We start from the raw sequence: 60948 nt of genomic DNA on the forward strand, positions 1-60948 counted from the left end.
AGAGTGAATAATAAATAAGTCAAGAGGTAGATTAAATCATCTTTCAATCATTCAATCCATCTGAATCTTTCATAATGATTTCGTACTTAATTTATCATCAACTATAGAATCATCCATCACTGAAATTGAGCTTTCGTGTATTATTCCCTCATAAAAAATAAATTTATTATTAAAACATTTTTAAAAATGGTTTCAATGTTAGAATATTTTTAACATAAAGCAAATGTATGCTTTTTTCAGAAAAATATGCTCTGTAGTTCTCATGTTCTACCTCCTGTAGTAACATTCAATGTCATTAATCTTTGTAGTGATTACAAAACTATTATAGCAAAATAAATATCACGCATCTTATATCAAAGCGTCGTTTGTCAAAAGTAAAACATGCGATATTTAAATGAAATAGCCAAAATAAGTAATGAAATATGACGTTTTATGTCAACATACAATAATTACGTATCTCATACAAAAATCTGAGAACAAATGTATGAAGTCAATGCAAATGCTTTTCATCCATAAAATTTTTTGGCTAATTTGATATAAAACATTTTAATATAAAAATGATTATATATTTTTAAAAAATGGTATCAATATATGAATTCTTTAATATGAATAATAAATGTACGCTTTTTTTATCATCAAAAATATGCACTGCGGATGTAAGTAACCTATGCTTTGCATCCATAAAAATTTTGGGCTAATTTGACTTAAGACATTTCGATATAACAGTGATTATGTATATTTAAAAATTGGTATCAATATACGAATCCATTTAAAATAAATAATAAATGTACGTTTTTTATCAGCAAAAATATGCTTTATAATTTTCATAATTACATTCTACCTTCTGTCGTAATATTCAATGCCACTCATTTTTGTAGTGATTATGAATTATATGAAGCAGAAACCACCATTAAAAATGGCGTTTTGTGTCAACATACAATAATCACACATGCCATGAAATTATTTGAAAGCAGATGTTAAATAGCCTTTTGCTCCATAAAAAGTTTTGGCTAATCTGACATACGACATTTTGACATAACAATTATATTATTTTATTGCAGTTGGCCTTTTAAATGAAATCAATTGATCAAATTTAGGATAAGCAAGATATATTATATATTTTTAGAATATTATAAGCAAAGTTGTGTGTTGTACCTCTTATAATCGTACTTCAGAGGCCAAGATTGAAAATTAATTCAATGCAGTACCTCATTTTAAAATTTAAATACTTAAAATTCTTTTAAACAAATATTATTTATTGATCATTTTTACCGCCAACTTCGCCTTTGAGTTTCTCCAAAACTTCAAGTTTCAGATCTAAAGTCAAGGCAGACTTATTTATTATGAATACCTCTAGAGATAACATACTTTATAAAGGGGGCTGTAAGCTGTTTCTCCCTGATATCTACCTTCTGAAGTTCTCAACCACGTGATTAAGGCATGAGGAAAGAAAAATAACTTTCGAACTAATTTTGTCAAGAAAACTGCCAATTTGAAGGGACAAGCTTTCTAAGGAGATTAAACTTCAAATATATAATTAAATTCTTGAGTGTTCATTGGGGGATAGTTCAGAAGCTCATAATGGTTGAAATGTTTTTCCTCATAATCTGGGAATCAATTCCGATATTAACATAAGCCACAGTTATTAGAGGTAAGATATGCCTCATTTAGTGAAAGTAAGATATAAAACTAACTATGTTTTCCAAGAAAAAGATAATTAAAAAATTTTGTTCCTTATTAAACGCATGCATTTTGCAAAGTTTGAGAAATCTGGTGGGAAAATTATTCAACTTCAGTTCGTCATAAAAATTTCAAGTTTCAAAAAATTATTTATAAAGAAAATCATGTATTTTTTAAATTTTCAAGTTATATGATATTGAATATTTTTAATGTTTATTTTAAGTATATTATCTAAAAAATAACTTTTCTGAACCTTTTGAATTTATGCTCACATATTATACTTTGGAATGATTTCATTCATAATTTTTTTCTCGGGAGTACTAGTTTATGATTATAAACTTGAAGGTTATCTCATCATAGTACATTTTCAATTTGCTATTAAAAGCAATTACCATAAAAAACAAATATTTCCATGCTGTTTTATGATGAAAATAGCTCCTCGTGAGTTTTATGATCCCCTTAGTTTTACATTAGGTATATTATTTATTTGAAAGAAAACATTTTTATTTGCAATTGAAATTTTGACAATTGTCTTTATCAAGAACGTCCCAGCTCCCTTAAGGTGATCCGCAAACGGAAATAATTTTTCCAAATGAATCCGCTAATAATTTTCTCAAAAAATAGAGTCTTTTAGTGTCTTTAAAATTTTATATTAATCATGGAATATTAATTCATAATTTATCATATTATCATGGAATAATATCTGTATTTTCAGATAATAATTTTTAAATTTTTAGCATTAAAATTATCACATTTTTGTACATTAATAGTAATAAATTTATTGAAAGATGAAATCATTAAGACAGTTTTCAAAGTATTAAAATAAACATATTATCGAAATTCCGAGTATAAATACTAGAATGTGTCTGTAAAGGTTTCAATTGTCATTAAAAAGCATTTAAGTTCTAATTACTTGAAACTTTTTAAAAGCAAATTACTTGTTATTGGAATTATAAGAACTAAGAATTTTTTTAATAAACAGCTTTCTATCAAACTTTTAGAAAAATTTAAAAAATGTATTTGTTATTTAAGACTAACAGAGTTTATTCTGGAAATTTCGACTGAAAGACTTAGTGAGCAGTTTTATTTAACTTTATTTGTTTCATGTTTATCTATTTTATTATTTATTTTGAAATAAACGAAAATTTCATTTCTGTTAATTAATATTCTTAAAAAAGCACCTATTTGAAACCTTATATTTTATCTGGTTTTCATAAAAAAAATGAATGGCTGATTTAAAATAAAGTTAAAATTCTATTCTAGACCCATTTTGGGTCGAGTGGCTAAATCAGAAATTCGATAGCTCAAATTCCTTTTCTTGAATTGAACGTTGAAATTGAACGTAGTTATAATCCTTTTTCTGTTGATAAAAGACTTAAGCTTGTGCGAATGCAGCAGATTTTTTTCCTCCTTTGTGCACGAGCTGATACATTTTCTTCTATATATATGTCATTTAGGGCATCAGAGTTCCATTACTTTCATCGTGCGGTTACTCAATCCTCTGTAGGTATAGACATACATATATATGCTGAAAGTAAAGCTACACCATCAGATTTTTTTTTTACCTCTGAGCACAGGGAAATACCTTTTTTTTTTTAATGACTATAGCATTAGAGTTCCATTTCGTTCTCAGAGCTAGTCTGTTCGGTTTCTTAATCCATTGCAGATACGTTTTTATAGAAATAAACTCAAATAATCTCCCCCTCCCCCCAGCATTTTCTTTCTGATACATCTTTTAATTAGAATAATAATGTCCATTTCTGTCTCTTGTCTACAGAGTGATACTTTTTTTATATGACTAGAGCATTAGAGTTTTAGTATGTGTGGTTTCTTAATCCACTATAAGTAGGCTTAGGCAGATATGTGCTTAAACTGAGGCTATATTAGACGCTTTTCCCTCTATGCACAGGCTGATACTTTTTTTTCCCTGACTTGAACATCAGAGTTCCGTTTCGCTTCCAGAGCGGAAGTCTGTGCGATTCTTTAATCCACTATAGATATGCTTATACAGATATATATTTAAATAGATTTTTTCCCTTTCTTTGTACAGACTGACATATTTCTTTCTTTTTTTAATTGGCTATAACTGTAATGTTCCATTCCTCTCACATAGATAGTATGTGGGATTTCTCAATCAGCTGTAAATATGCTCAAACAAATGCTACACCAGAAAATTTTATTACCTCTTGCGTACAGGCCCATATTTTTGTGTGCGTGACTAGAGTATTAGATTTCTGTATCGCTTGCTACCTCTACGAGTGAAATGGAAATTAGTATATATATATATATATATATATATATATATATATATGATTAGAGTATTGCATATCCATATCACTCACAGAGATAGTCCGAGAGAGGCTCAAACCATTATGGATATGTTTTTTGCAGATACACACTTAAATAGAAGCTATTCCAAAGGAGTTTCTCTTCAATTTACGGACTAATGCATTTTTTGCATCACTAGGGTATTAGAGTTCCTTTCGTGCATTCGTCACCAAGCTATTCTGTGTGATTTCTCAATCATGTGTAGGTAGTCTCAAAATTTATTTTCATTGAATCACCACACGCGTGATTATTAGATTTATTGATAAAGATATGGGAAATCAAATCCATGCCTCAGGTATCATTTTAGAAGTATCTATATCCGAAAAACATGTTTTTAGAATAATTTTGGTCTTTTTATAACTATATGAACTCGTGTTTATGTGAATACATTCGCTCATAGATTCAAAACTCAAGTAAATAAAGTGGAATATACAAATAAATTTCTATCAAATTTGGAATCTGTTAATAGGCAGATATTTTAACTTACTTTCTCTCTCTCTCTCTCTCTCTCTCTCTCTCTCTCTCTGTGTGTGTGTGTGTGTGTGTGTGTGTGTGTGTGTGTGTGTGTGTGTGTGTGTGTGTGTGTGTGTGTGTAAATAAAATAATTATAAGCGAGAAGAGATAATTGGAGAAAATTTGTTGAGTAGTCATGAAACCAAATGTATGGAAATGTATCTAATTATAGGCCGAATCCGTTCTAAGGAAGATTGACTGTAAGTCCTTGTATATGAAACAGAATTTGATTACACTCACGTATGTAATGTTTCCACTAAAATTATAGATTTGCATCAAATTTTCAAAACATTTAGTCAAAGGAAGGATATAGAATTCCCCAAAGCAAACTCGATCCATCCATAATACAAAGAAGTTAAACACAAAAACATTGTGCACTAGAAAGTCGAGCAAAAACACCCTCATTTATTTCTCAGCTATTTCCAAATGCTGAGAGAGATTTTTTTTCGAAAGCTTTTTTTTCTGTAATTCCCATGTTCCCAACGCTGGGAATTCTATGAAATTCATAATTTCATAGATATATTGATAACCCTTCTACAACATGCATTCGTTTAACATGTTTTCCATTTCACAAAGCACAAAAATTGTGTCTTGTGAGCCGATACGTTGTCGCTGAAAAAATTTGATTGCCCATTTTATACAAAGGATTTTCCGTCACACTTTTTACCTTTGCCAGGCGTGTTTATCTCTCGTAGCGTGATTTCACTATAACGCTGATTGCATTGACTGTTTTACATTAGATAAATTACTTGTGTTTGAAATATTTAATAAGTTTATTCTATTTTGATTTTATTATTTTCTTACTCACACTTCCTATCTAAATAAATACTATTTCCAGAATTTTACCAGATGGTGGCTGAGAAGTAAGCATCATAAAATATATGACGAGTCTATTGTGATAAGTCAGGAGATGCCAACGCAATTGTATTTATTGCAACCGTTATTTCTTCACGACTTGCCCTCCGTTTCATACTTTTCCGCTTTAAAGGAAATGGACGCAAGTTTCTAAGGTCTAAGATCAGCTTCTAACTCATGAGAGCCTAGAAATTCATGATTTCATACATAAATGCTTATTTTTGAAAGTTAAATTTTTGAACAAATATTCACTTCAAGTTTCAACATTTATCCATGATGATTAGTTTTAGTCGATATGCAATTTTCCATTAAGATATCAAGAAAAAGAAATACTTAAAAAGTATTTACAAAACACTTACTGTTTATTATATGCTTAATGTAAAATATTTTTAATCAAGCATTGAAATTCAATGCTTACAATCTTTCTTCAAATTTATTTCTTAATTTTCATATACACCTCTTGAAAGCTTTTGTTTATTCCTTTAAAAAAATGCTAAAAGGCAAAAGAACGCGAGGTAATATTTTTAACTTTGGCATAAAGAAAGTTTTCAAACCTCACTTTTAATTTTTTTTTTTTTAACTTGTTCGTGTTTAAGATTTCAAGTCAGTAAAAAAAAAAAAAAAAATCATCGGGCATATTTTTATAGATTTTAAAACACTTACCCATATGAAATTAAATAATTTTGGTATGTTAATGGAAAATAAAATAAACGCCTTGCATTAAAGTATTCATTTATTCGTAAAATTTTGCTCAGAAATATTAATTTAACGATATTTTCATTTTGACAAGTAATTTGTACATAATATAATAAATAACATCGACTTCTTTTTCCAAAAGTACTTTTTAATTCAATTCCATTTTTTTTTTATCTCACAAACTTATTCTAAAATTTTATTAATTTTATTTATTCTAAATATTAATTTCAATATCTCCATTTTGAACTAAGCTAAAAATCATATACTTTCTTGATTAAATCTCACAAAATTGTACAATTTTCCATGTAAATTTTACTACGTTATTAGCGATAGTTTCATAAAATTTGAAATCTACAGCGAAAAGGCTTTTTACTGATAACCAGTGTATTTTATCGAAAAGTTGAAGCATCACGCCATTTTGATGGTTGCGGCGATTATCTCAACTAAGCTTTTTTCCCTAAATAAAATAACTACAAGAAACGCCACTAGATGGCTGCACTGCTCCCTTCTGAACACCTTTTTAAGAATTTGTGATTGTCAATGAATGAGGAAAATTATGTCCTAGAGATGGCAGCACTTGTTGATTCGAATTGCTACCTAAAAAGATTCGCACGCGTAGGAATTTTTGTTCTTACTTATTCAATGATAATTTTTTCTAATATAACGGCTTGCAATAATGTTGGTAGGCTTTCGTGATCTATTCAAAATAATGTTAAATAATTTGTGTTAAAGCAGTACTTAAAATACTATGCATTTAAATGAATCTCACTTTTTTAATTATTATTATTATTTTAGCCCTACAGTTCGCGGTAAAGCATGATTCCAACTCGAGAATCAGCAGTGTTCCGTATTTCAGATATCTCTCAAATAATAGTCAAAAAAAATGTTGATTTCTTGAAAACTCTTTTCATGATTTTAAAAGTTATATATTGTCTCTTTAGCGAACAGATTTTCTCATTCTCTTTTTCTTTAAAGAATTCGATAATATATCAGTGTTTTAAAATAAAATTGTAGTTGTGTGTTTTTTAAGTACCAAAAAAAAACAATTAGTAAGTGTAATTTTATTTTTAGAAATAAAAGATATTGAGAATTTCGACTTTAATTTGATATTTTTTCAATACTTAAACATCAAATTTCTAGGGAGGTATGAAGGCCTTTCCAAAGAATTTTTCTCGTTCTTCTCGGAAAAAATATCTCAAAACAGAAAAATAAATTAAACCTATAACACGTACGAATTTTGTAATTTTTTTTAAAAAAATTTCATTTATTCGCAAATTTTTCATTTTTTCAGACCTTTAGGGGAAAAAAAAAACATATTTTTAAAAGAACAAAATAAACAAGATCAAACAATTTTCAAGTATTCTCTTAACACTCTTTCTTTTCTTCTATTTCGAATTCTATTTCTACTTTTTTTTTCGGAATTGAAATCTTTTACATTGATTTTTTCAAATGTGATCCAAAATTTCTCAGAATCATGCAGCGATTAAATGTTTACGACAAATTATTCAGTATAGTCAGGACTATAAAAATCTCTTATTATCAAGGAACAAATATTAATTATCTTATCAAGATTAATTTTCTGCTTTATTAAAAATAAACCTTATTTTTCGGTAAATGAATAATTTCTGAACTGAAAAGTGAAAATATAATTATTGTTAGTAAAGTTTATTTGTTCATTTTTTAAAAAATAAAACTAATTTTTTTAAATCATTATTTTTTCAACATCTTACTTGGGGTTTCCCTGAATTCGGAGTCCCAAAGAAATGCCCTGGTTACTCCGATGATAATTATGGTCCTATACATTGGGTTTTCACTTCTTTGTTAATTTTGTATTTTTTATAAATTCATTGTTTTACATAATGTTTTTGTTCTTTACCTACAGCCCTATAATAAAGTTTATCTACTTCTTCAGCAAACCGTATATGAAATATTTTATATAAAGTTTATTTACTTCTATTTTTCCCATAAAGTTTATTTACTTCTACTTTTCCCATAAAGTTTATTTACTTCTACATTTCCCATAAAACAGGACACGAAGTGCTACTAAAACTTCGAAGATAAATACGTGTTGTAATGTTAAGACTTACAAATTAAATTTTAAAGCACGATAAGCAGCAGCATCATTTTTATTATCCTTTATCTCTTTTTATAATGTTGTTCTAAGTCCAATTTTAAGGTTTTTTTCCATTTTTCGCAAAGAAGTATTTTTTCGAATATTGTTCCACATATGTTTTTTATTTGTTTTCCAGTTTGTTTGTTTTCAAAAAGCGAAAAAAAAATTTTTTTTCAGTTGTTAACTTTCTACTCCTACCTGGAAAGAACAAGGCTGTAGAAATCGATTTGTGAGTGAGAAATAGTCAATTGGGTATTTCCCATAAAATTTATGTGAAATTTAACACTACGGTTCATCTTGTGACCATTTGGTTACATGTTTTTATTTCCATTTATAAGCTTCACATGACTGTTCCCAAGGGCAACAATGAGAGTTTGGAAATCCTTTCTTAAATGCTTTTTCATAAACATTTGTAGAAAAGACCGATATGAGGCAATAGCGGTACTAGAATTAGATTTAAACGGAAACTTGTAAAAATGCCAAGATGACTGTAGTATAAATAGATCCACCATTAAAAATATTATCAAAATAATTTTTGCATTGTAAAATATATATTGGTAAAAAGGGACACAAATTTTTATTGCAAAAATGATATAATGTGATTCGTGTCGCTGAGATATTGTTTAAATCATAATGTAGCCATTTGGCAAATATTAATTTTTCAGAAAATTTCAGAAAAAATAATTGCATTTTTTTTATATAATTTTCTTAAATTATATGCAGTTTTTTGAAACACATATATATTTTTTTTGTAAAGAAAATATAAAGTTATGTCTTCTAGAGTTTAGATAAATGTTACTTCCATGCAGTATACAAAATAAAAGTTCATAAAAAGATAAAAATATTTATTTCATATAAAGGGGGTTTTTCTTTAAAAATTTTAGAAATTTAATTTTATAAAAGGAATTTAATAATTACTTGCATTTCGGAAACTTTGTCACAAAGCTAATGAGAATCACTTCACAAAGCTATTGTCTCAAAACTTCTCAAAAATGTATAGAAATTGTGTCTTTAAAACTTTTCATCCACTTGTATACATGCAACTTATTCTGTTATATGACCTTTGACCATTTCTACGTCATAGGAGATAATTCAGTCAATGAACTTCGTTTCCTCGAGATTTTTACTGATTTGTATAAAATAATGAAATTCAAAGCTTCATAAATAAGTCAGCTACTATGTAACTATCTAATGGTTTAGAAAATAAATATTGGTTGCAATTAGAAGTGATAGATACCCTATAGGATTCCTACGCGCTACTTTTTTTTTTACTGTATTTTAAAGCTTGTTTGAATTGCAGGATTAGATTTTCGTGCAGACTATAAAAAAAACACAATTTATTTCTTCTTCTAATTAAGACAGTTTTCTAGTTTTGCTATAAAAATAAACACTTTTTTCATTGCATTTAAAAAAAACATTTCTTTAGACTGGAAAAATTGCTAAATATATAAAGCTTTCTAATCCAATTTACAAACTCAATTTATTACATATAGTTCTAAAAAACGTTAAAAATTGCATTAGCTTCATAGACTCGCTGGAATAAACAAAGTTATAGGACATTGTATAGAAAATACTCCATAAAATGTGATAATTTTTAATATTTAACGTCACTTCATTTTCAACATTTAAAATCATTTTTTACTATAATGCATAAATTTGCCTTTGGAACTTCATCTGCATTTTATACAACTTCTATATGTGTTGCTGAGATGCATTTAATGGATTATATAAACATTTTTAGGATTTCTTTTAGCTACAGATAGTTTTTTAATCTAAAAAACTTTATAATGAAAATCAGTATGATATGTTTCTTCAAAAAAATATTGCCGATATTGAATTTTTTTTTATAAATAATCTCTTGCTTTATCTCAAGTGGAATACCTTTCAAGATATATAAAAATGACCCCACTCAAGAAATACAGAATAGACCCACGAACGTATCGTGCATGGAGTTTTCACAAGAAATACATCCTGTAAACCTCTTAATCAAGTAATACCATCATTATTACATCCCTCATCCTCTTATTTCAGGTGTCCTCAATGAGCTACCTCCGCCTTCATTGACTCCTGGGTACATTGAATGGTCTTAGTCGTCTTAACAATAATGTAAGTTTGACAAATAATGGTCATCACCGCCCACAGTCAGACAATCCCAAAGGATATATATCTTGTCATTGAAATGGAGATATCTTGATCCCGTATCATTTCTGTACCCATCAAGGAAGCGAGAATCCACATACTACACCAGGCAACTTTTCATCTTCATGTTTAAGATGATCCCACCGGGATGGTAACTAATTGTATACAGCACTGAGTTATTCCTATCCATCTTAGGCATCCAGAATAATCTGTGTGCCCGTTGCCATGGTAATGGAAAGCTAGATCGGATGTTGACCACGATCGAAGCACTAGTCGTATTCCTCACCTACAGATCAACACCTTCTGTAGGAGCTACGTTCCATCAATGGACTGAGGGTAAATCGGCCCTGCAATATTATTACACAAACTAAGGAAGTGAAAAGTTTCTTTCTCATTGTCAGCTTCTCATCTGCATATTCATGGCGTCCCTCGAAGGGTAGCAAACTTAACCATGTTGAAGTTACATCCATCTTGCCACCATAATTGCAATAGCATGGAGGCAGAAACTAAGGTTAAGTCCTAAGGACGATCACCGGCCACGGTACAAACCCTCTCGTAGGAAAAACGTACCACCATGGAAGGGGAGATTGCTCGACCCCACAGACTTAACACACCTGCGAAATAAGTGGCGCACCACCCGATAATAAATCCTCATTTCATGCTCATATATGAGGGGCTCTCTCCGATAGGATAGTGAGAAGTCATAAATTTATCAACTTTTAAAAGCTAAGTAAAAACTACCTTCCAAGAATGATAAAAAGTGACCTTGTGCCAAAATCTCCATCAGCATCAGAGGATAAGGATTTCACTGAAATTATATCATTTTAACGGAATTGTTAAATGTTAAATCCGTCAGAGCAAAATGTTTTTCTTTTAATGGTTAAGAAATTTGGAAATGAACACCCGATATAGATATTATTCTCAGAATTAAATTCAAAAGTACGAAGCTCATCCTAAAATAGTCCTCAAATAGCTTGAAAAGGAAGTGCTAATCTAAATAAATCAACTAAAAACCAAGACTTTTAAACTCGAGGCTATAAATATTTTTGGTTATAAAAAGTTTGTATATGAAATTCGTTTTCATTCTGCTAATAAGTTTTAACTGCGGTTGCATCCAAACAGGGAAAGTTATTTTAGGGCCATCTTGAACTTATGTAAAAGTTGCCATCTAAAAATATAATTAGTTTTAAAAAATTATATATCTTTTGCTATTTTTTTAAGGGTAAACCTATTAAAGGAATATTATTAATATTTATATGACCAAAGGAGTATTCTCTGCTTTTGTGTACTCACAAATATGACACAGTTTATGTTTATATTAGAGTGAAAATAATAGATGGGGGAATGCCTCTTCATTTACGCCGATTGGATCAAAAATATAGATATATAATTTTGATATCAAGACCACACACCATAATTCATTTATCTAGATTTGTTTTTGAGTTATTGCGTTTACATGCCTAAGAAAGGCAGAAGAATTTAATCCAAAATTTCATACTTATCTACAAAATTGATGTTAAATTTATATATCAAATTTCATGTATCTAGCGCTCTACATTTTAGAGACATCTTGTTCACATACACTTAGACGGACTGATAGATAATCATAATTCCAAAAGTAGTTTTTCCCCCTACTCTAAAAAAGGTTTAAAACGTGGAGTTCATCCCAATTTAGAAATCGAATTAAACTACTGCATTCTTTTACCTTTTTCTACTTCAGATACATGTACTACAAATTTTTTATTATGGATTATTTATTTATTTGAAGTGTATTCATCAATCTGCCTGCATCTCTCATGGAATTCATCTATTTGCAGATATTGTATTTTCAACCTTGTCCTTCAACTACCCGTATGATAATTGGACTCTTCTCACCTTGAACCGCGTTCAAGTCCTTGCAGTTCACTGAAACTTAATGAATCGGTCATAGAACAGCAATGAGAAAGACAAATTTTCTTGGTCAGAATTCATGGCTTATTATTACAAAAGAGTAAATAATGGCTTTTTTCCCGTATTAAAAATCATACTTTGACGCAATTATTGATGATTCACGCAATTTAGTCAATGTAACAGGGATGATTAAATTAGTTAAATGATTTGCGTTTCTGTTGTCACTCTTATATCTGAAATCAGTCAACGAAATAATTTTCAAAAATTCACAGCTTTCATTCATTATTTCTCCAAATAAATATAGAATAGAGATTTTATTCAATTTCTATGAAACTGTGAAAAATATTCAATATATTCTAGGAAATTAAATGTTAAAAATAACACTGAAAGAGTTTTTGTAGCATTTTGGTTCCGCTATTGCCTGATATCTAACTAAAAATTTTTAAATCTTATTGGGTTTATTTGTAGCCAAGTGTTTTTTGCATGATTTTAAAATTTACTTTGGCTTGTATAAATATTATTAGCTTTAAGAAGGTTATAGCAAGAAAATTTATATTGATATGGACATAAAAAAAATGATCAAAAGTTTTCCCAATTTTCCTTGGAAAAGGAAAAAATCTTTTATCACAAGGCATTATTTCAAGATAAGAAAGTTTAACTTTGGGGAATTGGACAAGATTGTGTATTGAATATTTCTGGAGAATTTCGAAATTTATTAACCTAACACATTTATATCTATATCCATATAAATATTCAAATATGTCTTTTTAAAACAATTTTTAAAAATTATGTAATTGCTTACCTACTAGATATATTATCTTGCTCACATTGTTAAACAATTAAAAAATTATTTAAAGAACTCCATTTGTTAATATTAACTAATGTTCTTATGCTTTATTTATTTATTTAACGTACTATTGATAATTTACGGCGAATAATAACAACCACCTGAAATAAAAATTCAGAAAAAAGAAAACAAAGTTTCAACTTCTCTGGATAAAAGCGACAGATGTTCCTGAAGAAAATAATGAAAACATAGCTGCTATTACTTTGAACATCATCTGACAAAACCATTTTCAAATTTTTATTTCGGATATTCTTTTGAAATAAGAACCGAAACTATTAATGACTTCGATCAAAATCCGATAAAAATATGCATCACTGCTTTTAAACAGTGAAAGAGTTAATTACCTTGCATTTAAAACATGACGTTGTTGGATTGTAAAAAGAATACCTACAAATACAATAGCAGTTGCTGACCTTGTGACTCAGATTTACGTTGTACGCAAGAATATTCTCATTTGTTATGCATTGTACCTGCGTTGACTGTCTAAGAGAAAACACCCAGTGCCACAATTCACTGCGCAGAAAAACGCTGCGTCAGTATAGTTTATTCCAATATATCTGATCTCCATCATTATGAGTAGTTTTCAGCATTGTATAAAAATACTTTCATGAAGATTGCGTCTTCCTTTTTAAAAAAAGAGGAAGTGCTGCATTTATCTCATAAAGAACAAGTAAGCTTAAGCAAATTGCACAGCAGCACTTGAGAAATTCTTTGAAAAAATGCTGTCAAGCGTTTAAAGATTGTAATCAAATGATATTTATTTGCTTGTTCACAACAGCTGCAATTATAGGGATTTAAAAAGATAACAAGCATTTAAACGGCTGTTAATATATCCATGCTGTTAAAATTTTAAGCATACCAAGCAGTGGACATAAATATCAGGGCCATAATTGGTATGGTACAGAAGCCGCCAATGCGCTTTAGCAACAAAATCCTTGACGACTGTACTATTTATTATCTCTTAAAATAAGAAACAATAAGCAAGGTTAATAATTTATTATTATTACTTAAAATTTTTAAGGTATTCAAAATTCAACTGAAAACTTTGTTATAATTCATGAAAAATTAATCAAGAGGAATTTTTTTTAATTCTTTTTTTTTGGGGGGGGGACTGAGGGACTAGCTTTAACTTCTTAAAATAAACAAATTTGAAACGAAAGAATTGGTTGTTAATAATTTTAACGTAATTCATAAAAATTTATTCTTTTAGGACGAAGCTACTTAAATTTTAGGGAGAGACTCGCAACTGGAGATTAGTTTACTAAGCTTACAAAATTTGTCACGTGTCATTTTTTATTTTTTGTAAGTTCTTCAACATTAATAGCCAAAAATAAATTGCTGTTATCTAGCAGTTTGATTAAAACTTTCTAAATAATTATTCTTTATTCAATTCCCATCTTCTTATTAATAATTAGTGTTTTATTTTCTTAATAAGTTTCCAATTTTGGGAACGTTTTTACTTTTCTGATGAGGTAGCGGTTTTTGTTTTTTAATTCTTCTTCCTTAAAGGAATTAAGATTGGTTAAAAGTCTAAGAAACCCTGTGCTTGAATAATTAAAGAGTTTCGAAAATTCCAACGTAGAATTTGGTGAATTCTCAAACGAGTTCTTAAAAATAAAATATTTAAAATTGTCAGCTTCATTGCGTTAAAAATATTAGAAAAGAAGATGTACCTACACCTATTGTTACAAAAAAGGCGTAGCTGCATCTTTCTTTCTAAATTTGATGGAAATTTAAAGAAAAGTTGACATCGTTTGATAGATGCTAAAATAGCAAATAAAATAAACAATTAAATTCACTTCAGTCAAAATCAATCTTTCTCTAACAGATAATTGTTAGAACAGTAGAAACTCTTTAGATTAAAAAAAAAAAATCTTACCCTTGTTTATCTGAAATGCAGTGCGAGCGCAAAGTCTTACCTTCATTACAAAACGTTAGTATTATATAATTGAAATAATATAGCTAATCTACTCCTGTAAGAATGAATAAAATTTTAATTTTAACAAGACAGAGTTGAGGGAATGCGTTTTGTGATTCCATGAAATGAAAGCAGCTATTTTTGTTTAAGGGGAGTTTAGATGCTTTTGTGGATGTCTGCTATGCCATTTCGCGATAGCCAGGTATTGCAAAATGCTATGTCTATAGCTAGAAAACAATCTATAGTGAAAACTAGAATAGTATCTTGACATTTTTCGAGCAATCAAGAGTGCACACGAAGAAATTTCCTTAACTAATTGGTCTCTTTACAGAGTTCACAAATGAATTTACAATTTACAAAAAGAAACAGATGTCTTAGTATAATAGTTTTTGAGCAATAAATTTGAAAAATGTTATATCTAGAGCTAGAAAACAATCTATAGTGACAACTAGAATAGTATTTTGACATTTTTCGAGCAATCAAGAGTGCACACGAAGAAATTTCCTTAACTAATTGGTCTCTTTACAGAGTTCACTAAGGAATTTACAATTTACAAAAAGAAACAGATGTCTTAGTATAATAGTTTTTGAGCAATAAATTTTGACAATCATAATAAGACTTACACTAATTCGGTTTAATCATAAAGGAAGAAGGCTACATTTAGAAAACTGAAATAGAAAATATTTGAATATTTTGTCGTTAACATTCATGAAATGAAATCAGATTCATTCTTCTAACAGAAGCAACGCCTCGTATTTTAATTCATGTTCATTTTAGCTACCAGATAAGGAGAAGGAAACATTTTTCTGAAATTCTGTGTAACCTTATTCACATTATATTTTTTCTGGTGATAATTTTATATTCTGTTTTAGTATTATCTGAAATTGTTCTCTGTTTTCTAAATCATCTTTTAGATACATGATTTCAACTAATCAATCAATATCAATAATTTTGTTTTCACAAAAAAAAATGAAATAAAAATCCATCATTTTGCCTGCTCTGTAGAAAATAGTGTAAATTCAGGTTAAAGCTTTAGTTATAATAAACTTAAATTATATGATAATTGCTTCCTAAATATTACTATACATGAATTCGAAAACTTGTCAACGTTCCAGTTTCTGTTTGCAGCACGAAAGCTTGTAATCTGATAAATATGGTTGAGAGGACAAAATTACCATTATTTTTAAAATACTTTGAGATTGTTGGGTCAATCTATTCTTTTTTTTTTCATTAAGTCTAAACTCATTTATAAGGTGATTTTTTAAGATTATTAGAGTAATCAGATTAACTACATTCACCATGTCGTCTTTGAAAGTATTTTAACTATAAATAAAAGGAAATAATTGTTTCAAGGCATGGAACTTTGAAATATCATAGCTTACTAATTAAAATTCAATGACTAAAATTGTAAAAATGTAACAAATTAAATACCTTACAAAAACGATAGGAAATTATTTATATATGGAAATGATTGAGTTAGTGTCATGCAAATACTATACTGAGTGGTATCGTAAAAGTAAATGTCCCCACTCTAAGACACTTTTGCTTGACCAGATTCAGTAAGCTGCTTACAAATTTAAAAATCTATCCATATGTTTGGATAAATTTTTAAATTTGGAAAAAAATTCTGACTTTTGCGAATAAAAACACATACAATTAAGTAAAGAAAATCAGTATTCAAATTTTGAAAAAATGTAAAAATACGATATCAAAATTTCAAAATTAGTACTTGGAAATAATTTTAATTTGTGGTGAGATTTAGTATTAAAATATGTATTTATTTTTTTAAACAATGATTTCGTTAAATATAGTAATTATACATACGTCCACTCCAATTGTCCTATATTCAAAACATATAGAAATCAGAAAGATGTCAAAAATTTCATATTAAATACATTTATTCGTAATGTAATAAAATTAATAGTGTACTAGTAAAAGTATTTTATCAGGATTCCTTATATCGTCAGTCCAGATTTCAGATAGGTCGCGAAAGCATTTATATGTGTCAATAATAAATTTCTTAATAACAAATACGAATAAGAAAAACGATTTCGTTTTCGCATGTTCACTAAAACTTTTCGAACAGCCACATTTAACTCTAAACTTTTTTAAATATAATTTATTAAAATTTATTCACATGTAAGCGCTTTTAGTTCATTTATTACGTTCCTAATTTCTAAAAAGAGTATTTTTTTAATCGACAAGGTGTGTAAAAAATTAAGGATGTTTAAATTACCGGCATCAATTTATTATCGTTTGAATTTATAAATTTTGTAATTATTATTTATTGTTGAAACATTATTATTTGTTATAAGCTTCCGATACTAGATATGAAACTTAGATTAACGCATCAAATATTGCTTTATGAATGACTAACGTAAGAAATAAAATAACCAAAAAGCGAGGGATAGCGCAGGTGAAAACTTTTGCATCTGCCTTTAGCGACACGACATCGAACAACGCCTTCTTTAACCATGTATTGCACATGCCATCAATTCTACCAATAATCATTAAAATAAGATTTTAGCTGTCTCATCCAAAGTAATTTTATACCATCAATAAACAACACACCGTCTTAAGAAGTGATTTTGTAACTGTCATCGGACGATTAAATATTGAGATTTTTGTCGTCAATTAACATGTACAACAATAAAATGGCTGAAATATTATGAGCGCTTTATTCATAAGAATAATATAAGATTGTTCATATTCAGCAACAACTATCTACGTACATAAATAAACAATAATGATAAGTTCTGAAATTAAGACCTGACTTCAGTTTCATAATTTATAAACTTACTTCTTTTTCCATCCCATAAAGTAGCCAAACCTTTTTTCTTCTTTTAAAAACAACTGAAATTTTCTCAACTTGAATTCTTATAAGCATTATCAAGAATGGAAATAAAGGTAGGCAAATCAGTATAGTATCAGTAAAATACCAAATAGATATTTTCAGAAATGACTATGTATTTTTCACCAGTGATGAAATAAAGCCTTTTTTTTTAATTTTGTTAGTTCACCTGAATATGATTGAAATATCTTAAATATTTTAATTTTCGCCTGTTAATATATTAATCAATAACAATAAATCAGCAGAAACAAAAATGCTAATAATATAGTTGTCCGTAAAAACATTTCAACGCATAACAATACTTCGCTTCAATTTCGGTTTTATATTTTTTTCACCTTTCAAAACTATTTTCTCTACAATTTTCTCCGTTTAAAAACATTTAAAATTTTGTTTAAAATAAATTTCTATAAGCATTCTGAAGTAAAAGAGTAAAGATATGGAAATAAATACCGATTGGGGAAAAAATTTATTAACTGTTTCAAAATAACCTAGTTCGCATCACGCGACTCTTTGTTTCTTCCGCTCTAGCTGACGCATGCGCACTGTCACTCCAGAACTTACAATGATGTATTTGGTCGATCAGTCAAATGTAGAGATTTCGCGGCTAAGAATGCCGCTCATTTTCGATTCTCCTGTCGCTGCTTCTGCCATATAACAGGTGCGTTATCTCTTTTTGTTATTTATACTCTTGAAAATGCTGCTTGGGAAAGAACATTATTTTTATTGTAGCAAAGCAAGTGGCGAAAAGCTATCGATTCTTTACGCTTTATTTTTTTATACACAAAAATAAAAACCACCACTTTGTTTTAAATCGCATTTACAAACTTTCGATTTCGTTTATTATTTCTTAGATTGTAATCAATAATTTCTTTTTGTGTGCACATTTTTATCTTAAAAATAATCCCTATACATAAAATTTTAGTTATTTATCAGGGATTATTATTTTAATATTTGTTTCTTTAATTATTATATCCTTCTTTCATTCTTTTCTCTTAATTCAAAAGATTCTGCTTAACTTTAATTATTCTGATATAGCGAAAAATGTGCAGTTTTCTGCAACATGCAAGATTTTTTTATTCTTTCATACTTATTTTATTTGTGTTATATAGTTATATTATTAGCAAAGAGAAAGAGCAAACTCTGACTGAACTTTGAAATTAAATTTATTAATTTCGTTTGAAAAAAACATGTCACTGCATGTTAAAGCATTCATTCTAAACTAACGACCTGTCATTACATCCCTAGTAAAGCTGCCTAAATAATTTCTTATTATATTGAATTGTCGATGTATCGAATTAGATTTAAATTAAAAAGAAATTATTAAGCTCACAATGCCTACTTTAAAAATGACTTACTTTAATATAGTTTTGAAAAGATATTACTTCTTTATTTCGAAAACATTTTTGAATGCCTTTTTTTTTAATCATTTATTTTAATTTGCGGTGTGCTTTGCCAGCTGTAATTTTTAAACTATTGAAATAAGATTTTGTTGTTAATATTCCTATATAAGATTGCGATATTTATGTTTGCTTTTAAATTGGAGCTTGATTTAAATAACACAGCAGTCAATTCACGTGATTTCCTAATCATATGAAAAATATAAATTCGCCTTATCTCTTGGTACGCTATAATTTTACGTACTTTTGCTGGAGAAATATGCGCAAAGAATTCCAAAATTAAATTGAGTTGCCGCATGTTGCATATATCACAGTATGTTAAGCATGAGTTGACTGCATTGAAATACAAAAATAAATTCATTGTCTATAAGTAAATATTTTTTTTTGCTTAGTTTTTCTTTTTATTGCTGTTGTTGTTGAATATAATATTCTGCTTAAATATTAATGCCATATTTCAATTTTCCATAGTTAACCTACTATTTCAATGTCGTTGCTTTTGCACAGATGATGATGAAACGAAACTAAGAGCTTTCGATTATTCAGTGAGATATTTTCTTCGCTAATTAAAACTGGTAACAGTGGAATAGAGTGTTTTGTCGTTTGTCGTTCATAGCAATTTCGTTCGTTCATAGGCTGGTATGAGTTTATGGCTAGTAATCTAAAAGAAAATATAATTTTTGCCACTGAGTTTTCGAAATCAAATTATGTGGTTGAATAATGACAATTTCACCGATTCTTTTTTCTCAGAAAAGTGGCAAGATCTATTCAGATTGAATGATTTGGTGAAATGTGCAAAAATCATGAACTCAAGAGTTCAAAACGCTCATATTTGATGAATTTAAGTAATCAGATTAATATTCAATTACGTTTCAGCAAAGTGGAAGCAAAAATGACAGCTTTAAAAGGTATTATTTCAATGAAAACCTAGTCGAGTATTGCACGATTTGAGGTTTTTGTTGCTAAAGCTTTATGAAATGACAGTCATAATATGTAGGTTTTGAAGGTTAAATGACAATATAATGTTTTTTATGTATTAAAATCAGTTCATCTTCATTTTAATTGGAAAATTTACTTACATTAAGGTAGAAAAATGATGAATGAACATGAAGTGATCATAAGTGATGAAGATAAGTACTTATAACAATTCGAATTTCATGTTTACTTTAAAATTTTAGTGTTTATTTATGTTAGATAGTGTTCGAAAGAAAGAATGGTGAAAACTTTTTAATCCAATCCATTATAATAGATTGTTTTAAGAAATTCAACAATCATTTCATGCATACCATGAGATGAAAATATCTCCTTACATAGATTCCCTTTTAAATTTGTTGCATATATCCTACTAAAACTATGTATTACCCCACGCATGAGAGTACCAATAAAATTATATCTATGAGTTTTCTGACAGAAAACTTAGATGATTAATAGTATTCTTCAGTATATAAACTTCAGTATATATTCGGTATATATTCTTCAGAATAGTGTTCAGTACCATAAACAATGTCCTTCATCTTGACTAGAAAACCGGGTCATTTAATGGTTCGGTCACCTAGCAACATAAATACTATGGTCTTCTACTAAATTGACATCATTGGCTTATGCACCAACAAACGATGAACTTCCTTTCATCGGAGATGGTCCAATACAACCTCACTACCAATGCTATACCTTCCATTTACTTATCCGGCGACTTTTCACCCGTAGATTTGATGAGCCATCTGAAAAAGTTTTAAAAGATTAGGACCAGACGCTGAGTTTACATCCTGTCACCTTGCTTGCCTAAGCATCCGGGGTGATACGAATGACCATTGTCACGACAACATAGGAGCAAAGTGGGGGAGTGGAACTTAACTGTCAGGACGGAAACATCGGAAATATTCTACGGTCATACCCCATTTGTACTATATATGTTCTGTCATTAAAATGGAGATTGTTCGACCTCACACCATTGTTATACTTGCTAACATGTTTATTTATGCTTCAACTTCCCGCCGCCCCCTCGTGGTTTTAAGAAGAGAAGAAGTATTGATCAGTATATACTCGCTTGATACTTATCAAATGTGCTGAGATAATTTAATTTTGGAGGCTGTTGCGCATTGTCCAAGAATAAAAACGCTTCGAAAATGGTCTGTTAAATATTAGGTGGCATGGGAAGTTAAGTTTGTTATATGGTTGTGACGTCACATGAAATTTCTTCATTGAGACCGATTGTCATTTGGAAACTCGACTCTTAACTCCTCTGCAGAATGACTTACAGATTATCATAACCGTCATATAAACTATAGGGGTATTATCTCTGATTGTTAAAAGCATTACACAATAAATTTGAACAAGGATTTTTTTAAGCTTTATCCAATAACCTCACAAGATTTTCTTTAATTCATGAAGATAATATATTTCATGCATAAATTAATTGAAATATTACTATGCCTGAGAAAAACAGAAACTCCTTCCATTTCTATCAGAAATTAATATTTTTTGTGCCGTTTTTAAGTAAGATATGATCCCAATATTTCTTCAGTCACAACTCTGAAGGTTACAAATGTATTAAAAATCTACGATTAAATTCAAAAAGAAAATTTTGTAATACAATTTGCGTCGTTAACCAAAACAAAAGTAATTACTTCTACATTGCGATATATTAATGTTGTTTTAATACTTGAAGACATTTCAGAGATAAAGAAATAACAAAGGAATACATCGATTTAAAACAAAATTAAATAACTTATGCATATAAATTGTTTTCGGCTACTTTGAATTTGAGGATGCGATTTTTTTTATTATAATACCTTTGGCAAATAAAAATTTCGTGGAAATATTGAATCAATAACATTTGTAGTGAAACTAGGGAAATTTTATTAAATTTCAGTTTAACTACTTTGCTTTAGAGTCGGTGATTGTAGTGCTTTGTGCCTAGATAGCTCCAAAAGACCTCGGTTAATATTTTTTTATTGAATAAAAATATTTAAATCTGAATGAGGATGACCAAAAAATATTCTTTTAAATTCATCTTTTCAAATTTCTTTCATCTTTTTAAACAAGAATCGTTATTAACCTAAAAACCTAACCTAAAAAAACAGAAAGAAAGAAAAAGAAGGAGGAGAAAAGGAGGGAGGGGGAGAGAAAACACTTCTTTCAGCGGCATAATCATCTAGAACAGGACTTCTAAAACTGTAGGCCATCAATCAATTTTCGGCGAGTCGAGGCAAAATCTTGAAGGTCCAAAAATGTGATGTGGGCTTAACATGTTCATCAAGTTTTGCATTAAAAATAGTTTATATTTAATAATAAATGGATTTTTCCCCCTTCATCAAAGTTTTCTTTTTTCCATAAAACTTCCTTCAAAAAGAACGAGTGAAATTCGTTTCTAAAAAAATTCCATCTCCAGAGGCTAAATCAAGTTGCTATAGAATCGATTTCTAAAAAGATGGTTGCAATGTTTAAAAGTCTGTTCTAGAAAAAGAGAGATAATTTATTTACAGTAATTCACTTTAATTAAAAATCTTATAAAATTTAATCTATCTTAAGTAGATTTAATTTTTTTAATTTTTCTATTAACCAAAGATTGCTGCCATTCTTCCCTTTTACTCACAAGGGTCACTACAATTTTTGCATTTTACTCAAATTTGTTTTCACATTCTTGCTTGTAGCTGTTTTCCAGGCAAATTATTATAAAACGTGAACCTGAATTCGGGTGACTTAAAAAAATAATGTTCTCTTCAACAAATAGCGTAACTCTAACAATGGAACCGCTAGTTTTTATACAGGGTTAATCATTTAGAGAACAGAAATTATTTATTTATGATTATGATCATTCACTTTCCATTAATCTATTGTTCTATTCCTGATAGATGTTTTGACTCCATGTATTGTGTAAAATATTCTGAGAATAAAAAAATTATTTTCACAGAATGAAATTAACCAGTCTTATTAACACATGCCAGTTATTTCATTTCTTTTGAAAAGGAAACCTTGAAAACGCAAAATTACGATCGGAAACGCGATAAAAGGTCACCGCTCTAAGGCGCACTCAATGTTGACAATTATGAATAATGGTTATTTATTATTATAGAAAACAGAATGCCAGTTATCATATATTACACATCCGGAAAAAAAAACACTCGATTGCGTTCCTTTTCTAAGGTTATGTAACAAACGTCACATTATTCTTCAGATTAAAAATGTTATTTTGGCGTATTAAAATCAAATTTTGATAAGAGAAATATTTTTACATTGCTTTAATCGCTAACTTCACCAACACTAAAACGAATATTGTCGAATATTAAAGGGAAGCATATAGCACTTTCAATATTTAAAAGTCGGCATATTAAAAGGAAGCATATAGCACTTTTAATATTTAAAAGTCGGCAGACTGCAAGTGCGCTTTCATGAAATTATTGTCATTATCAAACTTGCTGTTTAGAAATTTTTCCCTTTCCTTTGTGCTTTTTTAGGATGCGAGAAGAAAGACTCTAATAAGCTCGAAAAAGCAAGACCTGAATTTGAATCTGTCTGCCTTTATAAGTATCACCATTTAAAAATCATTAAATGGAATGGATGCCCTATTTAAATTAATGCGCTTTTGTCGAGATTTCTGTTAGAATTTTTTTTTCTTTTTCTCTCTGAGATTTAAGTTGTGCCGTGAAAGGTTTCGATGAATTCAAAGAAGCAGGTTGCGGATTCGTATTTGGCTGCTTTTTCAGTTACATGAATTTAAAAAGTCGATAGACGGAATGCGCGTTTCAATGAAAATCATTGCTTTGTTGTTTAACTATCTCTGAAAGAAATTTTATTTGCTCTTCTTTCCTGCAACATAAGCGAAAATTTGCATAACTGAATAAGGTATTTTTCAGTTAAGTATTTACTGAAGCCAAGTGGGCCTTCTTTACTTGTATTTTGGTAATAATGTCTTCGAGTTTTCAAATAATTTAAAAGTTTTCAAGCCTGTAAAGTGAATTCTGATGCTGATACTTATTCCAGTTTACTATATAAAGCGATCGTGAATATCACTGCCTCTCTACTGAAAAAGCATTAGATAAAAAATAATACTGAATTGTGACTGCATTGAAACATAGTAGTTTGATATAGTTGTTACTGAAAGACTGGTAAATACTGGCAATAAATACCATGCAAAAAAATTGACTGGAACCAGAAAACAAAATGAATGAATTTCCAGAGATAATGCAAAATTATATACGTTTATATCATTATGCTGTACATTTCATGTGCTTTCTGGTACTACAAATGTCTCTCCAGAACGTTCTCAGTCTTCAGCAGTACATCTGAAGTTGTTCGCTAGATTTTTTATCTAGGTCTTTCCTTTGAATTTTCCTTTATTTTGATTTTTTAAAGGGATTTCATTTTCTGAATATTTTAATGAACTCTTCGATCCTTTACCTTTTTAAACGTGCCCAAACAAAGGCTGTTCTGTCATATGTTGTACATCCGTTTGTCAAGACGTACAGAGACATTATTATCATCTGTCATCCATATTTAATTTTTTGCCCATTTTTCTTTTTGTTTTCTTTTAACTGAAAAATGTTCGTACGATGAGTGTTTTGAAGATGAAATTGCGACAGTAAATTCTGTAGAAGTTAGCTTGTACCTACATACAAAAAAAATTATTTCCAACGTATTTTTACTGAAGAATAGACATATTTTATCGCCATCTAAATGTTCTCTTTCATAATTTTTGTATTTTACTCTTAACTGTAAAGTATTAAAAGTGAGATTAAGTCATAAAGAATCTATAGACGACTTTGAATTGACTTCTAAAAAATGAGTTTCAAAATGATTTTCCTGTATTACAGCGACCTTCTTTCACCTCAAAATCTAAAGAGCTGAGAAGGTTAAAGATTGCAGTATGTTAAAAGTTTTTCTGATGTTTTTTGTACCAAATATTTATTGAACTGCTTACATAAAACCCCAATATTTTTAACTGATTTCCGCGGTAAGCCTTTTTAGTCACAGGCCAAGAAACGATGTCCCGTTCAAAATAAATGTTTTCATAAATGACACCCTTTCTTCAGCATAAGACTTCTATGGATTCGGAAAATTCACCAGAAGCTGGCTAAAATCTGGAATTTTCAAGGAATACAGTTGAATCGGCATGTATTGAAAATCTTTATAAATCGAACTTTTTACAGAAATCTTGTATTTTCCCAAGAAAAATATTCTTTACGCAGATAAAAATTTCTGTATATTGCGCAACATTTTTCAGATAAAAGAGTCGTGCATATTTATTAGAATGAAAATCCTCTATGGATTTTTTTCGAGGAAAGAATATAAATTAAATAAGGACGGAAAAAACTGTTTCCCTGATTCTTGCTGCAATAAAAATTTTCCAAAATCCCGAAGTCGTGTATGTAAAAGGATTGCTGATGAGTCATATAATATTCTTAGTTTTTGTTTGACGACATCATTCGTGCTGCAATAGAAATTTTCGAAAACCCCGAAGTTGTTTACATGAGATTAAACAATTGCTGGTGAGTCATAGGATATTCTAAGTTTCTATTTGATAAATTCCTTTTGTTCATTACGCTTTGAAGTAATTTTAACCTCTCTGAATGAAAGTAAACATTATTTTGAAATGGTTTCGACAAAAGATTATGTTTAAAGAAGCATCTGGATATGTTTGTCCAATATAAATAAAATTTTGGCTACGTTTTTTTTTGCATACAAGTATACAATTTTTAATGCATTGAAAGCTAATTTGCGACTTACACACATGTTTGCACATTTTAAAATAAATTTCTTTGATAGTGTAATTCTTTTAAATCTTCTTTAACTTTCAAAAATTAATTATGCATAATTGTTTTTATAAAGAAAGTCGCTAAATATTTGCAATTTGTGTTACTGTTTATCAAAATTTCTGTACATCATTTTTTTTTTATTTCTCGAGTAATAACCTGAAGAAGGCTATAGCTTGTGTCATAAAAGCAATTATTTTATAAAAATTATGTTCTTGTAAAAATAAATAAAATCAATTTCACAATACTTAGAATTCAGCAAAATATTTCTAAGAAGAATAATCTTAAATCATAAGAGCTAATCTTGAAAATAATGTCATAGTTTAATTAATTTCTCAAAACTTCTCTATTAATGCATCAAAGGTATTCAAAAACTAAAGAAATGACGCAGAGAAATTTTGATTTATTAAAACAAATCAGTGCTAACATAAAAACTTACAAGCTGGTATTCAAAAACGGTACATTGATAAAATTTAACTGAAACTAAAACAGGCCGAGAGCAAATTGATCAGATTTCCTATTTAGTTTTGAAATTCGGAAGAGGATTTAAATAGGTGAAAGCAATAAAAAAAGTATACTTTCCAGAAAACCTCATCGACGTTTGCTGAATGAAGCTGATATTCAAAAACGATATACTATTAAAATCTACTCTAAAATTGTAACTAAAATAAAAAAGTTCGAGAGAAAGTTGATTTGCGATTTAATTAGATAATTCAGAAGAGGACTTAAAAAGGTAGAAGTTTCAAAAAAGCACAATTTTCGAAAGACACTTATCGAACAGTGTAGGATTTATGATGATCAAATGGATAGCTTGAAATATGAAAGTTCAAAATTTTTCTACTTCTTTTAATACATACATATTCTGGGTGTTGGAATAAAGCTTCTAATATCTATCACATCAAAATATAAATTTTTCTTAAATGAAAATATATAAATTAGAATGCAACTTCAGTTAGGGAAGGCTGCTGTATTTCAGAAATCAAATGTATATTCATTGACACTTACATTAGAATGACATTCTGTTTTGAAGTTATTCTGCAGTTACAATTTATTATCTAATACGTAAAAGTTACAATTTGTTATCTAATACGTAAGAGTTACAATTTATTATGTAATACGTAAGAGTTACAATTTATTATCTAATATGTAAACACTCCATGCTTTTGAATATGACAAATCTGCTCTGAGTTTGCAAAAATGGTTGCCGTAGTTAGGGGTGAAATAATAGATTGTGGAGGAAATATTTATTTTTCACTAAGAAATATGCGTAATTACTCATTTACGAACGAAATAAAGTAATTCAATCCAAAAAAATTATGAAAAATCAACAATGGAAAAGAATGAAAAAATGAATTAAATTGCGCCTAGCAAAGAATTCCGGAAAAGCATTCTTTTTACTGGCAGCGTATCATATCTCTATCGAGTAAAATCGCCCTTAAGAGATAAGTGCAGGATTCTGAAACCCACAGTATTACATGTGGATCTCGTTATTTTGAGCCTTGGTCAGAAACCACAGACGGTATCTGATTTAACATTATCTATAAATTGTCCCCACTTATGGGAAGATTTATAAACCCCTATTTAAGGTATATATTCCAAGTCTGAATAAACGGCGCTTCTTAAACTAAATTAGGCATCTGACTAGCGACCCTCTGATCAAGTAACAATATGCTATCACCAGTCACTATGGCAATCATTGAAAGGTAATCTGCAAAGCACTGTTTTTCCATATATTTAAAAATGTTAATATTGTTTATTCTTCTCAAAAAGTTACATTTTTCCAATGCTACCTTTCTATGCCTAAATTACTAGACCCTTAGCTTTAAAAAATATATGTCCTTCGAAAAAATTACATTTTTTCACTATGAGCTTCATATACCAAAATTTCCACATTCCCTTCCTTTAAAAAAATAGCATTCTCTCTCTCACAAATATTATGCTTTTCCAATACTGGATTCTTATACTAAAATTTCAAAATTCCCTATGTTTTAAAAAAATATATACAGCATTCTTTATCCTTTATAAAAGTTACATTTTTCAAGTATTAGCTTCGTAAGCAGAAATTTCAATATCCCTTGTGTCTAAAAAAATATAGCATTCTGTACCCTTCTCACAAAGTTATGTTTTTCCAATATTAGCTTAGTATACCGAAATTCAAAGTTAGTTTCCCATGCAAGCAAAACTATAGCATTCTCACCTCCTTTCTGGAAAAGTGCATTTTTCCAATATTAGCGTAAGTTGATCAGAATGTGGAAAGCAAAACAAATCGACATCTCTTCTGAAATTCTAATATCGTGACTTCTTTACAAAATAGTTAAATCGCGTGCTAAGTAGAAGGTCATTTTCTGTAAAGAAAGAACCCTTCGTTCACTTTTAGAACATAAATACTCTCACCTGACAAAATACATGAGACGTTGTGGAGAAAAACAGTAGATCGTTAAGATGAGTGCTTTTACTTTATTTTTAAGATAATGTCATTTATTATAATTAATACACTCTAAAGGCAGTTACGATATCTTAAAAGAGCTTGTTAACCTCTTCGTTACGTAACAGGGAATGAAAAATTTGTTTGGATCGATACGCTTACTTTCTGTATGCTTAAGGATTCGTTTTAAAAAAAGGATTTGGCGCTAGTAACAACTTCATAATAAATCGTTAATAGAAAGACTAGGGAACAAAATAATTATGGGGAGGGGGGGAGGCTTTGCACGTAATTAAAAATTATACTGACATTTTCTATTTGATTTAGATTTTTTCGTGGAAAAAAAACTTTAGCAAATTATAAATAATTTTTTATTGTTTTATAAAATATTATTTAGCATTTAGTTTGTGATTTTCGTTTATGATGTTTAAAAAAAATTCTTAATTCACTTAAATAAAATACAATATAGAATTTTGTATTTTCTGTATGAATTTGATATTCTTTCATTCACAGATAAAACTCTCAAATAAATTAAAATCTTAAATATTTTTTTAATATTTTTTCATGTATCTTTCAAATTAAAACATGTTTACCATTATATCAGATAAAACAGGCAACAAAAAAATTATAAACATAAAAATATTCGAAAATGTAGATATTTCTATTGAAATTTTTATTTCACATAAAATATTTCAGTCTAAAACAGCAGAAAAATATTTATATGATCTGCTTGATATATCGTATTAATATTCTTTTTAAAACGACGATTGCGATGTGAAATTTCAAAAATAATAAGTGCCGACTCAAGTGTCGTCCTAAGCATCTATGCACGACACCAAATTACCAGATCTATATAATAATAATATAAATAATTCTCATGTAACTTTGAAATGGGACATTAAATCAAGTAAATTAACACGACAAAAAAAATTCGATGATTTATCATTAATTCCAAAAAGTTAAGATTTCTAATGATTTTATACTAAAAAGTATTGAAAACGATTAGAGAAATATTTGCTTAATTTGCAGCTTTTATACACTTGAGAATAAAATTAGGGAAAGTGGAAGAATTTCTTAACAACTTTCTGAATTGTTTATTAACTCTGATTTGACTAATATTTTTTTTTAATATTTACTCATAAATCCATGATCGGTACTTAACAAAATTAATAATTTATTTGCTTAGCCATGCAAAAACATCTTTTTAATAAGGAAATTCTTCAATTCAATCACTATTCTAAGTCTTTTTTAAAACTTTTCCAACGAAAAAAATGTTAGGAATGTTTCAAATCTGCCGCTGGTTAGAGACCCAATTAAAAAAATCAAATGAATAATTTTTTACTAAATGTTTAAACCATTTAAAACATTTTAGTTATTATTTTAATTAGTATGCTTGTAATGAAAAACATATTTTCATTAAAGGGATGGTATGTGTTTTTATGCATTTTCGCATTTTTCTTTTAACAACTTTAACGAATAAAAACTATTTTGCGTTCGAAAGTAATCCTGTTTCCAAGGATTATTTATTAACAGAAAATTCATATTATCATTCGTTTCTCTCTCTCTTATGTCACTATAAAAATATAAATTATTTAACTTTAGTAAAATCAATCAAATAAATTTATAATTGAATTTTTCTATTTATAAACATTTAATTTTAAAAAGTTTTTTTTTGATTGAAAACCTTCATAGAAATAATGAATAATCGCTATGATTGTTTTAGGAAGTATGGGAAATATTTATATATATGTAAATTATTTTGATTTTTTTAAAAATTATATTCACTCAAATATAAAAATACCTGCAGATTGAATTTTTACAAAATGCAACGAAACAAATTTTAAGTATGGAATTACTTGCAATTTTATCCTTAATTTTTTGTCTTATTTTCCTTTTGTGGTTTCTAATTGGTTTGAAATATAGCACATGAAATCCCATGCGAATCAACTTTTTATCAAATAGACGGAATAATTTGAAATTTCTAGGGAATTTGAGTTTCATAATGTGTTCCTGGTTGAGGTGTCATCTGATTGTGGTTGGGTATTGTGAAATCTATCCTTAATTTCTCTGATGCAGCTTCAAAATGAGAAAAACTTTGAGAAATAAAAAAAAAAAAACTTTTTTAATGCACTGAAAAATAAGAGATTTACCAAAAGCAAAGTGTGTGTAATTTGAAAATAAAAAAAAACTGTAATGTCGTGTAACTTACAACATAAAGCTCTCAATGTTATCTTTTACCTCTAGGTTTCTAGAACGCTTTTTGATTTCTGAATTCTTTAAGTAATTATTCAATTTCTTTTTTCTAAACTTTAGAACATTACTAAACAAAGGCCCTCGTGATTATTTTTTCCTTTAAAGTTTACTATTTAAATACTAAGGCGTAATTTCTGAGAAACATCTGTTTTTGGAGAAGAAATAAATAATGTAAAATGATTGATTACAGGAAAATATTTTAATTATTTTATTTCTATACGGCTTTAATTCTTTGGATATAAAAGAAGATAATATAAACGCCAGAACTCCTTTTCATCTTTGATTTCCTAAAATAATATTTTTAATCAGATAAAAATATTATTGAGCAAGTAACAAAAGCCATTTTATTAATCGAAATGTTCTTTCATTAATGAATCCATGGTCTGTCATTAATGAAAGGAAATTTCTGTTACTAGAAATATTTCTAAATCAATGTTGTCATTTAAGCTTTAAGAAACTTTGATGATGAAAGGAAGTCGCTGTTTCGATGATGAATAGATATCATTATTTTCATTTTCTCAACACAATCATTATTTTTAATATTATGCTTCAATGCATGGAAAAGAAATGGCATCATTTAAAAGAAATCTCAAAATATCGTCATCACAGAGAGTTGAATTACCAAATAATATTTTTTGCTTACATAAGAAATATTTACTTAATTTCTAATTTAAATATAAAATATGATGAGTTTTTAATTTGGAACGCATAAATGATCAATATAATAATTCTATTTTCAGATTACAAAATAGGAGATTAACAGATGATGCAATGCAAGGCTACAAAACTCGTTTATATTTAATAGCTTGGTGTACGATTTAAAAAACAGAAATCATCTAAAAAAAATACTTTATAGAATAATTTTAATTTCACCTGTCATTTTAAGATATGAAACCATTTGTTAATTCCTTTCTATTCATAAATAAAACTAAATAATTTTTCTTTAATATATGGCAATAAGTTGAGCTTTCATTTATTCTATCAAAAATTGATAAAATATTTAACCTTGAAAAGGAAATATTCCAATATAATAACTACGAGAGATAGAACCCTGATTGAGAGAATTTGAATTTTTAAAAAATTGAATAATCCTTCTTATAAAGTTTTGCTGATACATTTTCGATTGTCATGTGTGCAATTTTTTAAAGAAATCAGATTAAGCATATTTAAAAAAATGAGTGGGAAAAAATATCGATGAGAATTAATAAAAATACTGCTAATATCTGATATAAACTTTTAAATAAATAAAAATACAGACATCAGATATTTCACTTTCATGAAGAAATAGAAGGGTTTGTATGGTTGAATATTCCTTTGAAGTGAGAAAAAAATCATAACATATTTAATAAACAGAATTTGTTTTTGAAATTACGTTGATAAAGCGATTTTAAGAAACAAGCAATGTAGTTAAAAGAAATCACGTACTAAGATTACCTTAAAGGAATTAAAATAATATTCTTAAAAATCTTAATAGAGCAAAAAAATTTCACATCCAAGTAAAACTTGTAATTAAATTCTTAATTATGTTTAAACTTATTATGAACTCAATTTTTTTTTCTGTTTAAAACAAGTAAATTCCTTGTCAAAATTTTGATCGGGAAAAAAATCCCAATACTTTTATGAAAGCTCTGAGAATTCAACTTCGCTAAGTTCTCAACACGAATTCTATTTTTGACGTCTTAAAAGGTGCTGTCTTATCAAATATTCATTTGGGAATCACTACCAAAATAAAAAATATTAGAACAATTTATGATGGAATATAACAAAAGTGTTATTACTGTGTTATATGTGATGATTATAACAAAGGCACGTCTTCATTCAAGTTAAACATCACCGACATTTGTAGAACTTATTAATGACAAGATATTCTCTGATTGTTTTATCTTTTTATTTAGTATTTGGGCCTATTGACCGAGTCAATAGGCCCTATTTTGAACTAATATTTGAATAGCTGATACTGAGTATAATTCGGTTAGTAAAGTTACTATTGAAAGACTCTACTACCCGATTACTTTAAAATAGGCATGTTTCTAGATTGTTGACGAATGTGGGACGATAGAAAGTGGGCGTGATGAGTTGCCGTGAACTGTTGTTGGTGTGTGTTCGTATGTTGCGTATGATGATCATCGCATTTTCAACTGTTTGACCTTCGCGCAAAAAAAAGTCGCGGTTAATGTTACACCTGTACGATGGGAAGCTCCATTTCCTGTTAGGATTTCGGTCTTTCCGGCTTTAATCCCACTTATATCAACAAAATCGAGTTTGCAAATTCCTAGCCATTTGTGCCACTTTATGAGTTAGCAGAGAGTTTATGTGTGTAATCTCTAGGTGTTGGCAGATTTACATGGCTTATGCAAATTTTCCTTAAAGACTTTTCAATTCCGTCCCCTTTATTCAACCTTATTTGTTTTTTACAAATAGGAACATTTGTCCTTCCTTCGCCAGGATTAACTGCAAAAGATTTCTCTGTGTAATATGTAAGTAAATTTGCTTTCAGTTTTTAGTTTCAAAATGTTTAGAAAAAGAGTGGAATTATCGTCTCATACGAAATTAATTTTTCTGGTGCAAAGTTTAATATTCCAATTGTATGCCTAGATTTCAGATTTCTGACTGCCTTTATCACTTTGTTAAGATGCTAGCCATTTTTATTCTTTTATGAAAATACTTCGATATTTTTCACTATCAAAGTTATATTTTGACTGAAATAAGTTTTAATGAACTCACTGAATCACTCAATTTGAGTACCAATTTGCGTGGGTTTTTTTAAAAGTGTAAAATTTGTTCTTAAAGCACTTTTTTAGTTTTTAAACGTTGAAAAAAATGTTTTCATTTCTTTAGTCGTTCTTATTTTAAGGAATATATTTTCGGTAGAAATTAAATAATTCTTAGGTTATAACATTATTTCTTTTCTTCAGCACTGTTTTTTATTTTTGAAAGTACATAAAATATTTCCGTGAAGTTTTCTTACTTCTTTTAATTTTTTAAATGTTGTAAATGCTCAAAATTTATTTTCACCTACATGAATAACTATATAAATTTATTCTCTTTTTCACATATAAATTTCTCTTATATAAATCGAAACTAAAATAATGATAGATTTTGAAATGAAGTTCGTTTAAATTTATTGTTTTTATATTTATAGTTATAGTAATTTTGATTTTTATTCTTCCCACCAAAATTCATAATCAATTACCCTATGAACAAATGTTATGTGTACCTCGCGCTATGTTCCTTAGAACTGCTTTCTTGCACGGAAACAACAAAGTCACATATTTTCCACCAGTATTAATATTTATATTAAAATGCTAGATATGTGCTCATTTGAATTCCTGTTTTGTTTTAGAATACATTTATGACGATAATATTCATAAGTAAGTGAAAATGTTAACAGAAAGTTTAAGGAACGTTTATGTTTTTATGGTTAAATAAGTGTTTGTTCTGTAGTTTTTGTCTATAGTTCTTTTATCATAAAATCATTAGATTATTCATTAAACACTGGAAAACAGGTATTTATTAAAACAGTATGAAACTTTTTTTTTATTTATGTTTAGTTTAATATGAACAATAGTTGTTTTCTTTTCGATAATAATTCCTCTGCAACTGTAGGATTGCAACAATATCTCTTTTGGGCGATAAATATAGAAATTAATTGCACTATAATTTCTATCATCAAATATCTACAAAATCATAAGAAAATCTTTAGCTAGAAATAGAATAGGCATCATGTTGTGGTGCAGTTTCCATTCATCGAATTATTTTTGTAGCTTGCAGTTTTTAAAAATATCCTTATTGATTCAAAAATTTGGAAAAAGAAATCGTGTTTCGTTGCAACATTGTGTGACATTCAACTAAATTGCGATTATACTATGAATGTCTGCTTAAGTTATAAAAAAATGCTGCTGTGAAATGAGTAAAAACACGTTTTACTGTGTTTTCCATTATTCATCTTCTCAGTCTAAATATTTTTCACCTTTTAGGCTCAAATTATTATTATTTAGTAAAGAAATGTAAATTGGAAAAACAATTTATGAATGCTTTACATCTAAAATTATTCATTTATTCCATATTAATTAAATGACTGCGTTCAAATTAATTATTAAATTGCTAATTCATTATTCATATGCATTCAGATCATGCCATCTGCGCCCTTTTAAAAACTTTATCCCAAATTAAAATCAATTTGGGATAAATCAATTAAAATAAATTTTCTTTATCCCAAATTAAAATCAAAAAGGCATATAAATACAGATTACTCCGGCGAGTCCCGAAAATAGTTAAAAGAGATTTCAAACTAATTGCCTGGAATAATAAAAAAAAACAACGATATTCTTGATTATATAAAATTGTTCTTTTTGTCCTCTTGAACATTAATTATCAAATGAAAATTAATGCTAATGAATAATAAATAAAGTATTAAAAATGATTTTGATTAGGAAATGAGAGAGTGTATTACTTATCTTAACCAGCAACAAGATATCCTGCTACAAGCAAATTCACACAGCAATTTTTTAATAGAATGATTTTCACGGCTTTCTAAAAATGTTAGATAATTTAGATCTATAAAATAGAGAATTATTTGTTTTTTTATAGATATAGTAATATCAAAACAATTGATGTAATCAAACTTTACCAAATCTTCCAGGAAATTAAAATAACAGTATTCGAAATTTCAAAATGCAGAGATAAATGGCTCCTCGTAGTGACATATCGTGACCACATTTTTAACAGATAAAAGAATACATGTATATTAGTTTTTGACGTCAAAATTAACCGTTTTGCCCTCTTCGAGAGAAACAATTCTGAGGAAAATAATTGTATTCTTCAAAGAAAGATTTTTAAAATGCATGAACAAAACATTGTCTATTATTTTAGAGAGAAAATTATTAAGATTGTTTTGTTACTGATTTCAGTATTTGTTCAAATGTACTATGAAATATCAAAAATATTTTTATCTCAGTCAAGACAGAATGATGAGAAAGTTACATATTAATGACTAAGACGCATATTTTTGTAGATCTTCATTGAGATGGATGTACCAAATTTCTTCACGATTATTTCATAATTAATCATTAATGTTTATGATGAGATAAGAGTTGACATCTGGAAAAACATCTGGAAACATCTGGAAAGATATTTAAATTTTTTTGGAATTGATACTTTATTGTGCTGAAAAGTAAACTTTCTGGGTTGTGATATACAAACATCCCAAACACCTGCCTTTGTCAAGCTGTCAATTGACTATATTCAAAGTCACTAATGTTATCATTTTCAAACTTATCGAATGAATCGGATGTAACTTCGCAACCTTGGATGGATAGCACTTTCCCTTTTAGGTAGGAAGAGCAATGTAGGCGTTTGTGTATTCGTCTTCCCTTGACTTTCTATCGATCTTGACATTGAAGACAAATGTCCTCCAACAATATATCAGTATTCCAAACGAATTTTAAATGATCGGAGTAACATTTGCTTTGATAACAAACAGTATATATAAATATATATTTTAGAAAAACAGCTTTTGTTTGTCTTTTGTGAAATGAAAAATGTTTTGACAGCTTCCACTGATATGTCGCTAGAATTAAAAAACATTGAACTTATTTATTTATTTTTCTGCTCACAGTCTTTGGAAATGACAACACTAAAAGCAGTGATGCAGAAATCTTTTTCTTTCTTCCAACATTTGAAAAAAAAATCACTTTCAAATTTATTTTTATTGAAGTTTTTTTTATCGAATTTATCTGTATGAGAAAAAAACAGAACTATTCATGCAATGAAGATATAAATACTAAATATTATGTATCATGCGAAAAGACTACTCATTTTTTAACGTTAAATGTAATTAAAAAGAAAAAATAGACTCTTATGTCAACAAATTTTATAAAATTATAATTTTTCTCAGTACTTGTGACAATAATTCGATTTCAAAATAGACACTTATGTTGGAAGAGAATATATTTTGATTTGCTGAGATTCTCTGAAATAAATTTACAATTAAATTCTGTCGCATAAATTGAGGCAAACAAATTTTTTCAATGAATGTAATGGATTTTTTTTGTTTGTATCGTTTAAATTTCAGAATAAACATTAAAATATTTTACATTAAAAAACCATTTATAATTTTGGTTTTCTATAAAATGTATGCCATTACCTCACATAATCAATGCTCAACAATTTATAAAGGAAAATTGGCAAATTAATATGTGCTGAAACATGAGCAAAAGATTATTCAACTATATGAATTGAAATAATATTCTGAGGTAATAAATGTATCGAGCAATTTTTAATCATTCAACTTATTAATAAATACTATAACTTAAATTAATATTTATAATTTTTAAGTTATGAGACAATTTTATATATAAATGTAAGAAGTTTTATTCTTTTAGAATTAATAATTTTTAATCAAAGCATTGAGATAAAGAATACATTTCCCTTCATCGAAATAATAAAATGTTCATAAAGTATTTTCGACATTTTTCCTGGTATTGAATTTGAATGCGTATTTATAAATATATGTGTGATGAAGATATGCAACAAATACAGAATCTCGTATCTATCTTGGCTCGTAAATTTTGAAAGAGGGCATATGTTTTATAGAGCCAACATTGAAACGGAATTTCAATAATCTCCAGTCACGAATTGCATTAACGTAAAGCAAGAAATAACAAAGCATGGATGTATGACTACAACAAAACTGATTTAGTGGCACATTATGCATAGACAGGCAGTGCGTTGTCGATTCAATGTGGAAGTCAAAAGTGCTTTAAATCATTTCTACCAACGAAAACGATTTCACAGAGTAATCCTTGGGATCGTTCTGTAAAAATACAACAAAAAACGGAAATTAAAACAGAAAAGTGCTGCAATGCATGTGAGTATGTTGTCTTTGAATGATGCATTCAGTATGTGATCAGAAAATAAAGAATATCAGTTTATCGAAATACAATGTACCAAGGTCGAAGTTGGTAGCGTCTTCCGGTCTGTATATTACAAAATATTAAAGGTTTATTACGCTTGGCAACGCTTCTATGATCTCTTGTCAGACAAAGGAATGTTGTTGGCTTTGTATAGCGTAAAAAAGTGTTTATCGTTTTCGCTACCGAAATTTTCGTATAATAGAAACGATGATGCGTATTTAAAATTGAATGTTCAGAAACAAAGCGTTTGTCATAAACTAAAATGGAAGTTACATAAAACACGATGCAATAAAAGAGTTTTTTTCTGTTTCGCTATCGTCTATTGTATATTCTTAGCTTGGAGTGTTAGGTATGTTTACTATCGCCAGAAAACAATACTTCCAAACAAAAATTAAGTGATGGTATTATCAATCTATATAAAATTAAAGAAATTTTGTGGTTTCTTTATCTTCTAAATTCAAAACCGAGTATCATAAGACATAGCCGTTAGAAGGCGGTTTATGTTATTTGATGTTATCTCGCTGTATCTCTTTTACAGTAATTCAATAATTCAAAATCCTGTCATTTGAATTTTTCCATCCATAAATAGGTTCTCTTAACAGAACGAACCAAATGGCTCATTTCAAAAATGCTTGAAATGCTTCTGAAAAATGTGTTATATTTAATTTTTCAAACGAATTAAGAATTTTCTGAAAAACTTACAGTATAAATACAGATTTTTGAAGTCTGTTTAGTAAAATAGCGATTAATGTCTTTGAGAACTAAGTTTTTCTGTCGATGGCATTTTTGTAAAATTCATTATTATTGAAGTTATTCATTTTTTGATTGAAATTCTTTACTAGTTATTGAAATTCAATATTAGTTATTCATATTTTGATTTACTTTTCCAATTTATAGGTATGTGAAATTTTGCATAGTTATTTTTTAGATGAAATAATTTTTAAATAATGGGATTTTTTATTGCATTGATTAGCATTCATAAAGAATTTTTTTAAATTAAGTCCGCATTTATAAAAATTTCAAAGTGAATTCATCGAGATAACATAACTTGTTAGGTTTGTTTATTAATATTTCAAAAAGTATTTTTATGTTGCAAAAAAGCAGTTTCACTTACATACGTGTGTTTAAGAAATAGAGGATTGCCACTTTTGTCATCAAATAACTTACTCTAAATGCAACAAAATTACCGTCTCGTCATAAGAAAACGGTCCTTAGTGCTTTATTTATTCCGCATTAATAAATATCTGAGAAATATCTCCCCCAAATCAAGAGCTCTATTCCAACCAATAATATTAAAATTTTGAAAAAATCAGTATTTCGGAACAGAAACCACGAATTAAAATTAAAATGTAACATGCATAATAAAATAAAAATTTCATATAATACTTTCTTATTTTGAAGAATAAAATTTATGAGTTAGAGAATGATTGCGGAATTTTAATGTAATAAAAATGTCATAAAACTGAAAATTTAATGAAAAGGAATTTTTAAAGACACGATTTCACTATTGTACTAATCAGTAGAAATGTTTATTTGAACTATTTTGTACTTTTTAACCTTGAAATCAATTTTCCTCAATTTCATTTCTAGATGGAGCCTCTTGTATGAAATAAAAATTTAATTTAATCAGTTGATAATTAAGATAGAATTCAAAATTTCGAAGCTCTTCCGCATCAGGAAATGAACAAAATATCGATTATAAAATTACATCTTTACAAGCATGAAACATATCAAGTTAAATAAAATTGCTTAAAACCCATCTTGTCAACATTTAGAAATATTATTAATAATTTTATAAAACTACTTTTCAATCAGCTTCCACTGAAAAATATTGTATTCTCAAACTGTGTTTAAAATGTCCCAAAATTCAATAAAAATGGAAAACTTTTTCGCAAATAAGTGTCTCAACAATTTATACTACATTTATTGCATTCCTTTCATTAGGTTCGCGTGACAGAAGAGTGTTGCACCGAACTGCAGCATTCGCTGACATCGCGTGTTAAGCTATTTTACTTTATTGGTTTCCGATACCATTTGGATTGGCCAAAATTTTCCCCAAAACTTAGCTTATCACATAAAGAAGGAAGCTATTTTATTTGAAATACTCTGTTGAAACCGAAAACATATTTCTAAGTTTATATACAATTTCAGAATATGGTCCATTAATATTTTATTAATTTTGGAAAATAGATCGCAAGCATGTATAAATGTTCTCTGGTCACATTTGTTTGATTCAAAAAGCGAGATGAAATAGACAGTAGAATAATAATTCAAGCATTTCAAATTTAAAACATCTAATTAAAAACATGCTAATAAAATAAGCCCTTATAAAACTTTTTAGTAAAAACAAACTTGAAAATCTCAATAACATTTTATAAATAAACCTGTTATTAGTTAAAAACATGACCATTTTAGGCTATAGTTTGGTACCTATTATTCCTGCGCAGCTTCTGTTCATTTAATTTGAATTAAAAGTATGAATAAATTACTCAAATTTTTCAAATTATTGCATAATGCAGTTTATTTTGTTTATATATACATTAATTAATTTTAACGAATTCATATTTTTTCCTTTCATTATTGATCTAATATTGTTTGAGCAACATCAATTTTAATGGTTGTTTATGTAAGTTTCATCATGTTTTCCCAAGATGATAAAATATTTATCAATGCATAAAACACAACAATCTTAAGAATTTTAAATAATTTTAAAACTAATGAATTTTTATACTTTATTTTAGGCTAATAATAAAAGAAAATACACATAATAAAAATAAAATTCTTAAAAAAATGTACCTTATTGAATATAACTTAATGTTATCCCTTCCCCAACTGTTAGAGAATATTTTCATTTAAAAAAAATGATTTTCACTTCATTTACTATACATATTTTTGAAATATATGTTTTAATTAGCCTATGACTTTGACGTGAAATAACTTCCCAGAGACTCACTAGAGGTCGTTTGAATACGTGCTATGCAAGAGAACATAAAAAGAAATTCCACTTCCCCTTTTTTTCGGTTCATTTCTAGAACTCTCATTTGCTTTTAAAAATCAAGTTCTTATTGTTAAAAATTCATATTTATATGGCGAGCCAATAACCAAAATAATGAACCAACAAACTTTAAGCAGTTCAATTTATGATATCGTAAAAAATGAAAATTTCAGTTTACATTCACTTCTTGAGTAATTGGTTCTAAACATTCAAGAAATCTTCAGGATTACGGGGACAAAAATTACAAGAGTTATGACATCTTTTAAATAATTTCCGTTGAGAAAAACAACCCGTCTAGAACTATTTACAACACTGAAATTCATGGCTTTAAAAGTCGTATTAATAATGATTGAAAATTAAATTGAACGCTAAAAATCTGTCGCGCGTTTAAAAAAAAAAACATGCATAATCTTGATTTGAGATTTTAAAGAATTAAAAAAAATGATTTTTTTTCCAGTTTTTTCTAGAATTATAAAATCAGGAATAAGTTACAGGAAAAATAGGGGGAAATTTTTTTAAACTTTATAATTAGGTTCGCTTTCTCCATAAGTTTATTTTAAATAAAAAAAAATTAAATAATTCATTTTTTTGCCTTAATGTAGCACTGTTTTGGGATTGAATGAAATCATTTTCAGCTCGTTTGAAAATTTTTACTGATTTGTAAAGAGAATAAATTTATATTTTAAAGAGAAAAAACTAACTTTTTTGGCAAGTTTAAGAATGTCTTCTATTTCAGATTTTAAACTGAAAAAAATGTTTTATATATTTTTATAAGACCAACTTTAGCATAGAATTTTACTATGAAATGTCTATACATTTAGTAAAAATATATACTTTATTCATAGATGTTATTTCTTCAAAATATATTCAAAAGTGTCCAGTCATGTCCAATGTTTCAATTTTTGTATCATATTGCACATTATGAATGCAAATGTTATGATTACTGCTATCTATAAACTGAGGAAAAAAAGAATGCGGTGTGATTTAATTTGAAAAATTAGTTTAATCTCATTTATGCCATTTTAAGAAAGATTTTTAAAACCTATGAATAAAATATAGTTGTCAACGACGCAGTTGAATCAGAATTCAAAAAAGGCATAAAATTCTAATCTGCCTTTTGATAACTTCAAATTTTCTCATCTGTTTTTCGCGGTTTCCGAAAACTTTCCTTTTTTCTTCTTTCATGGTTGGAGCAAAAGTCTTAATCAATTGGCAAAATCGTAAGCAGTCTACTATTAATCTTTCCAGAAAAGTTTCAATCCTTTTCTAAAACTTAAATTTATGACATTTAATGGTACCGACTTAGCTGTAGCAAACCGTTTGACAAAGCGTGAAGAGATTTATGTCCAAAAAATATGATGTCTAAAATTTGAAGACCAGATATTGACATCTGAAAATTATCCTTTAATATCCACAAGACTTTCCAAAGGATCTGAAGCTTCACGTACATATAGTAAATGCTTTTTTAAGTAAAGGCGTCATTTAGGATTTGACCTCGCTGTATCTTCGCCGCAACAACCTGGTGACATGGAAGGCCGTGTCCGGAATGTTGAGCGTGGGGGTCTTCTGTAGGCGTCCACAAGAGGGCTGAAGCATCTGCATCATGGGAGGATACCCTGTACAATTTCGCTAGGCTTTTTTCACCAATGTGGGATGAATGAATAAAGGGTGAAAAAGGCTACTCATTACGCAGTCGATTTGATATGGAGAAACAGGAAGACAGTGGAACAAAAAACTTTCTTTCTTTTATTCCTGGTAAGCGACATTATTTCGCTGTGGTCTACTCATCTAGATAGTTTCATAAACCCGGTTTCCCCTCGGTTCCGCAATTTCGGGTGTTTACCAACATCCACTCTTCAGATTTTAATTGCTTTGCCGTTATTATGACATTTTATTCGAACTTTCATGTTTATGCTGCTTCAATGAGCGCTGATCTATGTGACAGCTAATGTGTTCATGAGACATTTCAAATAGTTTCAATGAATTCTGTTCTATGTGATCCTCTAATGGGCTAATGATACATTTAAAACAATTTTTGTGATATTACACCAGTGTTCCTTTGAAATAATTCCTTAAGTAAGGACTGTTCAAAAGCTTATTTAGAAATGGCTGACTTCTTTTTTTTAAAGAAATGTAAGATCTTGCCAGATTCTGCATTGAATAAATTGTGCCTTGGTAACAATTTCAACAATTTTGGACCGAAACCATGATAAATCAATGATTTAATGATGTTACATAATGTTTATTGTATAAAGACGTCTGAAAGTCTTATTTTAAATTGATAACTAATATGGTTTTTAAAGAAATGTGAGATTTTTCAAGATACTGCGTCGAATTAATTTTATCTTAGTTATATGTTCAAATGTTTATTACTGAAGGCTTCATAAAATAAAATATGTTGGTGGGCTATATGAAATATTGGTGGCTTTCTATCATGATTGTTCAAATAAATGATTGGTTAAATGATGATAAAACAGCTTTGTAAGGTATTATACAGTGTTTATTTGAAATTTTCAAATCAATGACTGTTCTAAGACTTATTTAAAAATGGCCAGCTTCTGTTTGTTTTTTGAAAGAAATATAAAATCCCATAGGTTTCTGAATTGGATAAATTATATGTTAGTTACAACCTCAGCAGATTTTTAATGGAACCTTGATAAAAACCAAGCATCTGGCTAAGATCTTGATCAAAATAATTCAGATAAATTATTGACCAAAATTATTTTAATTCGCAAATAAATGTCTGTTTAAAATAACTATGGCTGTCATACAGATAAAAACTAACAAATATGAGGTTAAAATGATACCATTTCGTAACTAGGGTTTTTTATGATGAAAAAAAAAACTGCTTTTACTATTGTTATTATAACAATTATTATATAAGTCTTCATTTTTCTTCCCATTAATTAGTAAGATTTATTCCTTTCAACTAAAATTATACTGTTCGATTAAGAAACTATTAACTATTATACAATTAATTTAGTCTAGAAACTATTATTCGATTAATTTAATAAAGCAAAGCATCCTAAAATTGTACAGTCCTTTATATTATGGGAAGCGAAGCAAACAAAATCTCAATAATTTTTTTAGCCTTTTCTGCACTATATTTGCGGGTGCATTGATACATGTGACGGCATTTAGTTTTTCTTTAAATTAGCAACGTTTTAAGTTTAAAAAAACTTTAAATCTGTTTGAGAGAAATTCAAAATGTTTTCAGTTTTAGCTGTCTCAATGAATTACTGACGATGTAGTATGAACCTAACATAATGAAAGAATGTTTTTATTTTAAAAAAATACATCCGTCAGAGGTATAGATAAATAAATAAATGTATTTCAATACGCATAACTTAAATAAATGTACTTCAATAAGTATAATATCCCAAAATTATGTACAACATTGAAATATTTCGGATAAGTATTCCAATTCCATAAAAGGTCCATCAAAAGATTCAATCTGCCAAAAGGTTAAGTGTGTTGTCATAGATCATACTTCTTCACGTTCGTATCGCGTAAAAATGTGGTAAATGGGTGTCGATTCAATTATATTCCTTCTTATTTGACCACAATTTAATATCATTGATCGGAATATAGCCCTGGCATAACTTTAAAATAGGATATCTATCTATATAAATTCATTGGGCATAGATTTCTTTCCATCTTTCTTTTACTCCACCAAAGACTGCAAAATCAAAATTTCGTCTTAAATGCTAAATTTAAATCTATCCTTCCACGTAAATATATAAAGAAACGTATTATCAGTAATATCTTCGTAGATTTACATCAACAAGCTGAAATGTGATTTTATCAATTATGACAGAAATTTCGAAATTGAAAAAAAAAACATATTACTCAATAAATTAATAATAAAGACATGAAATTTGCTGCTCAAAAGTGCTCAGTTTTGTTGTGGTCCAATTGCTAATTTCTAAGCCGTTAGAGATAAGCATACACTTACAGTTGAAAAAAATGCTTTAAATGGCGTGATAGTTTGTATTTTATGTTTTTTTGTGTCGATAAATGCTGAGCAGTAAATTTACGAAATCTAAATTTTTAAATAGTCCTCCTATCCTGTATGTCATATGTAATGAATAATTATTGATTTATTGATTTATTTATTTTTATTTAACAGCTTTTCGACCACGGCTTACTTGGTTAAATGTAAGGACCATAGTATGCTGGAGAGAGGGGAAACACAATTCTGATATAGAAACTGCATCCATAAATAGGGTGAGAATCATTTACAAACATCAAAAACATTATAACAAACAAATTGCAGAAGAATTAAAAACATGATAAAAAAATTGCAAAAGAATGCAATATTAAACAATTCCAACAACCAACTAAAATATAATACAAATAAAACCAAATCAGATGAAAAAAGCAACAGCACATAGCCCATTAAAATTTTTATTTTAAACATAATTAGAAACAAAATATCATTTCAAGTCAAACAAAACATCATTTCAAGGCTAATCCTGGCATAATCGATTTTATATGTCCTCACAAAATATAAAAATGTTTTCAAATTTTAGCAGCTGCACTTTTTATTTATTTATTTATTTTGTAATATTTATGCTAAATGGGTTGGTGGTCAGTTAGGGATTCTTTAAGGTGAAATCTTTTTGTGAGTGAACATCTAAAAACAAAAAAGAAAACTAAATTGTAATAAATTTATGATCATTGTTCTTGACCGACCCACAGAGGCATAGTGTATAAATTTAATCTTTTGAATCTATTTAGAAAATAAGTTAAGGATTCGTGTCGAGATAAAAAGAAAATTAAAAATTTATTATATATTTAATAAAATTGTTCTCATAGGAAACGAAATTCCTTATCCTCTTCTCGGATTCCAAATCATACTTATTTCAAATTTTATCTCCAAATTGCAATTCCAGTGATACAAAGATTTATATTCTTAATGCTGTATCATCCAAAACAAAGGAAAAAAAGTTATATTCCTCGGCTAAAATTTTATTTTAAGTTAATTAACGGCCAATTCGAGCAAGCGCTGCCCTTTTATTAGGGAATCTTCGTAGCGGCCATAGAAATAACCTAAAATAGTGATATTCGAAGCTTCATAACTCGGTGAGTTCTAATCGCAAACGAAATAATTTTTTGTAATATTAGAGGGTCGAGAATATTTTACTAAATATCATTTATAAAACCGAGGTATTGCATAAAAGTTTTAAAATTGTAATAAATATATGCTTTATAATTCTTAAGCAGTACGTTTACAGTCTCAAACAACATAAAATATAAATTTCTTACGCTTCTTACGCAACGATTAGCGTGGGCATCCTTATATGCAATGCAACAGAATGTACATTTCTTTAGAGGACGAAATAGAAACCTTTCCAATAAAAACAAACAGGAAACGCATGAAATATTCGGAAAGAAAACGTATGAAACATTTTATTTATTATTGGAGAATTTCAACACTATTTCATACAAATAATTTATTACCAAACACGAATTCCATGCATTAAATATTATTTTTTAAGTCTTTGTTTTAGCGACCAGACAAGAGCAATATTGCATTACATTATCTCGTTCACTCTGTATTGTCCGAATTTTATGAGCAGCATACATCAAAAATAATTCTCTGATAAAGCTTTTTTTATTTATTTATGCAAATACAATAATAAAAATATATTTCAGGACTTGTCAAATTTATTACATCAAGCTGCATTTTGATATTTCTTGAATGTTTATGATCGCATGAAAAGTTGTTATCGATTCAAATGTGGAAAATTTAATGCAACGAAATTCTTTTTACCTTCTTTTTCACGAAATATACAAAGCGAAAATATTGCAATCGCCAAAAACTTGAACTCGAGATTTTGGCGAATTTCCATGTTTCATACCTCCTTGAGTACAAAAATCACATTTTGGATCAAGTCCAAATTTGGATCAAAAATCAAAATTTTGGGATTATATCTAACTCTTTGTGAACACGAAAACTTGAAAATGTTTTGAGTTAGACGAAATCAATTTGGTGCATGGGTTTTTAGACCAAATCTGTACACCAAATCAAAAATTTCTATCACATTTTGAATGAAACTCAGTCAATAGAAGTCTGTCTGTCCGATTGTTCGAATACAAGTTATCACGATAACTACAAAACGAAAAGAGCTAGATCGATAAAATTTAGTACACCAAATGAGGATTTAAAAATGTAGATTCATATCAAATTTAGAACCAAATTGTCTAGGGATTGACCGTCCGTCGGTCTGTGCCTTCACATGCATGTAAACGCGACAACTTAAAAACAGAGTGAATTAAATAAATAAACTTTGATGTGTGATCTTGAAACTAGAATTTCTGTTCTGTGTGAAATTTTGGTTTCAATTGCCCAAATCTCTGTAAGAAAGGCGTCCCAAATATAAATTCGATTTTCTGGTATTTGTATATTACCCGCATCCCAACGATTAATCGCCAAAAGATGACCAAATTTCGTATGCTGATAGAAACTTTCTTAACTATTGTTCTCCATTTGCAAGAGTTTTATAATACCGGCTTTTTTTTCCTATACTTCGAAACATAGAATTATCATGAGCAGGCACTGAAAATAAAAATCTGAGGAACTGGGGTGTTCACTGTCTTGCCCATGGCCCTTGGTTTTATGTGGGAAAGCGAAGATGAATAACACTTTTATCAGAAAGAGTACGAGAAAATTTCGGGGGAACTACACCCCCAAGTTGTATAATTTGTAATATTTGTATTCGACCAGCTAATTAAATATAATTCCGATCACTACTTTATGAACCCTGAATGTAAGAAAAAACACTAACTAAGAATTTTATTCATCCTTTTTCTTCATATTTTAATTTTTAAATATAAAGAACTTATGGTTCTTCTTTCGACTTTTCTTTATGGCCCGCAATATATATTTCTACTACAGTGTGTTATTTTCAGTTTAGAAAAATAGTAAAAAGAATTAAATATGGAGTTAGTACATCCTTGTTTTAACTGAGTCCAAAATGTAATACAGATCTACAACTTTGGTATCAGGAGCCACGTGCTAAATCTCATTTATATAGCTTGTTTCGTTTCAAACCTTTCATGTTCACATACATACATGCTGACAAACGGATAGAGAAACATATATCAAATTCCATTCGTCTAGACCTCTCCATTTTTGTATTGTCATGTTCACGGGCATAATTCAATAAAAATAATTTCCTCTGGCTCATGAAAGGTTAATACATGGAAGTTTATCAAACTCTTGGAGTCTTTTTTTTTCCCAAGATTATAAAACTCTCTCTGCATACTTCATATACGAGAAAGTAAAATTTAAAATTTTAATTATTAAAAATTTTTCACTCATAATTCAAGGTGATAAACAGAATAGTGTAATTTCAATCAAACAACTTTTCAAAAATGCATATTATCCAGACGCTAAAATGCAGCATATTCATTGAAAGCATGAATGAATAAACTTCTAAAAAAGTGCATGTAAACATTTCTTCTAAAAATGATCATAAAACTTCGTTTAAAAACTTTTCAAAACACTCTTTAATATACTCGCAAATATATTTCATTTTGAACCCTGTGTAGTATAAACGCATATACTAAAGAAGAAAGTGTGAATTTGATCGAAGATTTTTATTCATTTTTTACTACGTTTTTATTCTGTGATCTCTCTAAATTTATTCATCAACGAATTAAAAGTGTTTCGATACATTCGTCAAATCGTAAATTTTTCAATTGATTACTCGTCAAATGCCGTAACCCACAGAATTATAATTATAACTTTAAAAAGCTTCTAAATACTTCTCATGGGAAATTTCGATTGATTTTTTTAAAAATACTATTCAACATAGCGTTCTTTTGGCGAGTTTTTAACACTTGGCGAACGCTTTCCGATCTTAGTGAAGAGACCAAGTCTTAATATAACCAATAAGCTTAAGTATAACTAATGATTTCAACTAATGAAGGGTTAAATTCTTGGTTAGTTAAAATAATATAGAAGTGAAATATGATATCCTTCGTATAATATACTATATAGCAGGGACAGGCAAACTTTTTCGGTCGCGGGCCAAAAATAAAAAATAAATAAAAAAAATTTGGTGAGCCAAGATAAATTTTTCTAAAATTTTAAAAACAATATACAAGTATTACAATTTAAATATGTTAATGAGATGGTGAAATTGCGATTTCATTTTTAAAAGTTCCTTATATTGAGGTTCGAAGTGAGATGTACTGATTCTAAGGAGAGAGGCTGAATGCTCATCTGTCGGTCTACTTCTGAAATAATTTTTTCTAAGGTTCATAGTAGAAAACATTTGTTCCCATATATAAGATGAAGCAAACATAGCACTGATTTTCTGGGCATGAGATATTAAATTTGGGAAACTTACTTTCGATAAAATGTATTTCTATAGATTCGTACAAAATATAAGTACTTATTAGTAAATACTAATAAGTAAAATATTCGTACAAAAAATAGATATAGTACAAAATAGATATATTTTGCATTTTAAAATAAATAAATAAAATAGAAATGAAACCTGATGTACTTCGTTCAGTGACCTGAACTGTAGCGCTTCTAGGAAAAGTTGAAATAGGGAAAATGATGCTCAAAAATTTAATATATTAGAAAAAGATATTTCAACGTAAAAAGTGTGGTTTTATAAATACTGTGCCATAAAGCGGCTTTTGGTGACAAACTACACTACAGTTTCAGAGTGAGTTTTAAAACTGATACATTAATTATTTTTTTTATGTCGAGATAAAAAAATATTTAATAAAAAGACTTTTATGCTTTTTTATAAGAGTGAGGGATAAAAGAAAAACCACATGTATCTTTCGCCTTAAGTCGCTTTTAGTCTTCATTTTTTCAAGAGGTAATTCAAAAAATATCAGTAAGCAAGTCTTTCAGCTCTTTAGTCCTTTTATTGTTTATTGTGTTTTGCAAATTTGATTCAGCATAGTTACTTGAAATAATAAAGCTTTTTTTGTTTTTTATATGTTTATTTTATATGAATCATTCTGAACATACATAAAAAAAGAATAATTCATAATGTTTTTATACGTCAATCAACCTTTAAATCTTATATTATGTAAATCCCTATTTTTGTATTCAGGTTTTCTTATTCCTATATCTATTTCAGGTTTCACAATAAACTTTCAATTTACAAAATTATCAAAGAACCGGAATATTTAATTTCGCTATCAAGTCAGCTGTAAATGATGATGGTTTTCTTTCTTTACTCCTCGTGATGAAATGAAACTCGCCAGAAGCAATTCTTATAAAAGGTAACATTTTTGTTTTACTAAAAAACAGATGAGCGAAATTACTCAACCCGTTTTTTAGTGTTCTAATTAATGCAATATTTAAATTGAAATTTTATGTAGTGTCTGAAAAAATAATGTTGGCTTTAGATCTTCGTGATGATAGAACCTGGCTCTGAAGAGTCGGCTACTGCGTCATAAGAATTGCGTGATATCAGACGAGTCTATTTTAATAAATTAGAATATGGAAGCGAATCGAAGCTTTCCGAATCTGATTAGATTTATCTTCTTTAAAATGCGCGATTCTGTGGTCATAGATTAGCTTCCAGCTCATCGGAGCCTCTCTATAATCAATATTTAACTGGTGATTTTTATTTGTTATTTATTACCTATTTATTATTAATATGACACTTGAAATCACTCTTAAATTCCTTTTTTGCGGTTTTATAATTGGTTTTTCTTTATAAAGCTGTGGCCAACTTGGCATTTTAATTCCTTCTTATTTTGAGAAATATACAATCAGCATTCAATAAGTTTTCACAATAAAGAATTTGAAAGTAACTCATCCGTCATGTAACACATGTAATCCAAAAAGCTTTTTAATCAAGAAATTAATGCTGTATTTAATGGTAGTTTACTGAAATCCAGAGAACAAAATGTGTCATTTTAAAAAAGGATACTTTTTATTTCTATGCGGTTCAAGCTTCGAAGTATTTTCATTCGTTTATGCTGTTTAAGCCAAATCAGAAAAATAAAAATTTGGTTAATTCCAAACTGGTTTCCATCCAAATTTAGTTTATTTCTCTCTTTATACTTTTTTATTTGTTGTGAAAGTCAAAAAGATGAGAAAAAAATGTAAAAAATAGAAGATTTTTTAAATTTTCAACTCTTCAAAACGTTTGATGATTAAAATTTTCTAAAATTATCTATGTGTATTAAGGTATATTAAAATATGTATATTAAATAAAATTATTTCTTCTTAAATCCTGAAACAATGCAGACTAGGTGAGAAGCGATTGTATAAGGCTATCCATTAAAAAAAAGCCATACCTAAATTCGGTTTATTTCTCTCTTTTTATTAGTTCGATGGTGGCAAAAATTAAAGAGTATGAAAAATGAACAAGATAGAATACTTTTTTAAAATTTCAACACTTCAAAAACGTTTGAAAAATATAGTTTTCTGATATTCTCTCTCTCTCTCTCTCTGTATATATATATATATATATATATATATATATATATATATATATATATATATATATTAAGAAGAAAAATATGAAAATATGTGTCACCATTTTTTCTTTTTAAATTAATAATCACCATTTAAAAACTCGTAGTTATTACAATATTTAGGATTAAGTTTGAGTATCGTTTTTTTCTCTGTAAATAAACTGAAAGACGGTTTTATATGAATTCTCTAAAACTCTATGAATGACTTTTCATGGAAAAGACTAGAGAAAGACTGATGACGATAATATAACATTCGGAAAGAATGATGATGTTGATATTTTAAGCACTCTAGTCATGACCACGAAATCATGCATATTACAAATAATGAGAGTCTAACAATGAAGTGTATGTGTATTGTTTCGGTCAAAGAAGCTCTAATTTTGTCTTTGATGCATGCATTTTGGAAACAAAACATTTTCAAGGTCTTGTAAAGCAAATACAAAGAATTTTCATTATCTTAGATGTAGTTGAAGCTTTCGAGAATATCATGAAGTTATGTCACAAAGAGCTTTATGCACTATTCGATTGCAGGATCTTGAGCAATAAAAGTTTTTTTTTTATTTTTATGGACTCCAAATGATATGATTTTATGATAAACATGAAACATTTCGAAACGAATAATTCATTGTCTGCCATAGCCGATTTCATAAAAGGCAAAAATACATCGCCTCTCTATGAATTTTACTTTTTAATCTCCTCATGTTTTTTAACCATATCTTATTATCTTCTAATGAAGAAGGTAATTCTTACGCATAACTTGTTAAAGCACATTGTAGAAAGCGATCCATTTATTAATTTTTATCGTAACTAGTATAGGTCTTTTAGGACCTTCAGGAGATTCTCGATAATGCGGAAATATCAGACCAACAGATTGCCGAATTAGTGCATGTTAGTGTGTGTGTGTGTGTGTGTGTGTGTGTGTGTGTGTGTGTGTGTGTGTGTGTGTGTGTGTGTGTGTGTGTGCGTGTGTGTATGATGTGTGCGCGAGAGTGCGTGTGTGTGTGTGTCCCAATTTTCTCTTGAACTTCATTGAACTGAGCCTAATTCAACCAAACTTTTCAAACTTATAACACTTTTAATTCAAAACAAGAGGAAAAAAATGCTACTTTTTAACTAATTTAGTATTAAATTAACTTTTCAAAGTGCAAAAATTAATTTTGTATTCAATTAATTTGAAATTAACGGAAATTTCGCTGCGTCTCCGGAATAAATTATTCCACAAGAAATGTCTTTACATCATCTTAAAATTCAAAAATTTTCCTTTGATGTTATACCAATATAATACAATTTTTTACAATTTTTATTATTTTTTCAAAATTTAATAAATAACTAAATAAATACAGATGATTTTGAAACAAGGAAATTTATAGTTACTCCGTTGCTTGGCAACATTGAGAATTAGAACTACTCTAACATCATATCTTAATTTTTTTTTTGTCTTTTTAATTATCTTCAGGTGCGTATTTCTATATATGTATAATGTTATAAACGTATGAAGTTTATTTAACTATATTTATAAATTACCGCTTTTAAAATATCTACCTTCACCTATATCATCTACAAAATAATAAATAAATTATATTGTAATAGAGAATTTAAATTAGAAAATAAGCTGCCGTCAGTTTGAAAAAATCATTTCGCTCAGTTAATATTCTCACTTTAATTAAAAAAAATATTCAGGTGATAAGAGAATCACCGGGATGAGATTAATACACAAGTACCAGAAATCCGAATATTTATTTTAGACGCTTTTTTTTACACCGATTGAAAGTAAATTCTAACACAGAATTTAAACTGTAATCACAGAATCATGCGTCCGATTTCATATATTTTAGTCATTGTGTTTTTCAGCTATCGCGTTTACAAGCTTGTAAAATATTCAGACAGACAGACGACCAACCTTTTATCAGATGTTGTTCAAAATTTGATATGAATTTGCACTTTAAATGCTAAATCATTGTGCGAAACTTTATCTATCTAGTTCTTTTCGTTTTATAGCTATCATGATAACTTGTATGTGGATAGTCGAACAAATAAACTTTTTCTATTCAGAATTTGATAAAAATCTATAAATTTGGTGAAAAGATCACATACCAGATTTCATCCGTCAAGCTCAAATCGTTTTTTTTAAATCATCGCAGACATAATTTCGCAGACATTCACAAGCAGACATAATTTCAGTTGTAGTTACAAGATAACATACCGAATTTTATTGATTTAAATTATTGCATTCATGAACTATTGCATTTACATACATGTGAAAGTACAGAGCAACAGACAGACAGACGTGTAACAAATTTGGTTCGAAATTTCATATGCTGGATGCTAAACCTGGACACTAAATTTTATTTATCTGGCTCTTTGCGTTTTGTAGTTATTGGGTTCACTTTTATTTGAGACTTCCTGCATTCTATTAAGCACTTGTTCATGGACTTTCTGCGAATGGATTTCATTCAAAATATAATGGAAATAGTGAGGAATTTAATTTGGGTAAAAAATCAATAAATTTGGTTGTAAATTTATACATCAAATTTCATTCGTTTATTTCAAAGTCTTTTTGAATAATTGTACTCACAGACCAACAGACAAATGGATGGGCAGACAGACAGGCATAATGCCAAAAGTGTATTTTTCTAACTCGGAGAGGTCTCAAGCGTGGAGATTCGTCAAATTTCGCATCGGAATTACTTCGTATACGAAAAAGTATATACATCACTTTCTTCTCTCGACTTTTTTTTTTAATTTTTATTAAATTATTTTGCTTTAACGACTTAATAGTACTGAATTTTTATGACATTAGATTAAATTTTTGATGCTATACAGACAAGAAAGAATAATAACACCTACATTGTATTAATACCATTTCTAAATAATGAAAATCTTAGCAATGTTTGAAGCAATCATTCTGACCATACAAGGTGCCTGGAATGCCACAATTAAAGTAGTAAGAAAAGGAAAAAAATTCTTATTTGAAAACACAATTTCAAAGTTGAAAAATATAGTTGTTGAAATTAAAATAAAAAATATATATATATATTTATAAAAAATAGACAACTGCTTGTAACTAGTCTTAATACTAATTCTTTAATATTAAAAATTTCGGTAAAAGGTTGCAAAATCATCAAGACTGTTTAAGGGAGCGCATGCTTAATATAGATATGGATAACATGAAAGCAACTGATTTAAAACATATTTTAGTATATAAACGGAATTGACTTCAAAAACTATGGATAATTTCCCAAACTATTTGGCACTCTAGTTAGCAAATTATATTAAATTCATAAAAATTATTAAAATTTGAAAAGTTCATTAAAATAGAACAATGAAAGAGCATTGTTTTATGATTCTCTTAGGTCCTTAATGCTGTATTAATCATATTAAAATGAGTTCAAACGCAGTACATTAAAAACTGAGCATTATTAGTTTTTTATTCAGTATTAAAAATACGAAAGAAAAATCCCGGATTTCGGGAAATAGGGATGCCTAAGAGAAACAGTCAATGTCTTTATAACTAAAAGATAATTTCTTCTGATGAAACCTGTAATTGCAATTTTTAAACAATATTCTATGAAGGAAAAGAATTTAAAAACCTTTATATGACACGAGATGATATTTCTATTTAAAAAATGTATTTAAACTTAAAATTCATGAGTAATACTTTAGATATTAGTTTTTAATTATTATATAATTAATATCTTTCACTTGATAAATAATTTCTTTTTCTGTACTTTTTTTGAACATTTAGGTAGAAGGCTTCTATGAAACTTGAGGAATAAAGTCAGCGGCGAAACTAGCTTCAAAGAATGCCAGGTAGCTTGCTTCTTTCAAATGATGCATATTCTGATGTATCAGAAGCATCAGGTAGAAGTCTTGATGCAAAAATTGGAGCCAAAAAAGTGAGCTTTAACAACGCTGTTCGTGTGAAACAATATCCATGGAAACCCGATTTAGATGTGAACAAAGCAGATCATTTGACTTTACCAAGTAACAGATTTTGGTTCAAAGTTTATAAAAGCAAGCAAGATGGGCCATCATCATATGAATCTGCCGAAGATTATTTCAGACCAAGCGAATGGGCTGAAGAAAACATGGAATGCATTCACGATTCTCTTGCCCCGATTGCAGAAGTTGAAGATCAAGATTTAGATTCGAATCACATTCAACATGGATTGAAGGCTACTTCGAATAATCAACGAATTTATAGTGATGGTAATGCCAATTCAAATGGCTACTACTCCGTGAACAACGTCAATGATTCCAAATATTACCGTCCCATTGAACCTCCTGTTGATTATTTTGATGAAATGCATCTGGGTTCAAATCATTACCAAGGTCCTAAAACAGTGTGGCGATCTGATGAAATGAATGGCGATCGTTATAACTATAATGGAAATCATATTACGAACAGCAACTTACGAAACCGCAGTATTCATGGAACTCATGAGATACTTGAAGAAACTGATGAAAATGTAGATGAAAATAACTTTCGAGATGGAACAGATTCGCTGCCACAAATTTTGAGGCTTCCTCGAATGGCGATTCGAAATGATTCACCTTTCAGGAGATCTGTTAGAAGAATAGAAGATACAGATGCTTTGAAGAAACGAGAAAGGAGATCCCGATCACATGATGATTATTTGGACAATGACAATCGGTTTAAACAACTTAAAAAGGCTGACAAATCTGTATCAACAGAAGACCTTAACGCTAGACGTGACAATGGCATTTTTTCAAACAGATTTTTAAGAGGTAGTCGCGATATGGCTACACAATGCTATGGAACTCTGAATCGAGACAAAAATGTATCATCCTTAGAGAAAACTAGTTCTCTTTTTTATTCACAAAATGCTGAATCTGATAGACTGAGTAATTTCAAACCCACAACCTCTTCAAGAATTAATTATAGTGATGATAGGTTCAAAAGCTATACGAAAGCGGGACCAGCCAAGAAAGAAAACCTTGAAGATGAATTTTCTAAAAGAATCCGTCCTTATCAAGATTACCAATCAAAAAGTAATTATCCATCAAGTGAAATTAACCACAGTTATAAAAAACACGAACCTGCAACAAATGGTAAGATAAGCAATGGCGTACATAGACTTTCAACACGTGGCGAAAATGTAGCAGCTTCAGCCCCAAAACAGAATGGGAAGATATATAAAGTCCAACTCCCCAAAACAGATTTCCAAAATATCTCTTTTTTAAATGCTGACTCAAAGAAGTTGAGAGAAAATAGTCAATCAAAATCTTCCCGTGATTCAGCCACTGTTGGGTATCTCAGAGGACGCCAAATCCCTCTTACTGAAGTCAATACAAACACAAACCGTAAATTTGCCAACAGAAATGATAATAATATCTCTAATAAAAGTCGGCTATTCCAGAAAACTAATGAAAATAAGAATACAACTTCTCCAAATCGTATGGCAAAATCCGATTTGCAGACTTCTAATGACATATATTCTCGGAAGTATTTGTCATCTAATTTAGAAAATAAAAACGGTAAGAATTATAAAAGTGGTTCTCCTAAGCCAGTTAATAGTGATGGTGATAACTCCATGATTGATTGGTCTCTCTCAGGATTCCAGTTGGCAAGTAAGCCAGATAATGGCATAACATCTGTTTCTGATAGTGAATATACAGTACATAGAAGACCACCTCTACTAATGTATATACCCGGAGTCAGCCATCATGATCGTCCAGCTATAGAAGATGATAGATTGTCTGCTCTAAGTGATGCGTCTAGATCCGAAATTAATGACGGGTTAAGTTCCCTAGCTACCACTACTACGGGTAAAAACTTATCCAATGATATTCGAAGACGTCATTCTATGCCACGAGACGGGAAGTTAAAATGGATCAAATGGAAAAACAAAGGACAAAAGTGAGAATTCATGTAACAAATTATTGTGCTTCCAGTCTAATGTTTTGTTAAATACTTATTTTAAACTGTAAAATTTTCAATATATTGGGTGTTCTATGAATATTTACTTAGGAAGAAACGCAGAATACACAGTTATTTTCAAAGTATTCTTTAAGAAATCTCTGAATATCTAGCGTATAAATGTCAAATGGCATCCATACTATGTAATAAAAACACTTTTCAACACTTCTTTTTTTGTTAATTAACATTTTGTAAGAATTTTTGCTGTTACTTTCTGTAATTAATATTAGAATTCATTTTGATTTTGATGCCAAGACTTTTGCTCTTGTATATGACCGCTTGGTTATGTGTCTAATTCTCATGGTTGAAAGGTAGAAAAATAATTTTATGTTGAACTCAAGTAAAACATTCTGATAGGATCATTATTTAAGGAAAAGAAGCATAAATCCTATTTATCATTGTATAATATTTTATAACCTCTCATGGTATATAATTAAATACCTCAAATAAACAAAATGATCGATTATGGCCTTTTTGACCATCTATTGTACTCTTGAATTTCATTTTTGAAGTATAACTATATGCTGTATTCTAGTATAACATACCAAGTGAATTATTGTTCAAGTAAGGTTATTTTGGTCCTCTTCACAGGTTTATTCACTGGTTCTTTTGATCATCACTTAATGTTTTGTTGTCATGATTGTTCTGTTATTAAAACGACAAATAACCAAAATTTTTGACTATGCCTATTTCATCATGATAATTTGTTTGGATTTTCTTAGATTACACTGATCAAAATCTTCTGAAAACAGAGTAATCACATGAGGAAATTCTTTTGAGTTTATATGAGAACGAATAGAGTTATTTTTTAAAAACGAAACTATAAGAAAAAAAATCAAACTAAATTAATAAAGTTATTGGTTCCACAAAACAAGAATTAAGATTCATATATGAATTTAAAAAATTAATATTTTTATAACTGAAATAATAAAAGCTATTTACTTCAGTTAATATAAACACTATTTCTGCTCCAATAGAGGATGATTTATATAATGACAAAAATAACTAAAACTGTTTACAGAAAGAAAAATTCTGAAAATGTATTTGGAATATACTTACGAATATATTTAATACATTAACAAAAATAATTAGCTTTATTAAAAAAAAAAGAGTTCTATAAGAAAAGGGTCTTTTCTGTCTTCTTATTCATCACACCATTTCCAAATATGTCTTGATAACAAAGAGCATCATTGAATATTACAATGTTATTTAAAATATAAATAATATAGCATTTAGATAACAAAGAACATCATTGGACATTGCAGTGTTATTTTAAATATAAATAATATAAGGTTTAGATAACAAAGAATGTCATTGGATATTAAAATGTTATTTAAAATTTAAAAACATAGGATTTAGATGTGCAGGATTTAAATAAGGAAGAGCATCATTGGATATTTCACTGTTATTTAAAATATAAATAATATAGGATTTAGATAATAAAGAACATCATTTGGTATTACAATTTTATTTAAAATATACATAGTATAGGATTTAAATGTGTTTAACTTCACTTATTGTTGCATTTTTCAAATATTCCTATTAAATGATATCATTTGTTTTCCTTTAGACTGTAAGTAAACTTGTTAAACGTCCCATATCAACATTTACATTCACGAATCGCTCTTAAGAAATTAAAATGTCCCAAAATATCTCCCAGAATCCAGTCAACTTATGCAAAGTAAAGAGAAAAAAAATAATATGGCACGCAATGGACGGTAATGAAATTATTGGAATACGACTTTTTATTAGTTCAGAATTTAAAAAAGAAAAATAAATAGGGAGCTCAAACATGGAGCGGACAAAACTGTTGAAAGGTCCAGAAACCAGAAAATATTTCATTTACCTGAAGTGGTCAATCGATTTCTAAGTTCATTATAACGTTCGACGAACTCTAGTTCCTAGAAAATTGTAGCGTAGACAGGAGGGAGCTTCGATTTTTGCTACAATTTCGCAGACAACCTATCTTGAAGGTCGCCCTCGGTCATTGATCTTATGATATAATTAACCTATCAAAGCTCTCCCTTTTAAGTAATAGAGGTTTTTGTGTTAGGTTAGTAGTATGTCACGTTTGACTTTTGTTTAGTCGGCTCTACAAATTAATTGTGTCGCATGTTTTTTATAAACATAGTTTGCAGAATTTTGAGTGAGGAATTGAATAAAATACCTTTTAATTGGAAGGCACAACAGTTATATGACACAAGGAAGAACACTAAAAATCCATTTAATTAAAAAAATTATTACAGTAAAGTTTAACTGATACGCTTTTCAAGGGACTGATGTAAAGCGATATATACATAAAAAGACATATAATCGAAATTTTAATAAAGAAATTTGATTATTAGATATTTAATGCTATTAAAACCAATTCACTTAGAAGTAGAAACCATAAAGTTTTTAAGATAATACTAATATGTTTCAAAATAGTACTAAAATTAATAATTAATTTCTGAAATTGAACATTTAACATTAATTAAATTAAACATTTATCGTTTAAAAAATTATACCTCCCTTGTGTACCTTGAGTATTAAATATACATTTCCTATTTTATATGATTTATGTGCTGGCAAGTATATATTTAATTTTGAAAAATCATCAATCGTCTTCTGAAATTCCCATTATTGGAAATTAAGTACAGCATCATGAATCAAATCAAGTTCATAGAATGGGTTTTTTTTTTTTTTTTCACTCTTGTTTCGATAAGCAAAATAAATTCATTTTTCAATGAAACCATTGTTTTATTCAAAGAAAGATGAAATAATTTCTTCATCATCGCTTAAATAAATTAAATGAAAGTGAGAAAATCCTTTTTCAGGAAAAGTTTCCTCTTTAATTGGAATGGATAAATAAAGACTGAAGCAAAATACTTGTGAATTTTAGAAAGGATGAAAAGATATATAACTGAAGCTTTGTATCGAATAAAAGAAGTATTTTATGCTAACAATTGTTAGAAATGAATTGAAAAACTGTGATGAAACCACGTTAAAATATAAATAATGTATAAATGAGATGTTGAAATGTAAATGAGTATAAATGATGCTATAAACGGTATTTTACTATAGTTATTTAAAGAGTTCGAAATTATTAAATAAATTTTAATGCATATTTAAAACATAGCAAATTTTTTTATCCTAAATTAGCATAACTAAGAAATTTAAAAATTATAAATTCTTCATAGTTATTTTATAAACAGTTATTTTTCAAAGAAAACAAATATTGCATGAATTATAATTCAGTTAAAAATTGCAATGCAAATGCTACCTGTTACAAATATAGCGATGTGCTCTGAATTTGAGTTCTCATCATACATCTTCTTTAAAATTTCATAAAAGGGAGGCAACAGTTATGATAAAGAAAAGGAAATTTTGAAAAACATTTATATAATTATTTTAGGGGCTGGAAATATTAAATAAATTTCGATACATGTTTAAAACATAATAAGTTTTTAATGCAAGAGTTAGAAAAATATAGAAACATTTTATATTATCTTCAAAACGGTTGTTTTTCAAAACACACACACACACATATATATATATATGAACAAAGAAAAGAAAATGACCGCATCGTAACTAGCAAAATTCCTGTGTTTGGTCCTGTATTTAATCTTTATCGCTGTCATATTTTTAAGGTATCTCCTCTGATGCTCCATTGCCTTTTTGCTCCCTGGGCCTTTTTTAACTTTTGCGTGTAGCTGCTATAAAAACTTCCCAAAGATGCACAGACATGAAAAAAAAATGATAACAGCATTCTAATGTAACGAAAAAGTTATTGAATTCACCTCAGTTGAAGTGACATGCACATAAACCGAGTTTTACGAATAGTTTGAGCAAGGTATGAATTCACCTTTGGGACTTATCATTTTTTGCTAAACTCCTTTCAGCCATAACAGTTGCATTATCATATACTTGTCTCTACACTTCATTATACAGAGACATCAGCTTTAACATTATGTTTGCTAACAATTATGTTTGAAATTCCATCA

At 28.5% G+C, this 60948-nt stretch overlaps 1 protein-coding gene across 7 annotated transcripts; it reads left to right on the forward strand.

The window, feature by feature from the left end:
- The first annotated feature begins 18414 nt into the window (after positions 1–18414).
- On the forward strand, positions 18415–57429 carry LOC129959045 (probable cyclin-dependent serine/threonine-protein kinase DDB_G0292550). 7 transcript variants are annotated; one of them, XM_056071827.1, is made up of 4 exons: positions 18426–18488; positions 44690–44787; positions 49674–49818; positions 54770–57429. In XM_056071827.1, the coding sequence occupies exon 4, from the start codon at positions 54828–54830 to the stop codon at positions 56907–56909; it is 2082 nt and encodes a 693-aa protein (XP_055927802.1). In that variant the 5' UTR covers positions 18426–18488; positions 44690–44787; positions 49674–49818; positions 54770–54827; the 3' UTR covers positions 56910–57429. The 7 variants fall into 7 exon arrangements, with proteins under 7 accessions (XP_055927804.1, XP_055927806.1, XP_055927802.1 ...); XM_056071828.1 differs by lacking the exon at positions 18426–18488 and adding an exon at positions 32862–33128; XM_056071829.1 differs by lacking the exon at positions 44690–44787 and having other exon boundaries at positions 18415–18488.
- Positions 57430–60948: the final 3519 nt, after the last annotated feature.

This window comes from Argiope bruennichi, chromosome X1, assembly GCF_947563725.1.
Source record: "Argiope bruennichi chromosome X1, qqArgBrue1.1, whole genome shotgun sequence".
In the NCBI taxonomy this organism is placed as follows: domain Eukaryota; kingdom Metazoa; phylum Arthropoda; class Arachnida; order Araneae; family Araneidae; genus Argiope; species Argiope bruennichi.

What these genes read in the sequence shown, in the direction of transcription:
- LOC129959045 (XM_056071829.1), top strand. Translation starts at nt 54,828, where the DNA reads ATGCCAGGTAGCTTGCTTCTTTCAAATGATGCATATTCTGATGTATCA.